Raw genomic sequence first — 72,089 nt, 5'->3', positions numbered from 1 at the left:
AAGTTTGAAGTGATTTTATGAAGTCTTTAGTTGCTGTTATTCAAGTTGGTGTTTTGCTCTAATATGTAGCACTCGGGGGGATAAAACGATTATTTTAATTATTATCTCTTTTGCTGAATTTTTATATGGTTTTGCTTTAAATTGTAACTTAAAGTTACCATGCAAAGATGCTACGACTTGATTTGAATATTTATGAAGTTTGATGATTCCGCTGCGAGTTAATTATTGAATTTTAACAAAGTGATTTTTAGTAATGATTTGATTATCGTTTTAAATTCCTGTACTATGTATCTATATGAAGACAAATATATGGTGCTAACAGACAGCTGGGAGATTTTCAAAGGAACAATCCTCCATTCTTCCATTGTTCAAAGGCATTCACGATCCTGAAGGTGCTTAGAAGTGGCTGAAGGAAATCGAAAGGATTTTCCGGGTTATTGATTGTGCCGAGAATCTGAAGGTGAGGTGTGGTACTCACATGTTGGGTGAGGAGGCTGGTGACTGGTGGGTTGCTACTAAAGCTGAATTAGATGCTGATGATGGAGCAATTACTTGGGCTGTATTTAAAAGGGAATTTCTAAGGAGGTACTTTCTTGAAGATGTTCGGGGAAGGAAGGAGATCGAATTTTTGGAGCTAAGGCAGGGTAGTATGACTGTTCCTGAGTATGTTTATAAGTTTGTGGAATTGGCTAAGTACTACACTCACTACAACAATGATGAGGCAAGTGAATTCTCAAAGTGTATCAAATTAGAGAATGGCCTCCGGGATGAGATTAAGCAAGGTATCAGATATCAGAGGATTCGTAGATTTGCTGACTTGGTGGATTGCAGTAGAATCTTCGAAGAGGATAACATTAAGGTGAAGTCAACTCACTCTCGCGAGTCGGTTGACAAGAGAGATAAGAATCCTATGGATAGAGGTAAGTCATATGGTAAAGGAAATCCTAAAGCTGGTGATTGGAAAAGACCTAGTGGAGGAGACGCTAGTGCTCCTGTTAGGTGCTATAATTATGGTGAAACTAGACATCATAGGAATGAGTGCAAGAGTGGAGTGAAGAAGTGCTTCGAGTGTGGTAAGGCGGGTCATAATGTTGCGGAGTGTAGAATGAAGATCGTGACTTGCTACAATTGCGGTGAAGAAGGTCATATCAGTCCATATTGCACTAAGCCAAGGAAGAATCAAGTTGGTGGTAAAGTGTTTTCTTTGTCGAGGTCAGAGACTACTCCTGAGGATCGATTGATTAAAGGTACGTGTTTTATCAATGGCATACCTTTAATTGCAATTATAGATACTGGAGCGACTCATTCGTTTATTTCCTTGGATTGTGATAAAAGATTGAATTTGGAAATATATGATATAAATGGAAGTATGGTTATTGACACTCTTGCGTCGGGTTTAGTAACTACTTCACTTGCTTGTTTGAATTGTCCAATTGACATTTTTGGCAGGGAGTTCGAAATGGACTTAGTGTGCCTTCCATTGGAACAACTTGATATTACCCTAGGAATGAACTGGTTGGAATTCAACCGGGTTCATATCAATTGTTTTACAAAGACGTTTATTTTTCCTGAAGCCAATGTTAAGGACTTGGTGATAACTGCTAGACAAGTGGACGGGGCGGTTAAAGACAGGGCTGTTGTGTTTATGTTGTTTCCATCAATGGAAGTGAAAGGAAAGGTGGTGAGTAGTTAATTACCGGTAGTATGTGAATTTCTTGAAGTTTTTCCAGAAGATGTTAGAGAGTTGCCACCCGAGAGAGAAGTGGATTTTCCTATTGAGTTGATTCTTGGAACTAGTCCTGTGTCGATGGCGCCTTATTGTATGTCGACATCTGAGTTGGCTGAATTGAAGAAACAATTAGAAGAATTGCTTGAGAAGGAATTTATTCACCCGAGTGTTTCGGCGTGGGGTGCACCGGTGTTGTTAGTAAAGAAGAAGGAGGGTTCTATGAGATTATGTGTGGATTATAAATAGGTGAACGAAGTTACTATCAAGAATCGGTATCCGTTTCCGAGGATTGATGATTTGATGGATCAACTAGTTGGAGCAAGTGTATTTAGTAAAATTGATTTGAGTCTGGGTATCATTAGATTCGTGTTAAAGCGGACAATATTCAGAAGACTGCGTTCAGAACAAGGTATGGTCATTACGAGTATACAGTGATGCCATTTGGAGTGACTAATGCACCTAGTGTTTTCATGGAGTATATGAATAGGATCTTTCATCCTTATCTTGATAAGTTCGTTGTGGTTTTTATCGACGACATTCTGATATATTCCAAGAGTGAAGAAGAGCATGCGGAACATCTAAGAGTTGTATTAGAATTGTTGAAAGAGAAGAAGCTTTATGCTAAGTTGTCGAAGTGTGAGTTTTGGTTAAGTGAGTTAAGCTTTCTTGGTCTTGTAATTTCCAAGAATGGTATTGTCGTTGATCTTACGAAGTTAGAAGCGGTATCTCAGTGGGAAACTCTGAAGTAAGTTTCAGAGATTCGTAGTTTTCTTGGTCTTGCAGGTTACTACAGAAAGTTTATAGAGGGATGGCAAACTAGTGAACCATGTAAATGCATTCTTTGTTAACGAACTAGGAAAATATTTTATCCTCAAGTTTTCACTATTCGCCAAATCCCCTGCCTCAGTTAAATACCTGGCTATATGTTCGACAGTTGATTCACTGGTATCCCCTGAAAATTTTGTAAATTTAGGGATATTACAACCCCTCGGTAACTCAGTTTGTAAAATAAAGTATGCCAAAGGAGATGTACAACTTGGGCGTCGAAGCCATGTGTTCATGCCGTTCTGGGCCATAATTCTTTCGATCATGGTAGTTAAGTTATTTTCAGCCACCATGTTATCTTGTCTAACCTTATGGATTACTTCGTCTGCATTTTAATCTTTATTAACCATCACTATTCTTTTAGGTTGTTCCTTAGGGACCTCTTGTCGAATCTCTTGTTGTTCTACCCTTGCCCCCATGTCTCTCTCGATGATATTTTATCTGGGTGGTTGAACTTAATTAATGGTTGGTTCTTCCTAAGTTCCTATAGGGTTTTTCCTACTTCGGCCTGATGGTTGGGGAGCCGCAAAAAAGTCTGCTATGCGCGTCATTTCCGCTGATAAGTGTTGATAAGACTGGGTGTTTTCTTGATTCGTCCTATTGATATTTTGGATCAAAGGGGAGAAGATTTTATTCATCTCACGAGCAAGAACTCTAGCAATATCATGGTTGCTAGTGTTTATTTGTTGCCTAAATGTTGCCTGATTATTAGTCGTTAATGTAGGCATTTGGTTCGACGGACCATGGTTTTGGGCACTTCGACCCATATAGCCAGCATTTTGTATCGGCGAAAAAGTGGCCATATTAGGTTGTATATATGTGGACGTGCCATTCTGTAATCCTGCCATATAAGAGGATGGAATTCCATATGGTTGTTCCCTCCAAGGCCTGAAACTCTCAAAACCTGGTGGCCTAGGGGTTGAAGGTTGTGCCTGGTTTCCAAAATATGTTGAAAAAGGACCAACTTGAGTACTTGATGGAATATCTGTTAGACGCTTGGCTTACGTATCTAGAGGGGGTGAATAGATACTTCAGAATTTATTTCGGTTTTCTTAAAAAATCTGGCGAAAGCGTTTAGGAATCGACTTGCGTCTACTCCGAACCGCTACGGGAAGGATCAGATATGTTTTTAAACCACAAACTGATTATGATGTGAAGATGGAAATACTATCAGAGAATCAACAAGTTATGCTACGATAAATCATTTAAGTGTTTAACTTGGATAAGCTTGTTTCCAATGACTTTGATTGATGAAAGAAGCAATATATCAAACACGTGGTGTATAATAACCAAATTGAGTTGTGAATCAATGTGTGGTGACTTGTGATGTGTTTGAAGATGCTTGGACAGTCCGGTTTGTAATGACCAACTTTGCCGCAATTGAAACAAGGACCTTTGGATTTTCCTTTATTGTTATCATCTTGTTTGGACTTGTTGAATTGCTTCCTATAGTTAATCAAACTTTTGGCAGAGTGTTTTGCTCCATTTTTCCTTATGTACTTGTTGTATCTTCTCATAAACAGTCCCATTTCCTCATCATCCGAGTCTTCCTCATCACTTGTATCACTATCCTCTTGTTCTTTCTTTGAGGCCTTGGAGCTTGAAGCCTTTAGAGCTATTGACTTCTTCTCTACCTCTTTCTCCATGTTCATATCCTTCTTTACCTTTTTCTCATGCATATCAAGGCACTTAAGGTGTTGCTCATGTTCTTCAAGTTTACCAAAGAGAGTGGTGATGTCTAAGGTGTTTAGATCATTTGATTTTTTTATAGTTGTAACCTTGGGTTGCCATTCCTTGTTTAAACATCTTAAAACTTTGTTAGTAGCAGTTGCACTGGAAACAGGTCTATCAAGAGAATTTAAACGATTTATAAGATGTATGAATCTCTTTTGCATATTTTCAATGGATTCACCACTTTCCATATGAAAGAGTTCAAACTCTTGAGTTAACGTGTTGATTCTAGCTAGTTTGACATCATATGTTCCCTCATGTGCAACTTGTAATGTGTCCCACATAGCCTTAGCAGATTTACAATGGGAAACACGATAGTATTCATAAACTCCTAGAGCTGAGACCAGAATATTTCTCGCTTTCCAATCGTATCCATATTTCTTTTCATCTTCAGCATTCCAACTAGTTTCTGTTTTAGGAATGACAGCACCAGCCGCATTGGTCATGGTAATTTGAAAAGGACCATTAACGATGGCTGTCCAAATGTTCCTATCAATGGATTTGATATGAACACACATACAATCCTTCCAATAGCCATAGTTTTCACCGTTGAAAACTGGAGCTCTATTGTGAGTCCCTTTAGGTCCGGAAGCCATTTGTCAGATAAGTGTTTTTCGAAGCAAGGAATTAACCAGAGCTCTTGATGTCACTTGTTAGACGCTTGGCTTACGTATCTAGAGGGGGGTGAATAGATACTTCAGAATTTATTTCGGTTTTCTTAAAAAATCTGGCGAAAGCGTTTAGGAATCGAGTTACGTCTACTCTGAACCGCTACGGGAAGGATCAGATATGTTTTTAAACCACAAACTGATTATGATGTGAAGATGGAAATACTATCATAGAATCAACAAGTTATGCTACGATAAATCGTTTAAGTGTTTAACTTGGATAAGCTTGTTTCCAATGACTTTGATTGATGAAAGAAGCAATATATCAAACACGTGGTGTATAATAACCAAATTGAGTTGTGAATCAATGTGTGGTGACTTGTGATATGTTTGAAGAATTTTATCACACAAGTTTAACACTTTAATTCGTTAATCAATTTGCGATTATAACCATAAATAAGCACAACGTAATCGAAAAGATAAAAGCGATAAAGAACACGATATTTGTTCAGGAAAATCGTCGATCGTCCTCGCTACGACTACATCTGCCCCCAATTCCAAACGGGAATTGGGATGTCTTTCATTATGATTGAAAAGAGTTTATACAAGAAGATAACAAAGCAATAACGATAAACCGAATATGTTGATTCTTTGTATCTTCTTCCCCTTGATCTTGAGCCAGATTAATTATCTTCCAAGAGCTTGTCGTTGATTCCCTTTCTGCAGTGTTGTGAATTGATCGAACCCTTGTTCTTCAACTTCTACACTCAGCTGAATCGTTGATTAAGCCTATTGAAAAAAACCCCCCAAAATTCACCAATCTGGGAGGACAAAAACCGCAGATTTTATTCACCAATAACCCCACAAATCTTCACCCACTAGGAACCTTCAATTCCTTTCCATGGACGTTATCAATCTTGATCATAAACCCTCACCACAAGAATGGTTATGTGTAATTGTGTTGGATTTGAGAAGAAGATAGAAGATGAGAAGACTTTGTGTATCTTTCAGTTGTTGGTGTTCACTTCAATAATTAACAGGAAATGATATATAAAGGTGCTAGTAGAGATGGTTGAAGACAAAGCAAAATTTCTATAAATTTTGGCGCGATATGTCGACCTACTAAATGCTTGGGTCGACTCAAATGGAGCAGATTCAAAGGTTTGTTGGTTGTCTTCAGTTACGTCGACCTGATGGGGCTCTGGGTCTCGTTCCTTTGATTTTCGTTGGTTTTAGGTCGACCTAAATGAAGCAGAATTGAACCCTTTTTGCTTCCTTAAGATTACGTCGACCTAGAGACAGAGTGGGTCGACCTAATTGGACTAATTTCTTCCACAAGATGGATGTAGTATTCTAGGTCGACCTAGGCTTGTGTTGAGTCGACCTAAGATGTCCAAAAGTGCCAAAATCTTCCTTTTCCTTAAATCATTCACTTGTTGCTTGATATTTGTTCAATGAAGATGTTTGCCATGAATCAAAAACTATTGTTGAGTGTATGCTTGCACTTACAATATTTGTTGTACTCAAAAAAGGAGGCACGGTGGTCGAACTAATTGTGGGCATAGTCTCTGTGGACATTAACATAGAATTATTTGTAGCCATAGATCCTGTGGATGTGGGCATGGACTGAGAACTATTTACGGCCATATATCCTGTAGATGTAGGCATGGGCTAAGGACCAGGCATAGTGATCAAAGCATTGGTCAAACTTGCAACGACCGTGCCTGACCCTTGTGGAGGATTTTGTCCTCCTTGATCATTGGCAACATTAGCCATTTTTCTATTATATTTTCTTTTAGGTATTGGCTGTGAACTGTTAGTAGTTTTACCACTCCTAAGGTTCATACAATGACTTGGTATATTCTAAACTAAAAAGAACAAACAAATATAAATGAAACTTATGAACCTTCAAACTTTTTGACACTAGTCCCACCGAGTGTGCCAATTTGTTTAAAGTGATTTCTGGTAAACAACCGCTAGTCTTCCAAATTATTAAATATACTTTGGTAACTTGCAGGATCGAATAGATTGATCCTAGGACACGTGTCTAAAAGTTTCTAATTTTATGACTGAGTTCATATTCTAAAGGATATTTCGAATGTGTAACTAATGTAAAGGCAATATAGTATGTAAAGATGAAATTCGAAGAAAAAAGACTTAAAAGGCTTTGATGATAAATGTAAAGAACATGACTAAAAAAAGAAATGTATGTAAATGACTTGAATTTGTAAAACTGAAAAATAATGTAAAAGTACAAATGGTGTTACACGTATATTCTCAATGAAAACTCTCTCTCTCTCTCTCTCTCTCTCTCTCTCTCTCTCTCTCTCTCTCTTTCACTTGGTACTTAAGCAATTTTTTTGAGTGATTCGTACAAAATGAACACCTCTGAATCCTACCACTAAGATTCCTATTTATATTAATTCGACCCTAACGGTCATACTCTAATAAAACGCCACGTTTTCCTTTTGCATGTACTTTGATTCCTGATGCTTCCACGTGTCCTTCTGACCAAATGAATCACTTTGAAATTTAAACCTTCCCGCTCGAAGTTCTGAAGTGCGAAACAATGTGACTTTGTCAACATGTATCTTCAAAAATACTTCAAAATATCCTAAGTCCTTCGTCTCTTCGACTTCAAAGATATTACAACTCATGCCTTACTTCGACTTAGAGAAAATCTTTGACATAAATAATCTTGAAAATAGCCTCATAAAGCTATTCTTCCTTCGAAGCATATAATTTTTTAGAATATCTACTTGTCGAAATCTCCAGCTAATAAGCATATAGTAGGAGCTTCAATATATTTTATTTATCCTGTTCCATTTAGAACATTTTTATTTCTTTTTTGAATATCTTTTATTTAATTGATTGTATTAGGAAAGATCCTAAAGTCCCACATTGGTTGGAGATAGAGCATTGAAAGAGTTTATATAGAGTGATACTCCTCACCTTACCAACCATTTTTGTAAGGATGAGCTAGGTCAATCTCTAATATAATATCAGAGCCTATCGATCCGACCATGGACCGCCCACCATTAATATCCATGCACCAAGCCCATAAAGAATGTTGGGTGTGAGGGGTGTATTAGGAAGATCCTAAAGTCCCGCATTGGTTGGAGATAGAGTATTTAAAGAGTTTATATAGAGTGACACTCCTCACCTTACCAATCGGTTTTATAAGGATGAGTTAGGTCAAACTCTAATAGATTGTGAGGTGAAATAGTTAGTAATAGTTGTTTGTTTTGTTGTTCTTACATTGAAGAAAAAGTTGATTCTTGATTTACGATTTTGTTTGTTTTTTGAAGTTTGCTTTATTCAAGCTCGGTTAAGGAGTTCAATAATTTGTCAAAGGAGCTTAGTTTGGTGTTTTGACTCCAACGAGGCTTTGAAAGTCACTGTTTTCAGGTATTCACTCATCTATGACACGATTCAAAAGAGAATGTGATATATATGATTTATAAGAGATATAAATATTTTGGACTAACTATTTATTATTATATATAGAACCAAACTTAGTACCAATCATGAATTGATTTTATTGTTTATGTTTGCTGCCAATAATGGTTGATCGTGATGTAAATTATAATTCTATATTTAATTTTATGATAAGTAATCACTAATTATGTCATTCCTTTGTAGACAAGGTAATAACATAATTCTAATGATTGTGGGTATTATATGATGAAAAATATGTTGGATATTGTCTCTGCCAATATAACAGAGTCTTGGATGCAGGTAATAAAAATAACTTTACTTTGTTATTTATTTTGCGTTTTGCAACTTAATGTGATTTTTCAAAGAATAAGTCTATATTGTTATTTACGTATTGCATGTATTTGATGATTCAACAGAATTAACACAAGATGATTTGTATGATTTGCGACTCCGTTGGGTAAAATGTTTCTTTGAGTTATATAAAGATCAAGCTTTTATCTTGTGAGTTATGTAGAATGGTCATATAAAGATCAAGATTTATCTTGCGACTCCGTTGTGAATTAATATGTGCGTGTGTGTGTGTGATTTGAGTTTCTTGACTTTGGTATTGCCTGTTGATGTTAATTGGTGTTATTGTTTATTGTCAGCTAATGTGATTTTGGTGTTGTCTACCGAAGCTACAACTCATTTTCTTGTGGATTGCATGTTGGTATTTCAAGTGTGGGATTATAAATGGTTGAATATTTTTGTATGGTTTCACTTGTTTTTTTATTGTTGTAGTAGTCCACCATGTATAAACTTCCTTATAATTATGTACACTTGTGTATATCATAGATTAATACTTTTGTAAATCAATTGTTCATTTTGAAGAATATATATGTGCATCATAGTTATTTGGTGCAGTGAAATTATCCTTCACTAGTTAGAAAAATATGAAAATAGCAACCTAAATGTAGTCTGTGTGATGTGGGAAAAATATGAAAAATAGTGACTTAAATGTGGTCTGTGTAATGTTAGAAAAATATGAAAAATTAGGTACCAAAAAAAAATTACAGGAAAAACACCTTGATTTCGCTAAATAATTGCAAACATATTACATTGGGTCATTGAGGCAACCGATGTTAAAACCATTATATTACATCAGGCTTACGTGGCAACCGATGTTACAACCAATGTATTACATTGGTCCACTGTGGCAACCGATGTTAAATATTGAATATATATATATATTGGAATTTTTTCACATCAGATGTAACATTCAACCGTTGTGGTATGTAGATTTTTCACATCGGGCTACGGACCGATGTAAAATGTCTTTGATTTACTACATCGTTTGGATTTACATCGGACCCAGACCCGATGTAAAATGTACTTTTCGCCCGATGTAAAAAGTATTTCCCGCACTAGTGTAAAATGATTTATAAGCCGCAGAACATGAGGAAAAACTATGATATATAATAAACGAGATTTAAGTATTGATTTTAATTATTATGTCAGTTAACATTTTTATAAATTTGTTAGTTTTTTCAAAAAATTTATAATAAAATCAGAGATTTAGACTATGTTTGGATTGATGGAACACAACATAGCGGAGTAGAATGGAACGGTGCAAAATGGAATATAAAACTCACTCCATTGCTTGGTTATTTTAATTAAAATGTATCATTTCATCGCATACACCCCAAATTAGATGAAACAGAAAATGGATAATTGGATGGAATAGGATGGAATAAATTATATCATGTTCTGCTCCATTCCTTTCTTTTTTTTACCAAGTCAAACAATGGAACATAATATTATTCCATTCTGCTTCGCTCTGTCGTGTTCCATCAATCCAAACATAGCCTTAAGTATTTATTTTTTCTCTGTGAATCCATTGTTATTTTTTTTATACTTGTAATCTTATTATTTTTGGCTTTAGGACAAATAACACATATTGGAGGAAGCAGGATTTCAAATTGAGAGATGTAAATTGGGACAACCAGATTTATACCATGAAATTGTTCTTAATATATTTGGATGCAGCTTAAATAACTCAAAAATATGATTTTAAACGTTAATAAATTTGAATTCAACATAATATATTTGGACTTGATTGGTTATGGATCAAATTAAAATAACTGATTTTACACAACTTAACCCCATAAAATTGTTTTTAATATATTTGGATGCATCTTAATTAAAATAACCCAATATTAAATGATTAAATAGGTCCAAATAATTTTAATAATAATAAAATAAGTCAATTACTTAACTAAATTTTAAATTAAAAAACAACTAAACTTATCATGCTTGTAATTATCATTAAATTAGTAATGGTTGATGTTCATCTGGGCTTTACCCCAAAACGACAGAATTTCAAAAAAAAATATTTGGATGCATCTTGGGCTTGAATTTTAAACTAGCCATATTAATTGCCATATTCGCAAAAAAACTGATTTATGTAACTGAACCGACTCCATCCGAACCCAAAAAAACTGAGATTTGAACCGATAAAAAATTGGGCCTATAATCATCACCCGTGGGTTAGACCGGTTTGGGGGTTAAGGCCCGAACCGATGTCCAACCCTAGTAGGGATTATTTTAAATTTGTCTAAGATTCCTTGGGAACTCTGATGAGTATAATTAAATATTGTTATAATTAAATCAATTATGCTATTTGGTGATGTTATGTGATTAACGAAAGATTGTGTTTTGTTTGCATAATTTTGGTTGTATATGGTGTATGAATTAAGTAATGTTGTATATAATTACATGTTAAGATAATTATATATTAAACTATGGAATATGTGATGTTTTTGTTGATGTTGATGATAATGTTATGATGGTGATGTTATGTTTAGGTTATTGTACAATATTGATGTTGTTGTTGTGTGGGTGAATAATAGTTTGAGTAGGGGGGCTATTATCGTTGAGTCAATGCATGTTTTGGTTATTGTCAAGAGGGGACTTTAAACATTATGTTGTTGTTACATTGGCGTGTTTTGACATGCATTCATGATGTTGTTCTTGATGATGAAAGAGGCAAATTGCAATCCGAGTAAGGTGAATTGGTGACTTGTCCCGGACATCCTCAGGAAAGTACTTCCTTAAAAACTTCATGCGAAACACAATCCAAGAGATCTCCTCAACATTAGCCTCCAACCTCCTACGGGTCTCTAGCCACCAATCATCCGCCTCGACTGCTAGCATATGAGTCCCATACCGAACCTTCTGCTCAGGAGTGCAATCCATCACACGGAAGATTCTCTCAATCTCCTTCGGCCATGTCAATGCGCCATCAGGATCATGAGTCCCCTTAAACACAAAAGGGTTCTCTCTTTGGAAGGTAGCTGTCGCACGCTCGCGAAAAATGAACAGAGTCGCCACCAATATATTTATCCCATAAGGGAAAGGAATATCAGAAAACCTAACAAAGGAAGGAACAGGGTCTTGCGACCAGAGAATCAAGGTACAGGAGTCGGTTACGCAAGGGGAAGGTATTAGCACCCCTCGCGCCCATCGTACTCGATGGTATCCACCTATGTTTGTTTCTATCTAAAGGGTGTATAACTATGTCTATGTCTAAATGCGAAATGAATGCAAAAAGAAATACGGGGAAAAGAAGGAAATATTTACAAATGTGCTCGTTCAAGCCCCGCGACTTGATGCCTACGTATCCTTTTCAGGAATCAGAGCGCCGTAGTTCGGCTCCATAGTTTCTGTTTGTTTTTGTGTTTTTTAGTTGGGCGGAGTTAACGCTCGCGCTCTTGCATAAGGGATCGACCTAGGATGCAATAGAGCGGAGATAACAATGCCCTTAAGAAAGGAGAGAAAGAGAGAGTTTGAGTGTTTCGAGGAAATCCCTTAAGCAAGGGAAACTCGAGTTACTCTTTGGTTTGTGTTTTTTAGAGGTTGGGAACTTACGCCTGAATGGAACCCTTAAGCAAGGGAGCTCCAAGCACTCGAACATCCCTTAAGCAAGAGAAGTTACAAGCTTCCATTCCCTTTTTATTAGTCAAAGTATTTATTAGTCATTTTTTATGCGTTTTCTTGGTATTTTTTAATGGGAGTTTATTCAAGTATTTTTATTAGATGTTTTATGTTGTAAAAGAAAAAGAAACTAGCCTAAGTAAACTAGCCTAATATGGATGGGAATTTTTACCTAATATTATCATGGTTTCTACCTAAGGTTAGGATTTAAAAGAAGCATGAAAAAATAAAGCGCTAAGTAGAATATTGAAAATAGCATGAAAAGAACAAGTCAAAATATAGCACAAGAGTGAATTAAAAGTACTATCATTTTTATGTCGATTTTATGAAAGAAATGAGTTCAAAAGATTAATGTCAAAATTAACCTAAAATCTACTTATTTTTATGAGTTTTTATAAAGGAATTTAAATGTCAAAATTAGCCTAAAAAATCTACTATTTTTATGAGTTTTTATGTGGGAAAATTTATCAACAATCGCCTAAAAATCTAACAAAATGTTAAAAGGTTTAATTGATTTTATTATATGTCCTCTTTATCACCTAAAAAAATTAAGTAAGAAAAAACTAAAATCTACTAATTTTGATGTGCTAGGGGGTGTAAACTGAAATTGATGGTGTGAAGAGCAATTAGGGCGCAGGCCCATTGAGGCAGGCCCAGGATATTGTTTTTTTTGTTCACAGATTTTTGGTTGCCAAAAAAAGATAGTGGGCCAAATGGGGGTAGATCTAGTAATCAGGCCCGATGAGTTGTTTTTGTTCAGATTCTAACTAAAACTAATTATCATGATTAGCCTAATACGTCTACTAAACTTCATTATTCCTAATTAAATGGGGTTAGTACTAATGGCAATAGAAATTGAAAATAAGTAAAAAGGAAATTTAGGGTTTATTCGGTTGTGACCATCCACCTTCTCAAACCAACTCCCCTCTCGTTCTCATCTCTTCACTCTCGTTCTCAGATGGTACGACGGCGCCACCCTCAAATCCCTTCTCCGGCTAACAGAAATCCGACGAAACACCGTCATGAACAAACAAAATTACCCCACCTCCGGTCCATTTCTTGCATTCACCTCGTCAATTTCAACCTAATTCGCCATAATCTAACAAAACCCTCTAGAACCCTAAGTGTGGAATTCCAATTACAAAGCGACAATTGAATTGTGAATCTCCCAGTTTATGATCCATGGAGACTCAATCTATGCAGAAGCGTGAAGAAGACGAAGGATGAATGAAGATGAGAAGAGTTCCAAGGCTTACCTACCGGAGACAAGTCCGGTGCCTCTTGAGTTTGGAGATGGAGCAATTGAAGTCCTGTGATGAGAATTCTACGAATGCTTATGCGATGTAAACGCCGGGAGACACGACAATCTTCAGGTAGAGTTCTTGAATTCTCTTAATCTTGTGTTCGCCATAATCCTCTTTCTTCTTCCTTTCTGATTCTTTGCGAGCTGCCGAGTGAGAATTAGGGAGAGAGTGACGTAGTGCAAGTTGAATTGAAGGAGGCTGAGCTCAATTGAATGGAGCTTCAAGTGTTGAAGCTCCTTCAATGGTGAATTGAGCGTGTGGTGGTGGTGAGGGTGGCAGTGAGAGTGTTTGAACTGAGGCTTTTCACTTCTTTCTTCAAAGTCTGCAAGCGAGACAGTGATGAAAGCTGATAGTGCTTAGGTGTTCTTTATTGAATGGTGGCACTGACTTTTATACAGTAATGATTGGGTAATCGTTAGGAGTTCTTAGATGTGGGACTCAGAATTATAGCTTGCAAAGTGTTTTTTCAGTTTCTTGAATGTGGGACTATGTTTGCAGCACATTTTTTATTTCTCGAATGTGGGACTAACATGTTTCTTTTTTGCTTGATGCAGGGCTGTTGTGGGGATGTAGAGATTAGAACCTGCTGGAAAGTTCTGAATGATTTTACAAGGTTGTTGGCTCATGTGCAGGTATGATTGTTGCAGGCGATTCGATTGGAACCGTGTACCTGATTTTGTAGGCTTTCGAGATGCATTCCGTAGGCTGAAAGTTGTCTGAACAGGTATGAACACAATGCTCTTTTCTGAAGTAAGGTCTCTTGGTTAAGTGAAGTAGGACCTCTAGTTGACAGTTAGAAAATAGGTTGATTGAGTGAAGCTAGGCTAAGTGTAAGATTGGTTAGCTAAAAACTATGTTATGGTTTGTTGTTGAATGTGATGTATGCATTGATTTTTTGTTGCGTGTTCTATTTTTTTGTGCAGCTTTGGAGTACTGAACCTATTTATATACTGCTGCAGGTTTTATTTGTATGATGGAGTTAGCCGGTCTTGGTATTTTGTTACTGCGGTTCGGTTTCGGTTTGTAAGTGCAAGGTTGAGTTTGGACAGTTAGGAAGTTAGTTTTGTGTAGAGATTCTGTTATGTTAAGAATGGTATTTTGCAATAGCTGCTGAATGTGGAACCAATAGGTGAAAGGTCTGAATCTATTATGTACCGATGCAGTCTGGGTTTTGGAATGTATATGTGACTGTTTTTTTGGAACTATGTAGGGCTGTTTTGAATTGAGTTTTGGACTGGTTATGTTTGAATGTATGTGAATTGTTGTATGGCTGTATGTGCAATGGTTGAATGTTTAGAATTAATAGGAAATGGGGCTGGTCTCATATATTGGTTTAATGTGTGAACTGAGTTTTTTGTGTGTGCTGCAGGTAATGTTGGCTGCACCTTGAAGCAAAAGATGATGCATTTGAAGTGTGTTGAATGTATTTATATTGTACTGATGCGGCATTTTTCATGGTGGCAGGACTGATTTGAGTGTCAAGTTATGGATTTCCCGAGCATGTATGTATCTATGGGCATGGAAAGAGCAAGACAGTCACGAAGAGGGGTGGAAAACGAAGTCGCGTAGCATTAAGTTCAACCTTGTAAAGCAAAGGGATTAGGCTTAGACACTAGGATTTGTAACATGTGTTTTTTGTATGATTTTTCATGTAATGTCTCATGTATGTGGACTGTACTGTACCAGGATTTCATGCGGACTTATGGAATTTGAATTTTTGTATGGACAATGTAATGGTTGATGATAAATCTTGAACATTGAATGGACTTGAACTTTTTGTAATATATTTTGACTCTTGACGTTGTAATGAAGTGTGAATATCTTATTTTTCCAACCAACATTCGGATCCTCTATTTCCCTTCATTTGCACTTAATTTGAATTTCCAATCTCTTCCATTTGCAACTTTGAAAATGATCTATGTTATTCCAAGATTCCATTCTCCACACTCTGTGCTTCAATATTCCGAACAACGTCAAACCCATAACTTGCAACAAAAATGAGACCATTTAACCACGACTTGTAGCACTATCTTAATCCAAAGAATCAGTCACATTCTTGATTAAATGTCAAACATCCTTTTTCTTTGAGGAAATGAATAACCTTTTGCCGAGATCTATGTGAAACTCCAGCTTGCTTCATGACCCTTGATCCCTTGCTACGTTATTGATTAATGGATGCATGAGTTATGTTAAATGACCTAATGGAGGTATGCAGATGAATGCGAAGTCTAAGCCAGTAAAATTAAAGGGGTAGGACAAATTTGGGGTATGACAGTAGCCAAACTGCGAGAAGCAACATTCTCACCACCATTCGGCTGATTCTCCAAATATTGGGCCATTGCTTCTAAAGCAGCAGCTATAGCAGCGTCATTCCTTCCAGCCATCTCAACTCTTCGCTACAACACAGAAACAATCAGCACAAAACAACAATACAAGTATTGTTAGTCTACGCTATGACACGACACTTGGCCGCACAGGTCGACCTGCTCTGATACCACTATTGTAACACCCCAAATCTACCCCGCAGTTAACACGGAAATCAGAGTTCAAAAATCTCAAACATGCATCATACTTGAGGTGTCACAAATTAACAAATCACAAATCATACTCATAATCATAGATACATAACACATACTGTGGAGGAATCATATTTCATTAAACCTTCAAATCAACTGGTGCATAATATCGCAGCAGAACAATATCAACAACAATAATCAAGTCATGCATGCCACACATGGGCAACTCAAAAATATCCAAAATATCTCTTTAGGACATAACAACACAATCCACTGAGAGACAACAATATCCAAATGTAGTAACGAAACAACAAGACACATGACATAATCAAAACACGCTAATCGTCTCCCGAGTGTCACGTATCAAAGCATAGACACACCGACTCGAGCTAATAGATAAACGGCTACTCCACGTCGTTACCTGCACGTTACCAACGGAGGGTAACATTCAAACAGAAGGGGTGAGATATCATTCACGATAAAGAAACGCATGATAATACTTATAGCAGAAAATAAGAATCATACACATTCACCACTTTTCAACATATGCATGTTACCAACAATTCACATAATTCAAACACCTTATAAAACGGTAACCATGTCCATAAACAAGTACGACAACATATACTATTCACAATTATGATTTTGATACACATCACATCAAACACACCAAAACAACATCAAATGCAATCCAAATGTGACTCGACTTATGCAAATGCATGTGGTACCATTCGGAGTAAAACTCCCGTCTCAATCATTGCCATTGGGCCATAATCGTTGCCATCTTTCAGACTAATAGTCGTTGCCATCTTTCAGGCTAATAGTCGTTGCCATTCTCAGGATAAGGGACACTTATGAAATGGATACGACACAATAACACACATTCACGAAACACATATTCACAATGTATGACAACATCGTCCAAACATCGACTAAACATCATTACTTTTATAGTAATTTACCACTTCACAATCACGTCGCCATGTTGCATTATCATGCAATAATACATCTCCATCATACATAATTAAAATTATCGTGTAGTCGTCATCACAAGGCACATTCAATTATACTTCACACATGTTAATTAATCAATTAATAACACATAATGAGGATATAGAAGTAATAGGCATGCAAGTCAAGTCTCAAACAAACAAGAAAATGATTCAGGACACTGTTCGCGCCGCCAAGTAATGGACGTATCGCGAAGCACAAGGCAGAAACAAGACATTCAAAAAAATCAACTCAGTTCGCGCAGCCAAGCAGTGGTCGCACCACGAAGCACAAGGCAGAAACAAGTCTTTCAAAAATCCATTCAGTTCGCGCCGCCACCATTGTTCGCGTCGCGAACACCGAGCAGAAGTGAATTTCTGCGCTAAGTCAGCACAGTTCCCTTTCTCATTCCATCACCTAATTCACAATTCAGTTCAATTTTGCACACGAAATTCACATACATATCATATACATAACTCATATGTACCATTAGATTCATCAAACTTCACTAATCATGCAAACCTATGAATTTCCCCCCAAATCCCAAAAGTTAGGTTTTCACATTCTTTCCACCAAACATGCTATAATTCAAAACCCACACATAGAATCATGGTAAGAAGCATTATAACATATCATTTCCATTAATACATACAACATTACCCAATTGATTTCACTCAAAACCTAACATTTATCAAGAGAAAGAATCAATACATATAATCCCTAAATCCCACCATGAACTATCATCATACATCCCTTTTGAATGAAAGAACCCCACCCTTACCTTAGGTTTTGGATTGAAGCCAACTCTATCTTCAACCTTGAGATTCTCCTCTTCTCTCCTCTCTTCTCTTCTTTCACCAAAATTCCCAAATGAGCTTCTAATCTCTATTTCCTCTAAAACCTTTGTTTTAGTTAAACCCTTAATATCTTAAATTACTAATGGGCTCTAACTAACATCCATCACTCACTAATATCAACTTAGGCCCAATAATCAACAACACTTACTATCTTATATTATTTATTAACAATTCCCAAATAAAACAACATAAAATCAATTAAGCATATAATTAGCACATAATTCACAATTCGTTCATATAACACACATAAATAAATAATTAAAGAAAAACGGTCATTACAATAATCATTATTTGTCATCATATCACTCTAAGAATAAATTAAAATCAAGTTACTTTTTTAAGAGCATTTTATAAAGCGCTCTTTAATATAAAACTAGCTAAATACCCATGCGTCCGCACGAGTTTAAATTATTTTGTACGACACGAATAATATAAAAAAACAACCCAAGATTTTGAATATCTTTTGTCTTCGAAAAATGATCGAACGAAGATGAATATATATATATATATATATATATATATATATATATATATATATATATATATATATATATATATATATATATATATACCCTTGCACGTCAACTTAGTCAACGGAAGAGCTAACTTAGAAAAACCTTCAATGAACCTTCTATAATAAGCGGCTAATCCCAAAAAGCTTCGAATCTCAGTGGCCGACTTAGGAGTTTCCCATCTCAACACGGCATCAACTTTAGACGGATCCACAACAATGCCATCCCCAAAAATGACATGACCGAGAAAGCTAACCTCTTTCAACCAAAACTCCCACTTGGACAATTTAGCATACAACTTCTTCTCTTTTAAGACTTGCAACACCAACTTCAAATGCTCAACATGATCTGGTTCTGATTTAGAGTAAATCAAAATATCATTGATGAACACCGCCACAAAACAATCCAGATACTCATGAAAGATACGATTCATGTACTCCATAAATACTCCAGGTGCATTAGTAACACCGAAGGGCATCACGGAATACTCATAATGTATGTTCTGAAAGCCGTTTTCTGCATATCCTCGTCTTTCACTTTAATTTGATGGTAACCCGACCTCAGATCAATCTTGCTAAACACACGAGCACCAACCAATTGATCCATCAAATCATTGATTCTTGGAAGTGGACACTTGTTCTTGATTGTCACCTTATTCAACTGATGATAATCAATACAAAGTCTCATACTTCCATCCTTCTTCTTAACCAACAACACTGGAGCTCCCCACGGTGACACACTAGGTCTCACAAACTTCTTCTTAAGCAACTCTTCCAATTGCTTCTTCAATTCAGATAGCTCAGATGCAGACATCATATACGGTGCCATAGACATAGATCTAGTACCAGGTACATGATCAATAGAGAACTCAACTTCTCTCTCCGGCGGCACATTAGGAATCTAATCAGAGAAATCTCCAGGAAATTCACACACCACCTTCAACTCTTTAATGATCGCTTGATTCTAAGCAGACATCGAAGCAACCAAAGCGAACACCTGAACATCTTCTTTCATCAACACACGCATCTGTCTAGCTGACAACAACTCAACACCTTCCTCTTCAGGAGAAGAAAACCTCACAGACTTATCATAGCAATTAATGTGAACATGGTTATGCTCTAACCAGTTCATCCCCAAGATCACATCCAATCCTCTCAACGGCAAGCAAACAAAATCAACAAGAAAGTCTCTATCGAAAATGGACACGGGACACTTTAAAAACACAAGACAAGTAGTCACCGAACCCTTAACCAGAGTATCGATAACCATTTCTCCGTTCATAGAAGACAACACCAGACCCAATCATTCAACACAATCAGCAGATATAAAGCAATGAGAAGCACCGGTATCAATAATAGTAATTAAAGGAATTCTATTAATGAAACAAGTACCTTTGATGAGTGAATCCTCACTAGTGGTCTGAGTTCCCGACAAGGCAAACACCTTTCCACTAGATTTCTCCTTCTTGGGTTTTTAACACTTGCTTCCAATATGTCCTTCTTCCCCACAGTTAAAACAAACCATCTCCTTATTCTTGCATTCAGGCGCCTCATGTCCAATCTTACCACAACGGAAACATCTCTTGGTACCAGCAGTACACACAGTGCTCTTGTGACCAACCTTGCCACTCTGGAAGCACACAATACCAGCAGGAGCGTCTCCCCCACTAGTCATCTTGCCATCACCAACTTTCTGCTTACCCTTTCCACTTGGAGCTTCATAAGGCTTGCCACGGCCTTGTTGACTCCTGCCTCTCTTCTCATTAATAACACGGTAATGAGCATTATTGTCTTCCTCATAAATCTGACAATAGTCAACCAAATCGGCAAAGATACGAATCTTCTGGTAACTAATTGCCTTCTTAATCTCTGGACACAATCCATTCTGAAACTTGATACACTTGGAAAATTCACCATTGACTCCATCATAATGTTGGTAAAACTTAGCCAACTCACCAAACTTAGCAGCATACTTCACAACAGACTTGTTCCCTTGCCTTAGATCAAGGAATTCAATCTCCTTCTTGCCACGGACATCCTCAGGAAAGTACTTCCTTAAAAACTCCATGCGGAACACAATCCAAGAGATCTCCTCACCATTATCCTCCAACCTCCTACGGGTATCTAGCCACCAATCATCCGCCTCGACTGCTAGCATATGAGCCCCATACCGAACCTTCTGCTCAGGAGTGCAATCCATCACACGAAAGATTCTCTCAATCTCCTTCAGCCATGTCAATGCGCCATCAGGATCATGAGTCCCCTTAAACACATGAGGGTTATCTCTTTGGAATGTAGCCAAACTGCGAGAAGCAGCATTCTCACCACCATTCGGCTGATTCTCCAAATCTTGGGCCATTGCTTCTAAAGCAGCAGCTATAGCAGCGTCATTCCTTCCAGCCATCTCAACTCTTCGCTACAACACAGAAACAATCAGCATAAAACAACAATACAAGTATTGTTATTCTACGCTACGACACTGTAATACGGTGAACTGACTTTTTATCAATCGAAATGTCGCGGTAAGCAAGAGTCGCCACCGACTTTTATTTTATCCAAACAAATTCGGAAAGGCAAAAAGAAACAGAAAAAAACCTTTTTAAAGAAATCTAAGTTCGGGGGGTAATTTATGCAAAGGGAAGGTGTAAGGCACCCTTTGCATCCATGGTTTTCCATGGGCTCTTAATTGCTTTGCTTGCTCGTTTGTCTTTAGAAAAAGTAAATGAAAGGAAAAAAGTGGACTTTAGCTCGTAAATGAGCGTAGCCAGTTTTTGAAAAATTGTGAGAAAAAATATGAAAATTGAGCATTGCAAGGCAATTAGGGGCAATTACCTTAAACTCAGATGATAGGTCTCTTTTTAGCCTTTCAGAATGAAAGGGTCAATCCTTGCCATAAGAGGGCAGGAAGCCTTTCGTTTGGAGGTTGAAGGGTCGTCAAGATATCATTCGCCCAAAGACTGACCCATGCCATAGAGAGGCAGGTAGTCTAAAGGGAATGATCAGAATAGCCTTTTTCGTAGGCAACCAGAAGATACCTCAGCCTTATTCGTGGGCAACTTCCGAGGGTCGAGGTCATGTTAGTGTATCGAAGGCAGCATCATTCTAGGGTCTCATGACCTTTTATCGAGGCAACATGGCTGAGGTATCCTCATATTCGAGGGACTGGCTATTCTGCAAGAACACAAGGCAACGAGGCAACAGGCAACAAGGCAACAGAGAGGGTTACCCAAAAGCGTGCGTGTGTGCACCAATCACGTGATTATATTCAATTATATTATCTTGTATTTAATTATTCTAATTGATTCAGAGTTGCACTCCCTAAATTACTAACCACACAATTATAAAGCAATAAAAGGGGAAGGGGAAATTGAAACCAGCGGATTCCCCAACGGGGTTTGACATAAGTAATAATAAAAATGAAATAAGAATAGGGTTTAGGGTTACCAACGACGTAGCTTTGGCATTTAAAGTCTGAAAAGAAAAAAAACAAAGAAAGGAGGGTGAGTGCATTATCAATTCGGAGGCAAACGGGATTAACCCTAAAATAAAGAATAAATAAATATATAAAAAATAATTAAATAGGTAAGGGTACTTAGCTCGGATTTGATCTGATATGGTTGATAGGGCGCCTTTAAGGTTAACCCTGAAAAGAAACAAGGTAGAAAAAGATGAAGGCGAAACAAACCCTTATATAAAATAAACCAAATAGAAAGTTAAATTAAATTAAGTAAAATACTTAACTTTGGGTTTTGAATCAGGCGCGTAGTCGGAAGGAACCATGTTGATAACCCTAAAAAGGCATAAATGAAAAACATTCAGTGTAGGGCATGGTCTTCGTAAACCCTGATTAGGGTACGAATTGAAAAAAAAAGAAAATAATTTCATTAATTATTGGTCGGATGACCTAATTAATTAAATCGAATCGAGAAAATAAAATTAAGTATGAAATATATTTTTTAGGAATATTTTGGAGTAAAAACAAGATAAATATGATTTAATGAAAATATATGAATAATAAATATAATTAAAATAAAATAAATGTAATATTGAGAAAAAGAAAAATAAAATAATGTGAGTAAAGTAAATATTATTAATTATCATAAATAAATAAAATAGAATAAAAGAAAATAAATAAAATATATAATGTGAATAAATAAACAAAAAAAAGACAAATAAGAAAGATAACAAATATACTTAACTTTTATTCTGTGTGGTGCAGTTCATGAGGAGTATGATAGATTGGCATTGTATGATCCTTTAGATCAGGGTCAGGAGAGATCCAAAGGTCCACGCATGAGGGTGCATCGCAGCTGCGTGTGAGAGAATACCAGTGGATCTGCCAACATGTGTTACCAAAGAAATAAGAAAAAATATTAGTCTCCAACAAGGATCGAACCTGCGCATTACCAGTCACCCCTTGGACGCGCCTTTCTTCCGCTGAGCCACCAGGTCTTGGAACATAGACCTTTTTCCCGTCATGTGTCGAGAGCACCCAGAGTCCAGGTACCATGACATGCTTTCCTTTGTCTTCTTTGCAGCCAAGGATATCTGCAACGGGAATAATCTTTTCCTTAGGTACCCACATTTTCTTGGGTCCTTTCTTGTTAGTTCTCCTCAAGTTCTGATTGAACTTGGGTTTAGCATTATAAATAATAAGAGGTACAACATGATAATCCTTATTCTGAGTTACATGATATTTTCTAGGTTGTGTCACATGCTTCTTAGTGTGTGTAATATGAAAGCTTTTGGCATGTGATGTGAGCCTAATATCATGGGAGTGGCCATACTTGAACTGATCATACAATGGCTTGTATGTGGTTTTCATATCATCTACAGGTTCAAGTTTGTATGGGGTATCACCCTCATAACCAATGCCAACTCTCTTGTTTCTAGAAACAACATATATCATAGAAGCAAGATGACTTCTGCCAACACTTCTAGATAAGAACTTTCTAAAGCTCAAGTCATATTCTTTCAGAATATGGTTCAGACTAGGAATGGACTTTTCTGAGTCAGAAGGAGATCCAATATCTTTGGATAATTTTAAAACTTTTTCCTTTAGTTCAGAATTTTCCACTTCCAGCTTCTTAGTTTCAGAATCAAATAGCTTTTTCAGCTTTTTATATTTGATACTAAGACGTGCCTTGATTTCCAGAAGTTCTGTTAGACTGGAAACTAACTCTTCTCTAGATAGTTCAGAAAATACCTCTTCAGAATCTGATTCTGATGTAGATTCTGATCCATCATCAACTGTGGCCATCAATGCAATGTTTGCCTGCTCGCCTTCAGAGTCTGATTCTGATTCTGATGAATCTGAATCATCCCAAGTTGCCATAAGACCTTTCTTCTTATGAAACTTCTTCTTGGGCTTCTCCTTCTGAAGCTTTGGACACTCACTCTTGTAGTGACCTGGCTCATTGCACTCAAAGCAAGTGACCTTCTTCTTGTCATATCTTCTGCTTCCAGAAGATTCTCCTTTTTCAAGCTTCTTAGAACTTTTGAAGTTCTTGAACTTCCTATGCTTGCTCTTCCAGAGTTGGTTTACCCTTCTGGAGATCATGGACAGTTCATCTTCTTCTTCTGATTCTGATTCTTCAGAATCTTCTTCTTCAGCCTGAAAAGCGTTAGTGCATTTTTTATAATTAGATTTTAATGCAATAGACTTACATTTCTTCTGAGGTTCATTAGCATCTAGCTCTATTTCATGACTCCTCAGGGCGCTGATCAGCTCTTCCAAAGAGACTTCATTCAGATCCTTTGCTATCTCGAATGCAGTCACCATTGGGCCCCATCTTTTGGGCAAGCTTCTGATGATCTTCTTGACATGATCAACTTTAGTATATCCCTTGTCAAGAACTCTCAATCCAGCAGTTAGCGTTTGAAATCTTGAGAACATTTTCTCGATGTTTTCATCATCCTCCATCTTGAAGGCTTCATATTTCTGGATCAAGGCAAGAGCTTTAGTCTCCTTGACTTGGGCATTTCCCTCATGAGTCATTTTCAATGATTCATATATATCATGGGCAGTTTCCCTATTAGATATCTTCTCATATTCAGCGTGAGAGATAGCATTCAGCAAAACCGTCCTTGACTTGTGATGATTTTTGAATTGCTTCTTTTGATCATCACTCATTTTTTGTCTTATCAGCTTTGCACCACTAGCTTTCACTGGATGTTTGTAACCATCCACCAGAAGATCCCATAAGTCACCATCTAAACCAAGAAAGTAACTTTCAAGTTTATCTTTCCAATATTCAAAGTTTTCACCATCGAATACTGGTGGTCTAGTGTAACCATTGTTACCATTTCCATTGTATTGCTCAGCAGAGCCAGATGTAGATGTAGTTGTTGGAATTTCACCAGCCATCTAAACTTTGTGTTTTTCTCTTCCTGAATCTTTTCTAACACGGTTAAGTGCTTGCACCTTAGAACCGGCGCTCTGATGCCAATTGAAGGATAGAAAAACACTTAGAGGGGGGGGGTTGAATAAGTGTGACTTTAAAAACTCTTAAGATAAAAATAATTGCACAATGATTTTTATCCTGGTTCGTTGTTAACGAAACTACTCCAGTCCACCCCCTTAGAGTGATTTACCTCACCTGAGGATTTAATCCACTAGTCAATCTTGATTACAATGGTTTTCCACTTAGATACCCTCTAAGTCTTCTAGAGTATTCTGATCACACCTTGATCACTCTAGGAACCTTTTACAAATGAATGTAAAACAAATTCTTACAAGAGTATTACAATGCTTCTTAATAAGCTATAATCATAACTGTGATATTTCTCTTAAGTTCTAAGCTTAAAATCTCACTAAGATATTACAATGAAGTGAGGTTGAAGATGAAGTTTGATAGCTTTTGATTCAACAACGTTTCAGCAAGTTTGAGCAGAGTTGTTTGTGTTAAGTGTTGTTGTAACCTTGCTTCTGATAAGAACTTCACTATTTATAGTCATTTTGAGAAGATGATCGTTGGGAGCATTTAATGCGTTGCGTGATCCGTACAGCATTGCATTTAATGTTTCACTCTTTTGTCAACTGCCTCGAGCCTTGCTTTTGCTGCTTTTACTGACTTTTCCTTTAATAGCTTCTAACATTCCTTTTGTCAGTCATCGTAGCCTGCCATCTTGTACTTGCTTCTGATCTGATGTTTGTAGATACAACGTTTGAATTAATCAGAGTCAAACAGCTTGGTGCAGAGCATCTTCTTGTCTTCTGACCTTGAAGTGCTTCTAGCGTGATACCATGAGAACTTCAGTGCTTCTGCTTCTGATCTCAAGTTCTTCTGATGCTTCAATAGACCATGTTCTGATTCTGCTTGACCATCTTCTGATGTCTTGCGAGAGCATGTTCTGATGTTGCATACTGAACCTTCTGAGTCAGTGCTTCTTGCGCTGATTTTGTGCATACTCTTTATATATTTCCTGAAATGGAAATTGCATAGGATTAGAGTACCACATTGTCTTAAGCAAAATTCATATACATTGTTACCATCAAAACTAAGAATATTGATCAGAACAATTCTTGTTCTAACAACTAACATGTGTTGAGTTATCAATACTACTTTCAATCTCTTTAACTTTGCTAAGAAAAATGTTCACTTGTGCACCACTTACATGACTATTTTGAAACTTTAGTAAGCACTTATCTAACTCATCAATAACGTTGGTAAGAAAAATGAATGTTTCTGGACTTCTACATACTTCAGTGGCAATCCTAATAAGGCGAGGACAAATAACCTTGTAACATTGCTTTGCAGAAAAATTAGCATCTTCAACATCATGATTAAAATCAACATCTTCCACATCATGACTAAAATCAACATCTTCCACACTATATGAAACATCGCTTCTTGCTGATTTTGTCCACCTCTTCAAGATATAAGCTCTAGGCACCAATTTCACACCTATATGAATAAATACTCTTAAGCAATGACAACATAGTATGACAAATCTCTCAAACTTATGACAAGAACAATTAATTGAGTTCTTATCAAAATTAAAAAACACTTGCCACTCTCCCAAATCCCTTGCCATGAAAATAACACAATTAATAATTGATATTTGTATATTAAAACTCTTGATAGGACATGCTTCAAACAACTCACTCATTTTGGAATAAATCAAAAATAGTGGGAGTATACATCTTAGACATTTGTTGTAATATATCAGAATATGAGTTTCAAAGTCTTGATATCTTTTAGCGTGCCTCGTATTCACACTTTGATTCACTATATCTTTTTCTTCTATAACATCCTAAAAACACTTAAAAAACTTTATAATATCCAAATACATATTCATAATGCTTTTATTATTTTCATTCACACTTTCACTAAGTTGGGTGCTTCACATTCCTAATGTAAAATCCTTCTTCATGTAACAAGATACCCATTTCTCTTTTATATTGTAAACTATTCTCAACCAAGTGTTTTCCTTAACCTTGTAATTTATAAGAGATTTCTCTAATTTTCTTCGAATTGTTCTTCATCGCCATATTCATACATGCACTTTTTAAAGTCACTAAGAAAATGAGATCCACCTTTCATTAAATTGCCTAAATGTTTGATACCATTTTGCATCAAGTGCCACATACATAGGTCGTGATATGTTTCGGGGATAACTTCAACAAGTGCTTTTGCCATTGCATGGTCTTGATCGGTAAAAACAGTTTGAGTCTTATTTTGCTTGTGTGCCTCTATAAATGTTTCAAAAAGCCACTTATACGACTCTGCTGTTTCATCATACAATAAGGCAGTCCCAAAGGTCATAACTTTTTGACGATGGTTAAATCCTGAAAACACCGCCAATGGTCTATGTGAACTATTTGTACAATATGTTCCATCAAAAGAAATTACGTCACCAAAATATCCATAATCAATAAGCATTAATGCATTTGCCTAAAATACATTAGTAATTTGATCTTCCATATCCACTTGATAGGCATGATAGAAAGATGGATTTTTAATCAACATCTTTTGAAAGTATTGTAGTTGATATCCGGCTTCCCCATGTACCAAACTTCGTTGCCTTCTATTTCGAAGGTGATTCTTTTGATCAAGACATCTAGTTTCCAAGTTGGTTCTACCTCCCACTTCCTTACTCATCAAATCAAATGAATTCTTTTGTTGAAGTCCAGTATCATCTGCTAATTCAATTTGTTGACATTGAATTTCTGAAACTTTTCACTACGCCAAATTTGATTTTTAGCAGCACATCTACGAAAGCGTTTTTAGACAAAAGCGCTGCCATAGGTTTCGCTAAAAACAAAACTAAAGAATAAGGGAAAAAAGCGTTGCTATAGGGGATCCTACGAAAGCGCTTTTAAAAAGCGCTTTCTAAGGCTACCTTAAGAAAGCGCTTTTATAAAAGTGCTGCTATAGGTAATATATAAAAGCGCTTTTAAAAGCGCTGGTATAGGGGTAGGAAACGAAAGCGCTTTTTTTCTAAAAAGCGCTGGTAAAGGTCTGGTTACGAATGCGCTTTTAAAAGCGCTCTCGTAGCTTATTTAAAATTACAATTTTTAAAACAAAAGAAATAAAGAGCGTGTTTTTCCTTCACTGTTTATATCTAAGATAAGGAAACCCTATCTCCATCCGCGCTACAGCTACTGTTCATCCATTCTCCATTATCCATTCTCAGTTCTCCTAGCCGCACAACAAAATCGAACAAAATCCAAAACCCTAATCCCAAATCTGACAAAATCGACGAAACCTTACTTCAAATTCAACGAAATCGACGAAACCTTACTTCATTTACGACTCTATGGATTCTAATTCCTAACCCTAACCCTAATTGTTCATCTTCATTTACGGCTGCATCTGTTCATCTTCATTAATCTGTGTGTCACCAACATCGATTAAACTTTGGTGTATCACCTGCAATTTCTCATAGTACCGCTGCGGCTCCTTGAAATTTCAGAAAACTCATTCAGAAAGGTATGGTGTCATTCAACTAAACAACTCTACAAAAATAAGGTTTTTTTACACACTTTCTCTTGCTTTATTACGATCTTCTGTTTTAGGGTTTTCTTAATTTACCTTTGTCGAGTGTGTATTATATTATGTTCTGTTCCATGCCTAAAGTGTTTTATGATTCCTTTTCTGGGTGACTTCATAATGAGTGTATCTTGTTTCACACTTTGTTGTTGAATTCAACCAACCACACCTAGTAGAACCATGCTCATGGGCTGCAAAGAAAAACTAATATTTCTAGTAACATGTTTTTCGTGAACAGAGGAGTATTATGTAACATAGGCCATCTTGTTGCAATCAGTGACCTGAGAACTACCATTATTTAGGACATTGAAGGCATTAAGATATTGATCGTTTTCAACTGTTCCAAGGGTGGCTCTCAGTGTTTGCAGATCAAAGGTTGTGATGAACTTGAATGCACATTTTCCCAATTCAACAATACTTGTTCAAAACGGAAAAAGTAATATATGATTAAAAGATGATTCTGAAAATCCCCCAGGCCTAAACTATATTTCTTACTTTCCGATTTTGTTTGGTTATTTCAACACTTGGAGCATTAATCAGAACATTATGATTCGCTGAACTATGAAAGTTCATGTTTGGAAATCATATTTTCTTTTCCATTTGAAATTATGTAGGTTCTTTAAGGCATCAATAGTTTCTGGTGTTCCTTTCTTAATTTGTAGTTGAATGATACTTGAACAGGTTTCTTTCAATGTCAGAGCTGGGGATGAGATCAAATGCACAATTGCGGAGTTGCAGCAGTTGAGAGCTGTGCCGGAAAACATACTTTTGGATATAGTTTTTGAAAATGAGCATTTGCTAGTCATAAATAAACCTACTCACATGGTGATTCTAAACCTCTTGCTCTAAGTTGTTATATTAAAATCTTGCAGAATCCTCGTTCATAATTGCACAGTAGATAGTGTGCCTGTGCGAGGCTCTTGTTTTTTATTTTTATAAATTGATTTCAAACTATCAGAAGTTCAATACTTGATTAAATTCAGGCTATTTAGACTAAACAACTGCTTCATTCCGTTCTGGTAGTGCTAGAAGCTAATTTTTTTAATTGATTTATAATCATGTCAAAAATTTTCAGCATTAAAATGGAAAAGAACTCAAAATATTGATATTGACAAATGTCATTATTTGGTCTCTAACCTAGGTTGTGCATCCAACACCTGGAAATATGTCTAGGACACTTGTCAGTGGCATCCTTCACTACTGCAACCTGCCAAATGTTGAATATTTTAAAGATGAAGCTCTTTCAGATCCAAAAGATTTTGATGATGAACTTAATGGCTTCTCATCTAAGGCAACTTCTTGTGAAGGGTTAGATTCTAGATTGTCTTTGCCTTCAATTCGCCCAGGGATTGTACATAGATTAGACAAAGGCACGAGTGGGTTGCTAGTTGTGGCCAAGGTACTTTTTATGTTTTCTCAATCTTGTTAAAGTGCCTAACTTTAATGAAGAATGAAACTATTTTCACATTTCAAAAGATTAGCATTCATCTTACACTCTAGTACCTGTATGCCTTGATATCAGGATGAACATTCTCATAAGAAATTGTCTAAACAATTCAAGCTACGCACTATTAAGAGGGTCTATGTTAGTCTCACTGTTGGGGTACCTACTCCAGTTGCTGGGCTTGTTGAGGTTCCAATTGGTCGGGATCCTAATAACCGGCTTCGGATGACCGCTGTTGCTGGAGCAGTTAATTCTATAAAGGCTCGTCATGCTGCTAGTAGGTGATCTATGGTACTTTTACACTTCATCTATATTTAGTTATTTACTAATACTGGATTATATTAGGCGCTTGATTCATATTTGACTATTGCAAAATTTAGAATGTATCTTAAAACTATCGACATAAATGTGTATTTTTCAACATTTGTGTACACATATTATATGAACTTTGAGCGTGTTATTATTCAGTTCAGATGACACTGCCAATAAAAAATTCCAGTAGAATAGTTTTTATTGCCTTCGGTTTTTTTCATCATATAGCCAAATTAATTGCAAGCTTAATAAAACAGTTGAAATCTCTTGTATGATTCGTTTAATTTTTAACTCATAGGTCATTAGTTAAAACAAGTTTATAGTTTTCACTTACTGAATAGTGCTTTACAACTTGCAGATTATCATATAAATTTAAATGAAAGCTTCTGTAGAATTAGAAATACAAAAACTAGTTTTAACTTGAAAGGGAATATGTTATATTAAAAACTCATAGTCATTGCAATATTATTTTAATATTGCATTGTATTACATTTTCTAAGAATGTTTTGAGAAGTTTTTTCAAATAGGTTTTATATAAATTGCTTGAATGCGGATCGAATAGAATGTTTGGCTTCCAATTATATGCATTTATGTGTAGCTATTTGAAATGGTAAATTGAGCTTGGATTTTGTATGGATGATATGTTGTAGTATCTTGGTTTCTTCTTTGAATTTGGTTTTCTGGTTTTCTGCAGGGTGAGTTCATGATTGGTGTAGCAGGACATTGGTTGAATTGAGATATGACTAAGCTTGAAGTGAGGATATGCAAGATGGAATCAAAATGTTTTATTGAACATGGCTTGAAATTATGAGAATGATGTTGGAACTAGTATAATAGGTGGGATTGGTTTAGTTGTTTAGGGATGATTTTCTTATTGTTATAATGTAATGTGAATTGGTTTAGTTGTTTTTGTCATGTTAGAAATATGTGAATCGGTGTATATATATTTTTGGATTAATTACAATGGTATATAATATAATGGTATAATTTATAATGCCTTTTTTGTATAAAATCGAAATCGCTTCTTTGTTGAAATATGAGATTACTGAAATAATGGGATTACGATTATAAATTATAGGTTTATGGGATAATAATGGTAAATTACAGGTTCATGAAATAATGCTGCCAAAAATGCAGGTTTTGAAATTATAAAAATAATAGGTTTATTAAAAACACTAACGAAAGCGCTTTTTAAGTAAAAGCGATGTCTTAGTCCTATCTATGAAAGCGCTTTTTAAGAAAAAGCGCTGTCTTAGGCTAACCTATGACAGCGCTTTTGGCTAAACAAAAAGCGCTGCTAAAACCTATAGCAGCGTCACCTTCAACAGCGCTTTTAAGCGCTTTTAAAGCCCAAAAAAAGCGCTGTCGTAGGTCTTTTATGGCATAGTGTTTCGTTGAGATGACAACATATGTGTTGTTTCTTTCAACTGGAAAATATGGTTGTGTTCCTCCATAAAATCACGCACTATCCAAACTGCACCCATGTTTTTAAGTCATATCCTTGATTGATAATTAGTTCTAGTCTTAGCTCTTAACTTGATTGTTTTATAATCTCGTTTGTCTGATTTTCGTAAACCTTCTTTACAACAAACAAACCTGCAAAAAGCAATCGAGTCGTCTTTACACTTGTGTATGTATTGTTTTCTCACTCCAAACCCAACTTTCCCGCCATAATCAATCCAAAATTTCCAAGCATCATTCATGCTATCAAAAACCATGCCTACTTTTGGCTTCCAATCTTCTTGCATTTTGCATCAATAACTCTACATTTTTAAGGGAAAAATAAGTTAAAACATAAAAACACATTTTGATACCAAATATTTCAAAAGTCACTAAGCAGGAACACATAAATGAACGCCCATTCTAATATATATATATATATATATATATATATATATATATATATATATATATATATATATATATATATATATATATATATATATATATATATATATATGGCATATCATATGAGAATGACATATTTATATGAGAATGTGAGAATGAATCTGAACCATTGAATTTTAAAATAAATGGTGGAGATTATGGGTGAATCTTTTTTCTCTCTCTCCTACTTCATTTAATTCAAAATATAGGATAGAGAAAAAAATGATTCACCCATAATCTCCACCATTTATTTTAAAATCTAATGATTCATATTCATTCTCACATTCTCATATAAATATGTCATTCTCATATGATATGCCCTATCTCTCTCTCTCTCTCTCTCTATATATATATATATATATATATATATATATATATATATATATATATATATATATATATATATATATATATATATATATATATATATATATATATATATATATATATATATATATATATATATATATATATATATATATATATATATATATATATATATATATATATATATATATATATATATATATATATATATATATATTGTACAAACTACATGTGAAATATTATTAATAACAAAATCATGTCAAGCGAAAATTATTCATAAAACTTACAAGGATAAATTAAAATATATAAGTGTAAATTTTAGCACACATGAAAGATATGGCTGGAACAATTTTTTAGATGGAGACCCTAGAAGAAAGATGAAGAAGAAACTGGTGGTGCTGAAGTAAACTCCCACCCAAACTATATGAGATACAATATGATGTTCTTTTGAGTTATTTATATATATTTTTACTCTTAAATTGTGAGTTGTTGGATTAATCAAGTGGTTGGTATTTGGAGAAAGAGAAGAAAGTAGACAATTTTGAAGGAGATGATCCACACTTTTATATATATATATATATATATATATATATATATATATATATATATATATATATATATATATATATATATATATATATATATATATATATATATATATATATATATATATATATATATATATAGGGAGCGTATCCGGTGAGAACTGATATCTTTTGTGAGAAATGAGAACTATCGATATCAACCATTTGATTTGATTAATGCTCAAGATTTAATAGTTCCATATAAAGAACACTTTATAGAATCTTTTTCTATTATTCTTAATATTTAAAAAATTTATAAAAATTGAATCTTACCAAAAATATTATTCTATATGCTATTTAATTTTATATCAAAAACATATCAATTTTAATTTTTCCATGTTATCTCGAACTTTTTTTTAAACTCTCTTGATTCTTTAAATTTATTATAAAAAAAAAATCATATTCTATATTTTTGTTGATTAAGAATTTTATTTATTTTATTAAAATAGACATGACCGTAAAATAGACATGTCTAAGGTGTAGAACTTTATTTAATTTTTGTTGATTAAAAATTTTATTTATTTATCACCTATATATTCATTTATTAAAAATATAACCTATATTTTACTTTGGATAATTTATTTAGGAAATTATTATTTTAACAAGTTCTACTAAATAAAAATACATTATTGATTTATTATCTATATTTTTATTTGATTAAAAATATTTCTTTTATAAGAAAAAAATATTTTTATTTAATTTATTCTTTATGTTTTATTAAAAATATATAAAAATGTAAACGTATTACAAGTGTTTTAATTTTGTTGATTTATTTATTTGCATGTTTGAAAATTTTTATTTTTACAAATTTTACCATTGTGACTATTTAATAATTTATACTATTGTTATAATATTTTAATAATTATGATACCTCTTAACTATTGGCAAATTATAAATTTTAATTTTATTATTTATTTATTTTCAATATAAATTTATCATTCTAGCAAGAATGAAAATATTTTTCAATATGCTACTTGCAAGAATGATAATTTCATATCAGAAAAAAATTAGATAAATATTAAGATTAAAATTTCTAGTTTGTCAATATCAAAAAGAGGCCACAATTATTAAAATATTATAACAATAGTAAAACTTATTTAAAATAGTCATCATGGTAAAATTTGTAAAATCAAAAAAATTGGGAAATAAAGAAATCAACCAAATTAAAATATCGAAAAAATATTTAACAATTCAAAAATATAGAATATGATTTTTTTATATATAAATAATAATATCTGGAACTACCTAACAATACAATAAATAATAATATAAAAAAATTTGTATATTTCATAAATGTATATTTTAGTAACATAAATAATATTACAATTCCATAACAATAAAAAAATATGATTTTATTTTGCGATAGATATAAAGGATCAGGAGAGTTAAAAAAATTGTACAGATATGAGGGAAAAAATTAAACTTTATATATTAATGGTAAAATTAAATAGCATATTGAAAAATATTTTTGGTAAGATTATATTTTATGAAAATATTAAATCTAATAGAAAAAATTCAATAAAGTACTCCTTATGTGAAATTATTAAATCTTAAGCGTTAATTAAATCTGATGGTTAATATTGTTAGTTCTCGTTTCTCATAAAAGATATCAATTCTCACCAGATACGCTCCCTATATATATATATATATATATATATATATATATATATATATATATATATATATATATATATATATATATATATATATATATATATATATATATATATATATATATATATATATATATATATATATATATATATATATATAATGAATCGGTTAGTTTCTATAGAATTTAAAAGATATGTAACTTAGAAAGACATAATCTTGAAGAGTTATAGTTTAATTGCAAGTGTTTCATTTCACCTTAAATCCAATCATGTTTCTTCATCTTAATATGTCATATATTATTCTTAAAACCTATTTACAATATGGCAATAATATAATCTGAGTCAATCTTTACACTATTGATTAAACTCATTTTTTTATAGGTGCATGTAGATATGATCTATGAAGCACCAACACTTTATCTTGAAGACAATTTATCTTGTAGATATATTAAACTCACTTTGAGTTAAAATATCTATACCCACTTTACTCAAAGTATTAAGTAAATATGCTTGTATACCAACCTTTAGAACTCCAACAAAGTCAGTATACTCAACAGGTTAAGAATGAATTTCAAGACCAAAGTTATGATTAATTAACTTGAAAATTAATTAATAGGTTCCAAAAAGTGAATTCAGAACCAATACATTAAAAATCATTTAGCTTCAAAACAAGAAAGAAGAACAAGAAAAGAAAGTTACCAATAAGAAAGAAGACAGTTGAGAAGTGTCATGATGTATGGAACATCTTAGAATTTCTCAGTTGGTTCAATAATAATCCTCTTGAGAGTTAATTCTACAAAAAAAATTACAAATATCACTTACTAATCAAACTTTGATTGTTTTGATACCATATGAATAAATGTGCTCCATTATAAGTAACCATATCTTCCACTATCAATGACTTGAAACTGTGACTTTCTAGTGACAAAGATAAAATTTCAAACAAGACTCATTTTTATACTCTTTAGATTAATGCCCTGTTGGAGATTGAGAAAGTGAGAGTGGTTGTACCTTTCAATGAAAAATGACAATGTCTTTAAGAATCTTCAATGATTGACTCCCACATTTAGCACATGTATCCTATCTTGTTGAGTTGAAAAATATGACAACTTAAGTTTTGTTTCAGCTGTGCATTTCATCAAATAGCTAGAAGTTATAAAACCGAGCAGAACATCAAGAGCCATGACAGTACAATAAAACAAAAGTAAGAATCAGCAACACATGTAACTAAAAAAAATATATAATTAGCAACCAAAAAAAGCTCTTGCCAATTCTTTTCAAGCTAAAAATATGTGTTCTATTCAGACTAAAAAAACTATAACAAGCTAAAGGGAAATCAATAAAAAAACTAAGAGAAATTGTTTCACAAATTTATTAGTAGACCATAAGAGACCTAAATAATAGAATCAAGGAAAAACCTAAATCAAAACTCTACATCAGCAAAACCAAAATATAATTGATCGAAGACTTAAATCAAAACTCTACATCAGCAAAACCAGAATAAAATTGATAGAAGACCTAAATCAATAAACCAAAACAAAATAAAACAAATTTGAAACTTGAATAAAAACTAAAATTATAAAACTTAAAAATTAAAATAAAAACCCTAACCTTGCAAACAACAGGGAGAATAAAGAATAAAGTTGAAGAAGATGAAGATCTTTCTTATTATTTAGATATATGGGTGAAGTTTAAAGCATGTGAAAGTGAATGGTAGATCGAGTGCATAAATATACATATGATGTGGTGGTGGGTCGTGGCGACGGGTGATAGTGGACTGCAGCTTGGGTTGAGAGAGTCGAATAAAGATGAAAAACAAGGCTGTGGGAAGGGATTCTAAGGTGAGTGAGAGACATTGATGATAAAGCAAACGAGTGTGATGAAGAATAATGGGAGAAAGAATTGTTAAGGATGAGACTGGCGGCAGAAGAATGGTTGTATGGAAGAGTAAAATCCCTAATGTAAACTTATCGTTTTGCTTGTGAGTGGTCCTCGGGCGGGTAAAAGTACATGCAGTTTTGATTCTTTTACCCGGACCCGCCCAGGATAACCCATGCCAAACCGTCTATTTAACCCGTTAACCCGATGACCCAATTTAAACCGCCCAAATTCTTTATTTTTTTCGGTTTTCTGCTGGTTGGGTTGGGCCACGGTTTTTTGTCCACATATATATATATATATATATATATATATATATATATATATAGAGAGAGAGAGAGAGAGAGAGAGAGAGAGAGAGAGAGAGAGAGAGAGAGAGAGAGAGAGAGAGAGAGAGAGAGAGAGAGAGAGAGAATGGGTGATGCACTGACAGTGTAAAAAAGTTTTACACTGTCAACCAATCACGACAAATCATAATGTAATTTTAAAAAAGTTTATATGACATGGCAAAACGATTTGTTTCTATTGGATGATAGTGTAAAACTTTTTTACACTGGCAGTGCACTACCTTATATATATATATATATATATAATATAATATAAAATTAAAATTTTAAATATAAAAAAAATTAATTTATGAAAAAATGCAAAGTCAGCCCAAAAAAGTAAAAGCAAGCCAAAGACTGAAGTGCTCTCTCGAGATTAGTTACTTAAAAATTAAGATACACAAAATACGACGGCGTTTTTAGAATAAGCTACACTATCCACGTCACCTCGCTGAGCTTATTGTAATTTCCTTCATCATCGTCTTCTTCTAACTTCTCCTACCCCTTCCTTAGGTTTTTACATCCCCAGTTTCACTCCATCTTCCTTTTCCCCATTCTCAACCCTTCACAACAACTCGTTTTTTCTTCGTTTCTTCACCATCATCAATCGCTGTTTCTCACCATCGTTCTACACTATCCCCAACGATTTGTTATTCTTCGCTCTACAAGGTACGATTCATTATTCGTCTCTCCATAATGCCATGCGAAACACTTTCGAGTTTCAAATCGTGTTAGGTTATTCATCATCTCAAGGTTTTATCAATTTTTTTGATGTTTTTTTTTATTATGTGAAATAGGTATGTTAGATGCTTGAGTTGTGGTGAATGTGATGGCGTCTAAAGGTCAAAGGTCTAAGGTTGATCATGATTATAAAGCTAAACGGCCGAAGGTTAGTTCTTCTTTCTCGCCGTTTACGTGTTTTTTTGGTCTGTTTTTGCTTTTTTCTTCTTCTTTCGGTTTCATGCGTTAATTTTTCCGTGGAATGATAGTGTAGTCACTGATTCTGATTTGTTGCACTGTTTTTTTTTTTTTTTATTGTTTCTCTACTTTTTAGGCTTTCCTCTTTTTGGTCCTTTAGACATTTATATCAGTCTTGTTTGACATCGTAAACACTGACACCAGTAGTAATCTTAATAAATAATTAAATGTAGTCACAAGTATCCGTGTGGGTTTCAGACACCGACTCTGACACGGACACATCTTTTTTCAGAGGTGTCGGTGCTACAGTGTTGTCAACACTTGTGGATCGCAGAAAATATCTGTTTGTTCAAATTCCACCACTCTAGAGTGTTATAGAGTTGCTATAGTCGCTATTTGACAATACTTGTATTGAATTCCTATCATGGAATAATAGAGGTTTATTAAAATTCTGCTATACTATAAGCAACTATAGTAGCTATTTGACAACACTAGTTTATATTCAACAAAGGGTTACTTAATGATTGGATTTGGAAGTTAGGATGTGATAAAACTAACTTAAATAACACCTATTGCGATCTGTGAATTAGAATTGGTTGATTTTTAATTGTAAATATAGTTTTATATTGTGTAATCATTTGTATAGATTCTATTCAGCCTGTTAATTAGGCCCATTAGGTATAGCATAATTCAATTTAACAGTTTAATGCTTGTAGCATTGCATTCAAATTACTTTTTGAAATAATAATCATTAAGTCTATAATCTTGAACATCTTCCTTTGGGATAACACCATCGTGAGATTCTTGATCTCTTTCTCTAAAAAAATACAATCGTCCAAGTTGTTTGGGGAAAGAGAGTTGCACATATAGATGAGCCTCTCAAAGTGACTAACTTCTAGTGACTAACTTCCAGTGATGAAGATGTTATTCTCAAAGGTCAGAACACTAAGGTAGTACTGAAAATATGATAGACCAAATAAGGACAGATGTCATTTACTTTTACTGACAGTTATCTTGATTAGGGTTGTAGCCCGACATTCAAACCAAACACGAGGAACTTGTTTGAGCCCATGAATTCCTTCATTTAGCTTGTAGACTAGGGGTTTATGCTTATCTTCAAATGTACTTGGATATGCCATTTGTTGATTAAATTAAGGTCATTGATAGAGATCTTCATTCTTAAGGTTATTTAGGTCAAGCTACGACGTCAAGTTCATTATTGTTTGTGAACTACTGCTTAGTCTATTGCTGGAGACCTTTCTGTTGGGCTTTCTCTGGGAGCTTAGTAGACGCAAGAGCTCTTTGGGTTTGAAGTGTGGACTGTACATAGGCTCACTTACCATGTATTGGAATTTTACTTGTTACTAAAAGAATGGGTGCTAAAGGATTGAGCTGTAGTGGTCCATAAAGGCTTTGATATCATGTCACGAGCCAACTATTTCAAGAGCTTAGCTTGTAAAGTAGAGACACATGGGTTATTTAATTTTATATATCTCTAACACTAGATATAACTTTTCCTGTCAATCCTTCCTCCTTGTGCTAGCTTTGGGTTGAATTAGACGCAGTCCCTTAATAATTCTAAAATAGTATTAGAGGCTCTTTATCCAAGTGATTGAGTTAGATCCTTGTTGTTGTACTCTTCTAAATAAAAAGTTAAATTTTAGCACAATGTCGATGGGTAATTGCATTGTCCATACTTTAAGTCGTAGGGGGTGTTACACGAGGAGGGGTGTTAGATACAAAACCAGTCATTTGCTTTCACCCAACAACTTAAGCTTTTGGGATAATTGGTTCATGGTGACAAGGTCGCCAAAATTAAGATCCTACCTAAGATCAGAAAGGAGTCTCAAGAATGCAAATCGCATATTTTAACCGTGACTGTGAATAAAAAATAGCTTAAAATAAATCTGTGAGATGTCACACAGATACACCTCTGAAAATAAATCCCCTTAGCTTTTATACTGTAGAGAAAAAACCAAACCCAATAAGTAAAAGTAAAATAATGTAGAAGAATAGAGAAGTTTCGACTCAAAGGAAAAAACATAGATGTAATATTCGAAAAATTTAAAGGAAAAAAACTCACGAATGGTGTCAAGAAAGGAAAAAGTGAAGAACAGAGAGGTGCATTTCGCTCATAAAAGTGTCCTACAAATTTAAAAGAGATTTAGGGGTTTTTAACTGAAAAACCAGTTTTCCCCGTCCCTACCCGGAAATCCGTTCAGCTTGTGTATCTCTCCAGGTTTGAAAAACTCGTTTGTGTCTACGTTTTCACAATTCCCACCATTCCCACCAAATTCAGAGTTTTTTCACCCGCACAGGATTGCCCAGCCCTTTTAAGGTCACTAAATCACACAATCCTACGAGTTGGATCGCGATTTTGACTACCATGCATGCCGAGAGTAATTAGAAAGGAGATTAGAGATACTCATTTCCTTTCAGAACAAGAAAGAAACCATCAAAAGGGAAAATTTTATTTGTTTATTTTACTACAATATAGCTCTCTTCCCTTTTTATTTTTTTAAATTGAATTTTGCCATGTCAGGCTCTTGAAGCTCCAAAGGATCCTAGACGACCCAAAACTCATTGGGACCATGTTTTAGAAGAGATGGTGTGGCTGTCAAAGGTACTTACTTGTTTCAACCTCAACACCTGAAATGATTGTTGCAGCAACATTTTATTTTATATGATTTTGTTTGCTATACTTTTTGATTTGCAGGACTTCGAGTCAGAAAGGAAATGGAAATTAGCTCAGGCAAAGAAAGTTTCTTTAAAAGCCAGCAAAGGCATGTTAGATCAGGCTACAAGAGGTGAAAAGAAGATGAAGGTTCTGATTTCTCCTCTATAAATAAATTAATTTACAGAAAGCATGTTATGGTCACTGTGCACTTGTTTCTTTTAATCCCACTGTTCTGTTGTGTGATGAGAACTGCATCTTGTACAGGAAGAAGAGCAGCGGTTAAGAAAAGTTGCACTAAATATTTCTAAGGATGTTAAGAAATTTTGGACAAAAATAGAAAAACTGGTAATGTGTTTCATTTAATTGATTTGATTGCTGGCATAATTATCATGGTTGCCCTTTGACATCCATCATTTCATCCTTTGTTGTGGTCCTAGGTTCTTTACAAGCATCAAATGGAACTCGAGGTGAAGAAAAAAAAGGCACGTGACAAACAGCTTGAGTTTCTTTTAGGTCAAACTGAGAGGTGGTTTCCTTTTTATTTATTTATTTCGATTTTCTTATACAATAACTAGCATTCCACTTGACTCTGACATTTAATTTAAATTTCTTTTGTTTTCAGATACTCAACTATGTTGGCCGAGAATCTCGTGGATACTCATACACCAGCAGGGAAAATTTCTGCAGAGCATCACACAGGTATTCAATGCAAAGATATAGATGGAGACATCATCAATGAACCTCTGGAAGCTAATGTTGGTGGGTAAAGAGTTGTAACTTTAAAGTTACAAGTAGAAATTACTTATTTTTCTAACTCCACTCTTATCCATTTTGCAACAGAGTATCAGTCCATCACACCTGATAATGATGAAGAATATGATGTACAATCTGATGATGTATCGGTAAATTTGTTATTTTCTGAATATCACTATCAGATTCTGTACTTTCTTGACATGTTTGCCAATGATGGGAACTTGTCGCTTGGGAGCCCGGATAGAATTTCTACTATCACTAGTATTTATTTTATATCAAGTGCATGCTATCATCATTAATATGGAATGTATTACAGAACATTCAGGCGTCTATTGGTGCCATTTTATTCTGCATGAACTTTAAACTGGTTTCGATGTTTGTTTATCTGTAGAATGTTTTACCGAAATCTGTATTTCTTGGAAACTAGATTCATGCTGCATGATAACAGGAATTGATTGTGCTGTCTTTCTTTTGAAATTGAAATAAATCTATGATCTGCTTGCTAGTTCAGATATATAAGGTTCCATTACGCAGGTTTATTTTGGCTGTTTAACAACCAAAGATAAAGCCGTTTTATTATTTGTTTTTATTTTAAAAAACATTAAATCAGATATGCTTTATTTATTTTCTAATTGTGACATATTTAACTTATTCATGTATTATGATATCATTTGATTCATGCAGTCGAGTGAGTGTTATCAAAGAGCGACGCCATGGCCGCTATGGCGGATATACATGGCGGTTTTTGGGCTCGCTGCAATGGTAAATATCAGCCGATATTGCGGGTTTTTCTGCCATAATCCGCTATAGCGGTGCCGCTAAGCGGCTGGTATGGTGGGATTTTGGCTCTCCGCCATGAACCGCCATTGACAAGACACTTGAATCCACTTAATGGGATATAAGCTTGGCGGTTCACTTTTTGTTGTTAACTTACCATGTGTTTACTGAAAAAGTTGTATCTTTAAAAGAACATTATGCAATAGGGTGGGTTTCTGCATTTTCTAATTAAAAAAGTTTTAGTTTAACCATGTGCACTCTGAAGAAGTTTTCTCAACCATGAATTTTCTTTTGGAAATAAGCAACACTGGCACTGTCTCTCTCAATTGATTATCATGTCTGTTGTTCCACTGATATAATCTTAATGTAATGTTTCCAGGATGATGATGAGCAAACCCTCGAAGAAGATGAGGCTCTTATAACTAAAGAAGAAAGGCAAGAGGAATTGGCAGCTTTGCAGAATGAAATGGATCTTCCAATTGAGGAGTTACTCAAACGTTATGCTGGAGATAAAGGTGATTTTTCTTAATAATAAATATTCTATTTTGGAGAGGGATAGAATATGACAATTTTATTATGTCAGCCAAACTTTTTGTCTCTGAAAAGCTGCGTTATTCTCACTTAATGGAAGGTATTGAAGGTATAAGCTGTGTTAGTATTAGTTAGCTAAGCAACTGACAGCTGTCAGTCTCAATAGGTTACTACCTGCTATCACAGGTTTACCACTTGTGCTATATAATGCACAAGTGCCCTTGTAACTATTCAATGAAATGAAAATAGCAATTCTGTTATAACAGAAAATGAAAACTCTCTCTCTATCTTTCTACTTTCTCTAATATGGTATCAGATTTCTGAATCGATCCATGGCTTCCGTTACTCCGCCGCTGTCGCCGACACACTCCAATCTCGGTTCGCCGGACAATCCGCCGGTGCCGCCACCGGTTTCCGACGATTCTCGTCGTCTTCACTTCTCACTCAAGATCGCGCAGAAGCTCGATGAAAAGAATTTTCATCTATGGCGCCAACAGGTGGAGCCGTACATCAACGCTCATGATCTCACCGATCTGGTGGTTTGCGCTCGCGTTCCTCCTAAATTTCTTTCCGAAGCGGCTCGTCGTGCCGGATCGTTCAATCCGGCGTACTCTGCGTGGATCCACAAGGATCAGATGCTTCTTTCGTGGCTTCAGTCCACGTTATCAAGCGAGATTCTCTCACGCGTGCTTGGATGCACACACTCGCACGAACTGTGGGATCGTTTGTTCAGCTACTTCCAGAAACAAACTCGTGCTAGAGCGCGTCACCTTCGTGTTGAGTTACGTGCACTCACACTTGATACGCTTTCTGTTCAAGAATATCTTCTGAAGATTCGCACCATTGTTGATGCCTTGGCTTCCATTGGAGATCCTATTCCTCTATCTCATCACATTGATGTCATTTTAGAAGGTTTGCCTGTTGATTATGCTCCTGTTGTTTCTGTTGTTGAGAGTAAATTTGGTGTTATGGATCTGGATGAAGTGGAAATACTGCTGTTAGCTCATGAACTTCGCCTCAACAAATTCAAGAAAACTTCTCCTCCAGATCTGGTCTCACTCAACCTCACTCATTCTGTTGCTCCTTCTACGCCTACTGAAGAGCCTCCTTCTTCCACAGTTGCTTCCTCTACTCCTGTTCCTTCAACTCAGCCTGTACAGGAGTCTCAGGAGTCTCATTCCTTTAGAGGTGGCAGGAGTACTCGTGGTGGCAGATTCTATCGAGGCAGAGGTGGTAGAGTTTCTCAGTCTCAAATTCAGTGTCAGGTTTGCTCCAAACCTGGTCATACTGCGTTGCAATGCTGGCACAGGTTTAATCATCAGTTTCAGGCTTCTGCTCCACAAGCATCTACTCCCTATGTGCAACCTCAGTGGCCTGGTGTCTATTACACTCAGGCTCCTCCAGCTGCACCTCAACCTTCTCCTTATGTGTGGGCTCGTCTTCCTGTGGCTGGTGTTCCAGCTTCAGTTCCTGCAGCTTCTGCACCTGTTCCTACAGCTATTGCTCAAGCTCCAAGTGCCTTTGTGGCCAGTTCAGTGCCCTCCACTTCAGGTTCCTGGTTTCCTGACTCAGGAGCATCATATCATGTTACTAATGATGCCTCCAACTTGCAGCAATTGACTCCCTTTGAGGGACATGATCAGATCTATGTAGGGAATGGACAAGGTCTGTCTATTAGCACTGCTGGCTCCAGCTCTTTTCCCTCTCCTTTACACCCTCCCACACATCTCACACTTAAGAATCTTCTTCATGTTCCTGCTATAACCAAAAATCTGCTTAGTGTTAGTCAATTTACAAAAGATAACAATGTCTATTTCATCTTTTCTGCTAATCATTGTCTTGTTAAATGTCAGGTGTCTAATGCTACTTTACTAGAAGGTCATGTTGGTGCTGATGGTCTTTATGAGTTTCCTTCTATCAATGTTTCCAAGTCTGCTACGTCTCCTTTGGCTTCCATTTCCAAGTCTTCCAATAATGTTGCACATAGTGCTTATTCTATTTCTGTAAATTCTAGTTTGCCCTACATGTGGCACCTTAGGCTTGGGCATCCTAATACACATGCTCTTAGACTAGTTTTACAACAATGTAATATTCCCTTTACTAATAAAGCCAATGATCTTTTCTGTTCAGCTTGTTGTGTTGGTAAATCACATAGACTTCACTCACCTACTTCACACACTGTGTATACTCAACCTCTTGAGTTGATTTACACTGACCTTTGGGGTCCTTCTCCATTTAAATCTACTTCTGGCTATTTCTACTATATTTCCTTTGTAGATGCTTATTCCAAGTTCACTTGGCTGTACCTTATCAAGCATAAGTCTGAGGCTCTGCCTGTTTTTCAAAAATTCAAGGCTATGGTTGAACTGCAGCATAACCTCCCCATTAAATCTGTTCAGTCTGACTGGGGTGGGGAGTTTAGACCCTTTACTAACTACTTATCAGCCTCAGGCATAATCCATAGACTGATTTGTCCTCATACTCACCATCAAAATGGTGTAGTAGAGAGGAAACATAGGCATATTGTTGATTTAGGGCTTACTTTACTTAGCCAAGCATCTCTTCCTCTCTCTTATTGGGACTATGCCTTTTCCACTGCTGTTTATCTTATTAACAGGCTGCCATCTGCCTCAGTGCAGTTTGCTATTCCCTTTACACTGTTGTTTCATCAGCAGCCTGATTATGGCTTTCTTAAAGTGTTTGGCTGCTCTTGCTTTCCTCTTTTAAGACCATATAACACTCACAAGTTGGCTTTTAGATCTCAAGAGTGTTTGTTCTTGGGCTATTCTACCTCTCATAAAGGTTATCGATGCTTAGCCCCAAATGGTAGGCTGTACATCTCTAAGGATGTGGTTTTTAATGAGTCTAAATTTCCTTTCCCTACTCTTTTCTCCAATTCTGTGCCTACTGAGTCTACTTCTACCTCTTTGGCTCCCAGCTGCTCTAGTCCTATTCTCAGTCCTCTCACTCCACACCTTAATAGAGTTCCACCTAGTCCCTCTTCCTCTCCTTCCTCTGGTTCTCTTTCTGTCAAGTCTGTTCCTTCTCCTAATTCTGGTGGTACTCTCTCTTGTTCTGAATCTGTCTCTCCTACTGCTTCTGCCAGCAGCCCTGCTCTCTCTCAGTCTGCTCCCTCTATTCCTCCTCATTCTATTCCTGTGTCTCACATACCTGTTAACAATCATCCTATGCAGACTAGAGCTAAATCTGGTTTTGCTCAGCCTCGGTTGGAACCTAAATTACTTCTTGCTCACACTGAGCCTAGGACTGTAAAACAGGCTCTTGCTGATCCTAATTGGAAGTCAGCTATGCAAGAGGAATTTGATGCTCTCCAAAAGAACAAAACCTGGTCTCTTGTGCCCTTACCCTCTCACAAAAATGTTATTGGCTGCAAGTGGGTATTTAGACTTAAAGAGAATCCTGATGGCTCTATTAGTAGGTACAAGGCACGCCTAGTTGCTAAGGGGTTTCATCAGAGGCATGGTCTCGATTTTACTGAAACTTTCTCCCCTGTGGTTAAGCCCGTTACTATCAGGGTCATCCTTACCATTGCAATTACTCACAGGTGGCCACTTCATCAGCTTGATGTCAACAATGCCTTCTTGAATGGCTTGCTGACTGAAGAAGTATACATGGTACAGCCTCCAGGTTTTCTTCATTCTGACACATCTCTTGTGTGCAAGCTCAACAAAGCTCTCTATGGCCTTAAACAGGCCCCTAGACAATGGTTTGAAAGACTGCAATCAGCCCTTATTCAGCTACAATTCAGACCCAGCAAATGTGATCCATCTCTCTTCACCTATTTTTCCAAAGGTCATTCTCTTTATCTTCTTGTCTATGTTGATGACATTATTCTCACTGGCAGCTCCCCTGATCTCCTCCAAGAGGTTATCTCCAAACTGAATACTGCATTCTCTCTTAAACACCTTGGTGAGCTTGATTATTTCCTTGGCATAGAAGTTAAACACACTGCTCAGGGTTCTCTGCTGCTAACTCAAACTAAATACCTCAGGGATCTATTGCAGAAAACTCATATGCTTGAGTCCAGTCCTGTTTCTACTCCCATGCAGTCTACTTGCAAACTGACCAAAACTGGTTCTGCAGCTTTCTCTGATCCCTTCATGTACAGATCTGTGGTGGGTGCCTTGCAGTATGCCACTATTACTAGGCCTGACCTCACCTACTCTGTTAACAAAGTCTGTCAGTTTATGTCACATCCTCTTGACACTCACTGGGTTGCAGTCAAAAGAATTCTCAGGTACATCAAGGGCACTCTGCATCATGGCTTGGCCCTTAGTCCTTTGTCTCCCAAAGCTGCTCCCACTCTTCATGTTTTCTGTGATGCAGATTGGGCCTCTGACCCTGATGACAGGCGCAGCACTTCTGGTGCTGCCATCTTTTTTGGGCCCAACCTTATCTCCTGGTGGTCTAAGAAGCAGCCTGTTGTGGCTAGATCAAGCACTGAGTCAGAATACAGAAGCTTAGCTCAAGCTACTGCTGATCTGCTCTGGATTCAGACCTTATTGCTTGAACTTTGCATCACTACCAAACCTCCAGTTGTCTTATGTGATAACCAGTCTGCAGTGCTTTTAGCTCATAATCCTGTCCTTCACTCCAGAACCAAACATATGGAAATTGATCTATTTTTTGTAAGGGAAAAAGTTCTGGCCAAGCAAATTCAAGTGGTGCACATTCCTGGTACTGATCAGCTTGCTGATGTTCTTACCAAGCCCCTAGCTTCTACAAAATTTCTTGAGTTAATTCACAAACTTAGGGTTGCAAGCCCCCCTTAGTTTGTGGGGGGGGGGGGTATTGAAGGTATAAGCTGTGTTAGTATTAGTTAGCTAAGCAACTGACAGCTGTCAGTCTCAATAGGTTACTACCTGCTATCACAGGTTTACCACTTGTGCTATATAATGCACAAGTGCCCTTGTAACTATTCAATGAAATGAAAATAGCAATTCTGTTATAACAGAAAATGAAAACTCTCTCTATCTTTCTACTTTCTCTAATAGAAGGCAATATAAACCACATAAAAATATGTTACATAGTGATAGCTAAGTTGATCCAGTATATACCTTTTTAAAAGAAAACCATTTGGTGTCTAGCTTTGCCTCAATATATATAGTGATTGCCTTAATAGACCATTGGATAATTTATTAGGCAATTGGTTTCTTTACAATCAGGAGAATTGACAAGGCATGAAAGTAGTCCAGATCGTAGTGAAGATGGTGAAAAAATAGTTAGAACTGATGGTGTTGATGGTCAGGAAGAACCAGTATTGGGTATGTTGCCTTTTTATTTTGCACAAGTTATACTTGTTTCTGACATAGGGCATGGTTAAAATACACAGAAAATGGAGATCATATATCTATAAGCAAAATAAGTACAAGCAACTCCGGCACGGTCCCTGGTCGACGTTGTGTAAGTTGTATGTGTTTAATTTTACCACTTTGAATGGCATATTGAGTTAAGGACTTAGTGTAATGCTCAATTTTTTAATTTCAGGATGACAATAATGGTGATGTAGCTACACCAACAAACAATCTATCTCAAAATGAGGATCATCAATTTGGAAGTTGTAAAGAGGTTTCCATTGAGGCAGCCAATGAAAATGTTCCATTTGATTTTTCTGATGAAGAGGTGACATTGCATTTTTTTGGCAAATATTTACCCTTGATCGATTAATGCATATAACTTTTCTATTCTGTCAGAAAAGAAGAATTGTTCACACTGCTGGTGCTTAATTGTTGTTGTGGTATTTTGCAACTTAAACAACCGTCGTTCTTGTTCTTTTGTTCTGTAAATTTGATTTTAAAAAATATCAAGTCCATCCTGTCCTTTTTATTATTCAAATTATCTTAGTTTAGATGTTAGATTCATTGTCTATCAGAAAGCCCTTGGCATGGTTGGGAAAAGTACAACTATTTTGTATCAGCAATGTGAGAGATCTTCCTGTAATTTGTGGTTTTGCATGCAAGGAAAGTTAAGGAGATAATGTGTGCTAAAAGCTCTAGCACTAATGCAAAAATTGCAGGAAAATTAGGTTGATTGGAGTACTATCGGAAAGTAGGCTCTAACTCGTGAGACAGCCCGGCCCACTATACCCATAGGTTGAGGCAGGTTACCTTGAGTTGATTTGGGCCAACCCATATACACGAAAAGTATAAAAAAATAAATTTGGCACAAAAAACATGTCCTTAATAATAGAATAATAATAAGCATGTATCAAGATTCATCAAAACGTTCAGAATCTGTCTTTAAACACTAGCACTGCCGTGGTTGGTAAGAGAGTGAGTGTCAGCTGCGGAGAGGAAGACTAAGGAAGAAAGATTGTCACCTGCATGACATTGTCCACGTCTGTGCATAGCAGCTGGTTGCGGAGATAAGTTGTCGCAACGTGACTAAAGAGCGCTTGCACAAGGCAACACACAGAGGCCCTGTTTTACTGCCTTGGCTGACAGAACTATGGAGTGTTCTCACAGCTCACTTTTCCGTTCATCCCATTGTGAGGATGCCTGAGTGGGCCAGGTTGGCCTGTTTTTATAGCTCTAGATTTTAGTAAAGGAGCGAAATAGTGAGACCAACTATGTTATTCCATAATGTGGCTTTGAGATCTTTGACCCCCGTTACTTATATGTACCACACATTGCTGTTTCAATCAATACAAGCAATATTCTTCCTGCCTTCAATTTAATGGATATCTTTTTGATCCGAGTTTATATTATATTAACAATCTTTATCCACTTCCTCACTCTCATTATGTTTTACCCTTTTTGCACTTTTCATTTGCTATTGTCAATGTCCAACTGTTTACTTATGCTGACTGTGTTGTTTATGTGTCTTATGACATATTGTCAGGAAGATGGCGACTTTTTGTTTGGCACAGAGGATAAGGTACTAGTTTATGTGAGGACGTAATTGTCATATTTCCGTTATTGTTTGTTTTAATTCTTGTTGATCATCAATAAGGTAGGCATGGTTGGTAATTGCAGATGATGATTATTTATGTTGCAAACAATGCATGTCTGAACTGTTCTGAGAGTTTGTAATGCAACCACAACATTTCTGTTCTTTGAGTTGTATATTCTGCTATCTTATGTTCTGGAAAACTTCAGCATTTTATATTGAATTATGACATTGACATACTGTATGAAGTTATGAATGGTGTAAGACCATGTATCTCCCTGTTTTATTGCAAAAGTGAAAAATAAGAACTGCATATACTTTAAGTTTATTATTTGATACATTTAAACATTATCACATATATAATCTCGCAGTTGTTTACTTGGTGATAAAGTGTGAAAAATAGGAAGAATATTTTTCTGAGTGTGCTCGAGTTTTAATATACTCAGCGTGTACAATGTGGGCCAATTTGGGGGCTCTCATTGGGGATTATCTTAGATAGTTTTCTTTTACATGTGCAGTCAGTCAAATGTGCAATTTTCTGAGAAATGTTCATAGTCGTTGACAGCTTATCAATTATCAGCATATAAAATTATTAATTAATATGAGTAGACTGCCCAGGATCAGTGCAACTGCCCTATTTCTCAAGTTGGAACCCATCTGATAGTGTCTATTAGTATGTGCCAATCAAGGCTTTGCACATGAAGGGAACAGTTTTTCCCGTAGTTGGGTAGCAAATGAATGTCTAGATGTGATGTGATCACCTTTGCTTCGTATGTATTCAAATGTTGTGTATGACAAGTTTTTGGTAATCAGAATTCTAGTGTTATTCCATTATCCATAGAAATTTAAGTTTTTTCAGAATGAAGAATTATGTTAAATATAACTTGTATTGGATGGTATTTTATATTATAGAAGTTGTCGGCGGTTGAATACTTTATTTAATTATTTTGAAGGTCTTACCAATATACTTATTTTCGTTTGTTGATTGGCATCTCGTGTCTTAACTTCATTATAATGATTATAATGATCAGGATGATGAAACAACCTTATCTGAGGAAGAAAAACTGGACAGAGTTGATACAATTGATCCAAAAGATGAGGTTAAGAGCTAATAAGCTTATTTTTCCCCTACAGTCAGCTTTGTTTATATATATTGTTTTGTTATCCTCATGTCCAAGCTTTAATTATATGTAGATTGCATTACTACAAAAAGAGAGTAACATGTCGGTTGAGGAACTACTTGCAAGGTATAAAAAGGTAGGTGGTATTCATCTCTAGTTGTTGCTAATGGCTTAATTCATTGGTATTAAGACCATCATTAAATTTTTTCCTCTGTTTTTTTTAGGACCTGAGTGATGATGGGGATCAGGAAGATGAGTCTGATTATGAGTCTGCTTCATCAGAAGGCCATCAGAATTCACCGGTCCATGTTGATGAGGATGCTGAGCAGAAAGTTCATACTGTTTCTGTTGGTGAAGATATGAAGTCTGGCGAGCAACTGGCTGCCGTACAGACCCAGGCAGAAGTACAGGGGGAAGGACCTTGTGAAAATTCAGAGGAAAGAGAAAGTGACGATATAATTGCTGATGCAGCTGCTGCTGCAAGATCAGCACAACCAACTGGAAACACCTTCTCCACGACTAAAGTGCGTACAAAATCCCCCTTTCTACTCAAGTACACTCTTCGTGAATATCAACATATTGGATTGGATTGGCTCGTAACAATGTATGAAAAAAAGCTGAATGGAATTCTGGCAGATGAAATGGGGCTTGGAAAAACGATAATGACTATAGCTTTGCTTGCACATCTTGCCTGTGAAAAGGGGATTTGGGGTCCACATCTAATTGTAGTGCCAACTAGTGTGATGCTTAACTGGGAGACTGAATTTCTGAAATGGTGTCCTGCGTTTAAAATTTTGACCTATTTTGGAAGCGCAAAGGAGCGGAAACATAAAAGACAAGGATGGTTAAAACCAAACTCATTTCACGTATGCATAACAACATATAGATTAGTTATTCAGGATTCCAAAGTTTTCAAGCGCAAAAAGTGGAAATACTTGATCTTAGATGAAGCTCACCTCATTAAAAACTGGAAATCACAAAGGTGGCAGACACTGTTGAATTTCAATTCAAAACGACGAATTCTGTTGACTGGTACACCGCTACAGAATGATCTCATGGAACTGTGGTCTCTCATGCATTTCTTGATGCCCCATGTTTTCCAGTCACACCAAGAGTTTAAGGATTGGTTTAGTAATCCTATATCAGGAATGGTAGAGGGAGAGGAAAAAGTTAATAAGGAGGTTGTTGATCGCCTGCATAATGTCCTTCGTCCATTCTTACTCCGTCGATTAAAGAGAGATGTAGAAAAGCAACTTCCCATGAAAATTGAGCATGTCATATACTGTAGGCTGTCAAAGAGGCAGAGGAATTTGTACGAGGATTTTATTGCTAGCTCAGAGACTCAAGCTACTCTTGCAAATGCCAATTTTTTTGGGATGATCAGTATTATCATGCAACTTCGCAAAGTTTGTAATCATCCTGACCTATTTGAGGGTCGTCCAATCGTCAGTTCTTTTGATATGTGTGGGATTGATATTCAGTTAAGTTCTTCTATTTGCTCCATGCTTTTGCCTAGCTCCTTTTCAACAGTTGACTTAGAAGGTTTGGGGCTTTTATTTACTCATCTTGACTATAGCATGACTTCTTGGGAGAGTGATGAAGTGCAATCTATTGAGACCCCTGCAACTTTAATTATGGAACGCACTGATATGGCTGATCTGGAAGTAACTAAGCCTGGACTGAAGTGTCAGAAAAGGCAGCAAGGAACGAACATTTTCGAAGAGATTCGAAAAGCAATTTGGGAAGAGAGAATATCACAGGCCAAGGAACGTGCAGCAGCTATTGCATGGTGGAACTCCTTGAGGTGTAAAAAACGACCCATCTACTCAACCACTCTAAGGGAGCTTGTTACCATAAGGCATCCTGTATATGATATTTATCAAAAGAAGGCAAATCCTGTTTCATACTTGTTCCCATCAAAACTGGCTGACATTGTTCTCTCCCCAGTTGAACGATTTCAAAGGACTATTGATGTGGTTGAAAGTTTCATGTTTGCCATTCCTGCCGCCCGAGCTTCCCCTCCTGTTTGCTGGTGCAGTAAAAGGGAGACAACTGTGTTTCTGAACCCATCTTACAAGCAGCGATGCTCTGATATTCTGTCACCACTGTTGTCACCAATCAGGCCCGCAATTGTCCGTCGTCAAGTATATTTCCCAGATAGGCGACTTATACAATTCGACTGTGGAAAATTACAGGAGCTAGCAACTTTGCTGAGGAGATTAAAATCAGAAGGTCACCGAGCTCTGATATTCACTCAGATGACTAAGATGCTTGACATATTAGAAGCGTTCATTAATTTGTATGGTTATACTTACATGCGCTTAGATGGATCAACGCAGCCAGAGGAGAGGCAGACCTTAATGCAGCGTTTTAACACAAACCCCAAATATTTTCTTTTCATCTTGTCAACTCGTAGTGGGGGTGTTGGTATCAATCTAGTTGGAGCTGACACAGTTATTTTTTATGATAGTGACTGGAATCCTGCTATGGATCAACAGGCTCAAGATCGGTGCCACAGAATTGGTCAGACACGTGAAGTGCATATATATCGATTGATTAGTGAAAGCACCATTGAGGAGAATATTTTGAAGAAAGCAAAGCAAAAGCGCGCACTTGATGATTTGGTTATACAAAGTGGGGCTTATAATACTGAGTTCTTCAAAAAGCTTGATCCGATGGAACTATTTTCAGGTCATAGAACACTTTCAATTAAAGACACGCCGAAGGAGAAAAGCCAGAACAGGGGAGAAGTTTCTGTTACCAATGCAGATGTGGAGGCTGCATTAAAACATGTAGAAGATGAGGCAGATTATATGGCGCTGAAGAAAGTTGAACTGGAAGAAGCCGTGGATAATCAGGAATTTACAGAAGAAGCCAGTGGGAGACTTGAAGAGGATGAATATGCAAATGAGGATGATGAGCCCCAAGAATTAGGCGAATCTGTTTCCAATTTGAATAAAGAGGATGCATTAATGTTAAATGGAGGTGATCCTAAGGAAGATAAACCGCCCTCTGTTGTTGCCAAAGAAGATGATGTTGACATGCTGGCAGATGTGAACCAGATGGCAGAAGCTGCAGCTGCAGCTGGGCAGGCGTTATCAGCATTTGAGAGTGCGCTACATCCTATTGACCGATATGCCATTCGTTTTCTAGAGCTGTGGGATCCAATTATAGATAAAGCAGCCTTGGAATCTGAAGTCAGGATTGAGGATACTGAATGGGAATTGGATCGCATTGAAAGGTATAAGGAGGAGATGGAAGCCGAAATTGACGAAGATGAGGAGCCTCTTGTATATGAAAGTATGCACCTCACTACCCTTCTGATTCAATTTTATTTGGAACTGTTGCTATTTTATGCTTTTAGAAATTGAAGTGGTTGTCATTAAGATTATACCTCAGGAAAGGGAATTGTAGAGAATTGAATATTTGGTAAAATGCTTGAGTCCCTAATGCACTCAAGTAATTTGATTATATACACACTAGAGAGTAAATACAAGATAAGATTTTCAAGGATGTTGCTAGTTCCTAGATACATGTATGTAATTTTCTAGGCATAGACTCCTAGGTACATGTATTGACTCCTAAATACAAATTTATAATTCCAATATTTTATAATTCCAACACTCCCCCTCAAGCTGGTGAATGGATATCAATCATTCCCAGCTTGCAAGTCAATTGATTGAAACGATCAGGTGGCAAGCCTTTTGTTAACACATCTGCTAGTTGATGCTTAGAAGGAATGTAGGATGTAGCTATTAAACCACTGTCTAGTTTTTCCTTGATGAAATGGCGGTCAATCTCAATGTGTTTGGTCCTGTCATGCTGAACAGGATTATGAGCAATACTGATTGTTGACTTGTTGTCACAGAACAACTTCATAGGCCCTTCACATTGTATTTTCAGATCATTTAGAATGATCCTCATCCAAAGTAACTCACAAATTCCTTGAGCCAAAGCTCGAAATTCTGCCTCAGCGCTTGATCGAGCCACTACATTTTGTTTCTTACTTCTCCATGTGACAAGGTTCCCACACAAGAGGGTGCAAAAACCTGAAGTGGATCTTCTATCACTAATTGATCCTGCATAGTCAGCATCGGTGTAGGCTTCTATAGTTAAACTTCCACCTCTTTTGAACAATAGTCCTCTTCCTGGAGTAGCCTTGAGGTATTGCAAGATGCGATCAACAGATTGTAAGTGTCGCATTCTTGGGTCATGCATAAATTGACTCACTACACTGACTGCATAAGCCAAGTCAGGCCTAGTGTGTGCCAGGTAAATCAACTTCCCTACCAACCTCTGATATTGGACTCTGTCAACTTTGGCACTTTCTTCTTCAAGGCTCAACTTGTGGTTTTGCTCTATGGGAACACTTGAAGGTTTGCATCCTAGTTTCCCAGTTTCCTGCAAGAGATCGAGTATATACTTCCTTTGAGATATGAAAATGCCTTGGTTTGAGTAAGCAACCTCAATTCCCAAAAAATACTTGAGTTGTCCAAGGTCCTTCATCTCGAATTCTGCCGATAGTTTTTCCTTTAGCAATTGTTTCTCTGCCTGATCATCTCCTGTAATAATAATATCATCAACATAAACAAGAAGGATAGTCAGTTTTCCTTCATGCGAGTGCTTAAAGAAAAGAGTGTGATCTCCTTGACTCTGCTTGTAGCCTAAGTACACCATTGCTTTTGTGAATCTTCCAAACCATGCTCTAGGAGATTGTTTTAGCCCATATAAGGCTTTCCTCAATCGACACACCTTGTTGGATCCACATGAAGGGCCAAATCCCGGCGGGATTTCCATGTACACCTCTTCTTCTAAGTTTCCATGCAAGAATGCATTTTTGACATCAAATTGTTGTAATTCCCATCCATAGTGAGCAGCAAGAGATAATAAGATTCGAACAGTGTTCATTTTCGCAACTGGAGCAAAGGTTTCCTCATAATCTATGCCATATGTTTGTGTGTATCCTTTTGCTACTAGTCTGGCTTTGTAACGATCAAGAGTACCATCTGATTTGTGTTTGACTGTATAGATCCACCTGCAACCAACGGGTTTCTTGCCTTCCCGTCTATCAACAATCTCCCAAGTTCCATTTTTTTCAAGAGCTTTCATTTCCTCATCCATGGCTTGGACCCAATTTCTATCTTTCAATGCCTCTTGAACAGATGATGGGATGACCACAGAGTCAACTGCAGAAATAAAACTTTGATGCTGCAAGGAAAGATTTTTAGTGGAGACAAATTGAGATATAGGGTATTTGGCACATGACCTTTTCCCTTTCCTTAAAGCAATAGGCAAATCATCTGTATTAGTGTCGCAAGTGTCAGAGCTATGGGAATCACTAATAGGATTATGAGTTTCAACACTTACCTCCGGTTCTGGCAATTGGAGTTGTGTTTGGAGCAGGTCGGGCTTACTTCTTCTTTGATACACCAAGGTTGGCTCACCAGCCTTAGTTTTTGTTGGTATAGAAGATGATGGTTCCTGCAAAACAGACGACAAAGGAGGGACAAAAATAGAAGCAGGCGACTCAGATTCTGTATTTGGAGAAGCAGGATCAATAATAGGAGGATCAGTAATAGGACTTGACACAGGATTCACAGCCGACTCGGGAGACTCAATTGTAGGACCGGTAATAGGACTTATGAGAGGAGTCATGGGCAACTCTGGTAGGACTAAAAATTCGGAATCAGATTCTACATTCTGAATGCTCTCCCCCTGAAGCTGAGGACGAGAGAAGTAGGCTAAATTCTCATGAAACGTGACATCTTTAGAGACAAAGTACTTACGACTAGGAGGATGATAGCATTTGTATCCTCTCTTGTTTGGGGGATAGCCAACAAAGATGCATCTGGCTGCACGGGGGTCCAACTTACTTCGGTGTTGTTTATGGATATGGACAAAGGCAACACAACCAAATACTCGAGACTCGAGACTCTGCAAAATAGAAACAGAAGGAAACCGTGAAGTCATAAACTGAACAGGACTGACATTACCTAACATGCGAGATGGAACTCGATTAATCAAGTAGGCAGCTGTCAAAACGGCTTCTCCCCAATATGAATTGGGAACTGCCATTTGGAAGAGAATGGCTCGAGCAACTTCAAGTAAATGACGATTCTTTCTTTCTGCAACACCATTTTGTTGTGGGGTGTCGACACATGTAAATTCATGAACTATTCCCCGTTGACTGGTAAAATTTGAAAGGATGTGATTGGCATACTCTTTGCCATTGTCAGAGCGGACTCTTTTAATCCCCTTGCCAAATTGTGTTTGTACCATATTTAAAAAACTAATAAACAATTCCGGTGTTTCTGATTTATCCTTCATCAAGAAAATCCAAGTTGCTCGAGTACAATCATCAATAAATGATACAAACCATTTAGCACCCGAAATATTAGAAATAGGTGCTGGTCCCCATACATCAGAATGTATGAGATCAAAAGGTTCAACACTTCTATTGGAACTAGGAGTAAAAGAGACACGATGATGTTTAGCTAACTCACAAACGTCACATTTAAAAGACTCAACTGAATGATGTAAAAATAAAGAAGGAAACATAGACTTAACTAAAGAGAATGGTGGATGACCAAGACGTTTGTGCTGAAGCCAAATTTGTGCGGCAGAATGAGAAGAGGACACCGAAGACTCTGTCTGCAAGTAGGAAGCCAACACCTTCGAACAATTTGGTTCATTAGATAGGTAGTACAACCCTCCCTTTTCCTTAGCAACTCCAATTGTCTTCCCCGTGGTAAGATCCTGAAAAACACAATAAGAAGTGAAAAATATTACTTTACAGTTCTGATCACGGGTGAGTTTACGAACAGATATTAGGTTGTGAGAGAGTGTGGGAACATGTAGCACATCCTGTAATTGAAGTGAAGGTTGCAAGTTAACACTCCCAGAGCCATCAATACGAGCATAAGAACCATTAGCAACCGTAACATAACGGTTCTTCTCAGAGGAGGTGTAAGATGAAATCCAACTGGGATTGAATGTCATATGGTCGGTGGCACCAGAGTCCAAAATCCAAGCATTCTTAGGGATTTTATCGCAAACACTAAAGGATTGAGAGCATACGCTCAAGCCGGTCGTCGGTCGAGAACAACTACCAAAAGGCTTACTGACAGAGTCAAGTATAACCTTTAAATGATTCACCTCATCCTCGGTGAATGATAAAGAGTAATCAGCATAACTTTTTTTAGCCATTAGAAGCAAGCTAAAAATAAAAATACCAAGAAGATGAAATATTTCTCAAGAGGGGCCTACAAGACAGCAATGAAGGGTTGACAGATGAAAGAAATAAAGAGGGGTTTGAGTGAGGTGTTTCGGACAGTGTAACAAGGCTGCAATGAAGGGTAACAAGGCTGCAATGAAGGCAGAAAAAAAATTGCAATGAAGGGTAACAAGGCTGCAATGAAGGCGGAAAAAATGTCACGATGAAGGTGACTTAGAATTTACCGAAATGAAGACGGCTAGGGTTTATGCGGAAGCAAGTCTCTCAAGATCGAGAGCTCTGATACCATGTAGAGAATTGAATATTTGGTAAAATGCTTGAGTCCCTAATGCACTCAAGTAATTTGATTATATACACACTAGAGAGTAAATACAAGATAAGATTTTCAAGGATGTTGCTAGTTCCTAGATACATGTATGTAATTTTCTAGGCATAGACTCCTAGGTACATGTATTGACTCCTAAATACAAATTTATAATTCCAATATTTTATAATTCCAACAGGAATCATTAGATTATACCTCAGGAAAGGGAAAAATACAGATGAGACAGTATTCAAATAACATACCTCTAACATAGTTTAGCTGATAAATTAGAAGACATGCTTTAAAATAATTTGTAGACCGAAGCCATTTATAAACATACTTAACATGCCTGTCCTTTTTAAGTTTTCTTAAAAGTTAAAATGGAGATGACTTTCCATGCTTGTAATGTCTATTATATCCACTTATTCAGCTCTTTGTCACAAAAATTAACTTACAAATTTATTTGGTTTGTATGCATGATATAGTTGTGAGACTGAATACTATCTTTTCTTGGTCTGCATATTAGGCTGGGATGCAGATTTTGCAACAACAGCTTATCGGCAGCAAGTAGAGGCCTTGGCTCAACATCAGGTCTGTTGAATCAACATTGATATCCTTTTATTTTCTTTCTTGACTTCTTGTAGTTATGGTTTAATATGTTTGCTTTAATGTTCATTTAGTTAATGGAAGAACTTGAATATGAAGCTAAACTGAAAGAGGAAGCTGAAGAAGAGAAAAAGTAAGTCAGCACTGACTTTCATTGTCTCCTCCTTCACTGGCTTTAAAAAAAGAATCTATAAATAAATTAATATTCGTTTATGAGCTATGTTTACAGTGAGGGTAAGGTTTTGGTATAAATCCTGGCTTCAAAATCTGCTTAGGTTTGATAGTTTCCCATAGTTTGAAATATATGGAAACAAGGTAACACTCTAAATATGAAAATATCTGAGAAATCTTTATCTTCCATTTTCCAGCAGGACTCAAACACCAAATGATTCCAAGCTCAAGCCTAAAAAGAAACCCAAGAAAGCAAAGTTCAAATCTCTGAAAAAAGGATCTTTAACCTCTAGCTCAAGAACTGTGAAAGATGAGCTACGAGCAGTGCCAATGGCCATAGATGATGATGCTGCCACTAGTCTTGATCTTGTGACTCCAAGTTCAAGTAGACATAAAAAACGCAAGAAGTCTAAATTAATAACTGATGGTGAAGAAGAAAAGAGATTTAAGAAGTCCAAAAAGTACAAGAGGGATTCTCTTGACAATTATGATTCAGATTTAGAATCCAATTCAATAGATATGCAGGATGAACATGCAGAATCAGATCCATGTAAAAGTCTGGTTGTGTTGGAACAGAAAACAGTTGGCAGGAGTAAGATGGGAGGAAAAATATCCATCACTCCAATGCCTGTGAAACGGGTCTTTATGATAAAAGCCGAAAAATTGAAGAAGGGAAATATTTGGTACAGAGATTGTATTCCATCAGCTGATTTTTGGCTGCCTCAGGAGGATGCAATATTATGTGCAGTTGTTCATGAGTATGGTCCTAACTGGAGCTTTGTTAGTGAAATGCTTTATGGAATGACTGCTGGTGGGGCATATAGGGGGAGATATCGTCATCCTGTCCATTGCTGTGAGAGGTTCAGAGAATTGTTCCAAAAATATGTCTTGTTCTCCTTGGACAATGCAAATCATGAGAAACTCAACAACACGTGCTCGGGAAAGGCTCTTAAAGTTACAGAGGTTAGACCAACAATTTAACATGTCTTGTATTTCCACTTTTTATTATTTGCAGTTTATAGTGGCGATCTTGTCTATTTTAGCTTATCTTCATATTGCAAATTTTATTTACTGTTTTTTTGTTTGAACTTTGAAGTTGTTCAAGCAAGAAAATGAGAGAAAATCAAAGAAAGCAAAAGGAAAATATAGAAACCGGAGAATATAAACAGTAAATTTTAGAAGTGGCTAATTTTTGCGTAATGTTGAAAGAATAGATAACTATTTATAGAGGTCAAAACGACTATCTAAGCTTAACAGAATTCTGTTACCACTAAACTAACCAACTCTTGCTGGCAGTTGCTGCTGTGCACTTAAGTTATATATATAAGCTACTCGGGTAGTATGGTACACCGAAACTATGTTGTTAATAGCGGCTGGTGCGGCACGGAAAATTTGACATGGCCGCTTCCAAGTGTACCGGTCCGGCGCGAAATGAGAAAGCGGGTGGGGCGGCCATGATCACGGGTCTGGTGCGGAGCAAAGCGGGTGGCGCGGCCGTGATCGCAGAAAACAATATGTTTCCGGCAAACAGTGAAATAAATGGCGAGAGAGAAGAGAGAAAAGAGAGCATAGCAGTGAAATAGATCGCGATAGAAAAGAGAGAAGAGAGATCTTGTGATTCTGAAGAGAGATCATGCGATAGAGAGCATATCAGTAACAGCAAGGAGAGAGAGAGAATGCTGTTTTTTTTCTTTACTTGAAAATTACAAGAATGTTGCGCGGCAGCGCTTTTACAACTTCACAGAGCTTCTCTCTCATGCTCATATGCTCATAATTTAGAGTTTGGTTAATAATCATGGGCCCCAGTTTTTTATTGTTGTTTTTGTTTTGTTTTTTGGGCCATAAGCCCAAGTAGTTGTGTCATTTCCTAAACACCACCCCCTCACTATAATTTGAACACTCTTGTTTTTTATTTTCATTTTGTATATAAAATATATACTATTAATTAATAAAAAATATAAATAGTCAAATAGCGACCGTGCCGTTCCCCTCTTCCGCGCCGCTCCCATTTTGGGGTTGACCGCGCCGCTTTCCGAGATTAACAACATAGCATCGAAATATAAATAGGTGTAAATGGCAGAAAGTCTGACTTTGATGAAAAAGCTTGATATTTCTGTTCAAGCACTCATCCATGACCTCTTTTTTGTTCAAGAAAAGGTCAGCAGCAAGAGCCTTTATGTTTTACACATCTCATCTGAAAATTAGTGTGCTGGCTTGGCCTATGATACATTTAATACTAACAAAACAGCTGTCCCTTCATGGCTTGGCCTTAGGGCCTTAGGGTCATAGATGTCAGTCATGCCCAACTTGAATCTGAATTTTTCTTAGTTGGCTCTCTGAAGTGCCTTGGTCAAGATGCCAGCGTTTTGGTGACATGAGGGTGTGTGCTGAATGGAAATTAACCCATTATCAATCCTCTCCTCGATGAAATGCCTATCAATTTCCACGTGTAAGTAGCTTTTGATCTCATCTATCGCTGAAGTGTCGTCCATATTTGAGTAGGTTTCCTTGGCTGCAGTCCAGGTTTCTACACCAGTATTCTAGTACATGAAATTTACGCTTGACTCATTTCTCATAGAGTTGAGTAATCATGATATAACCAAACTATTCTCAAGTTTCCACTTTATGTAGTTTGGATCAGACTTTGCTGGCTGTTTAGCCTCTCGCCAGTGATGTAGTCGTCTCCACCTTTTCTTTGAAGGAAGATGTGGACAGTTATGGCCCATCATAGTTTATAGTTTTAGCCATTAAATTTGTATCCAGTATTGGGAATTGCTTTGGCAAACATGACAGTGTTTCTAGCCGCTGCCTTTGGGCCGGCATCAGAGATACATGAGCTGCTCAGATCCATGAGAAACTTTTTTTTCTCTTATCACTGATCAAAACTACTGCTGATACCATGTGAAATTCTCCGCATTTCCTATGAATGACAAAAATACATGAGGGTATAAATAGTCTTGGGAATATAATCAAATATGGAGACTAATTAAATCCTATATTGACAAGAAAAGAAACATTATATATGATTGTAAATGGAAAACTATTATCCCTATAATACAACTAAATGACTAATAATAACACTAGAACTCTGATAGTGATACCTTATTAAGATTTGCGTTGAGTCTAACTCAACTTTACAAAAAAAAAATATTAAGGCGACGATTGCCCCTACTACTTATAAGTACATTGTCAAGTCATATCTCATCCAATGGGAGACTCTTAATATAAGCAAATCCTCCTATCCACGTGTTCTTAGTAAGGCAGATTACATGATACAATCCATGGAGAGCCTCTTGCCCTCTAAAACTCTCAGCAACTGAAAGTTGTACATACCCTTAAACTCCTCATCCCACTTACAAAGCATGGTATTAGCCAATGATGATGTCCCCTAAATCCTCCTTGCTCCCGCCAATTTAAAGAGCTTCTTGGCTTTACAATTAAGGTGAACCTCTGCTCAACAGTATTGGATTTAACTAGAGTTGGTTATAATTTACGAAGGAAGAACAAGATCAGAAGTTCCCAGCTATGGAGGAAATCTCATTTCCTATAAGACCAGTACATATACTAATGACAGCTTTATGACTAATTGGCACCTCCTTGCTTCTTTCACGTCTATCAATTCTATTGTAGTTGAATCATAGTTCAGAATATCAAAGTAGTACAAAGACTTACTTAGAGTTTCTCTCTATTTTTTCCTTGAATCTATGAGATTCATAGAATTCTAACACATCTAAATAATTTTTTATTCGTTCTCAAGCTATTTTTCTCTTACCTCTATATGCTTTCTTCTTGTCAATCTGTAACATGATTTCTTTTTGCAGGATAACATTCAAATGTTGTTAGATGTTGCTTCTGAACAGGCAAATAGAGAGTTATTACTGCAGAAGCACTTTTTTGCGTTGCTTTCTGCCGCCCGGAAGGTGGCATCACATGTTGACCGCAGACAAAATCCGCATGCCACTAGCAATGGTCTCTATTTTGACCAAACTTTCTTTACTTCAATTGGCCAGCATTCACAATATCCCCTGAACAAACCCTCCGAAAGGACAACATTTGCTAATTCGGCCCAGAGCAAGAAGTTACTGGCAGCTGCACTGGAAGACATGAGTAGGCCAGAGAATGACAAAACATTCCTCTCTAACCAGGGTGAAGGCATGCCGGTGAGTGCAGATCAGGTGGATATTACCCTGGAGTTCCCGAAAGAGGAAAGTGATTCCTTATCCTCATTTCCATCTGTTATAAAGTTATCAATAAAAGGGGATGAAGCACCGCCATCTTTAAATAAGCACACAAGAGATGATCATCTTAAAAATTGTTTTTCTGCTGCTGAGAATCGTTTCAGGTATGGCTGAATGCTTGTAATGGGTTTTGGTTTGTGGTATTATGTGTCAATCAAGTTTGGAGTTATTTTATTTTATTACCAACAAATATTTGGTCCAGTGGCCTGGTCTGTCCAAATCTCACAAAGAACACTGTTTTTCCATCAAGATCGTTATCAAATTATTTTCTAATAATTTTAGATTCTTGTGAGTTTCTGGGACCCGGTTCACTTAGGTATTTGATTTCCAAGAAAGTGTCATTTCACAGAACAGTTGACGTATTCATATTATAATCTTTAAATTTGGTCTTTTTTCTTGGTTCTTCTGTTGAAATGTATGAATCAGTATTTATATAAAAATTTAATAGGATGTGACAACAGGATTGATGTTGGTGATTGGAGATTGATATACACTTTCGACTATAAACTTTTTATATTTAATTTCTGTTGCATTGATCTGTTGAAGAAATACTGTGGAGTTTTGACCAGTGTTTTTAACTTTACACTTTGCAGTCATAATTTTCTTGTCTTGTAGTTAGCACAGTCTAGTTGATTACTCTTTGTTTGTCTTGCTGAAACAAAATTCCCCTGATTCATATTATAATCTGTATCCAAGTGTGTGAATGATCCAATGAAGTGTATGTTCTATTATGCTACTTCAGAGTTGAGACTTCATTGAGTTTCTCTTATAAATTTACACTTGTGAATGTGTACGTGAAATAAATCTTCATTGTTGCAGTTGGCGATTGTTTACCTCATAAAAAAATTGCTATTGAAAAAATGCAGTTTTATCAATCTGTCAATAAATGCTAAAATTTGTTTCCCCTGATGCTTAGTTTATGAAGCATTTATTTTTTTTTCTTTGCTACTGTTGGAGTTGCTTATGGTGTTTCTCATTTTTGTTTTTTTCTCCCTCAGGGAGGTAACGAGAGCTTGTGAAGAAGACAGATCTGGATGGGCTTCATCCACATTCCCAACAAATGATGCAAAGTCTCGACCTGGATCCAGGATACAATCTTCTGGAAAGCAAAGGTCTTCCATCTCCGATGTTACTAAGCCGTCTAGGGGAAAGACCAAAAGAGCTTCAGTGGATTCTAGTGAAATGCATCGCCGTCAAGCTGAACCATTATTCCCGCCAATGCCATTGCTTCCTGAACTGGCATTGGATCTCCCTTCATCTTCTATTAGTGAGTTTGGGTTTAACACGGATAGAAATCTCCCCTTTGATTTGAATGAGGAAAGTTCATTGGAAAGGGAAAATTTTGGAGTCATCCCACATGATTATATAGCTGAATTAATCTCAGACCTTGATGATTGTACAACATTCCCTGAGTATACTGATATTAGATAAGGACCAAAACAAGCCCGAAATGCAGTTTTAAATGACTCTTTACTGCTAAAGTACTGACACACTTGACAAGTTAGTTTTGGTCAGTTCACGACTTACTGTGGGATATGATTGAAAATCTGCGTTCTTAAAGTGCTTTTGTGGGCATGCCATTTTTTGGAGACATACAAAACCAGGTCAAAGTGAACTTGACTTTGCAGCTCAATTACTGATGTTATCTTGGTTGTGAAGTCTGGCAAAGCTAACGACGCGGTAATATATGGAGATGTAAAATGCTGTCAGTTTAAGTTCCTGGGATTTCTGTGTTGGTTTGCTGTCTCCAGGTCAAATTTAACAGTCACATTTACCCATAGGAACAACGTAGATACTGATTGACATAAATGAAAAGGTTTGAAGCCTTCATTTATTTTTGATCACCCCTACCACGGCACACATGATGTGTCCGAGTCGTGCATGCACGCGTACATAAGTTCTTAGTCGGGGGCATGCTTCCGGTTTAGTTCAAATTAGTCATGTAGTGATTGTTCATAAATCTCATTTAGGCCAGTCTTGAATTATTTTAATTTTAACATGAAAAAATGAGTTATATCAGTTGGTCATTTAATATGCATGGAATCAATCCTTTGTTTAATTTATTTTTAGAATGTCTCAATTAATCTTCTAAAGTGCGAGGGTCATCGGAAGGATCACATCATTCACGTGCATTTTTAAGTAACTATCATATTAGGTGTTATTTAAGTAACTATCATATCTCTATCTCAATCATGAGTAACATTATCCATCATGCACAGCACAAGTAAAGTTGCAAGTCTTTGATATAGTAGAAAACGAACGTGGTTGATCTAGATTTAAGATGGACTTGGATTGTCTGCAGCTTTTTTCCTGCTGCCCACTCTTCTGCCTTGATTTGTTTGAACCCTTGGATTATACCATATGCATATTAATTTTCAAAAATATTATTTTCTAATGCCTATCAACCATTGATTTGGAGCAGGATAGTAAGCAGAATAGAAAAGCTCATTTAAGATAGACAAGTTAAGTAGTTCATATATTTTTAAACTTTTGTTAATTAGACATTGACTTCGTTAAGCATATGATTATAATAATGAAATCTAACGTTGACCCCTTCGTTTTATTAAATTTAAAAAGTAACTTTTACTTATTTTGATATTAATTTTGGCATAATTGTAAAGATTAAGTTGTGTGCCGTTTTATTATCAATTGTAAAAGTAATTCCTAAACATGATTCATATACAATTGATAGTAATTTTGATATGTAAAAATATCAAAATAGTTATGCCAAAATAATTTCTCTACATGATTCAGCTACAATTGATATTTATGCCAAAATATCAATTGATATTTTTTTACATTATTTATACAATTGACATTTTTTACTTGAGTAAATAACAGTTTAGGTAAATAGTGGTAGTCATTCAGTATTTTCTAAATTCCATTGTTTAGTTTCACTAAGAAAAAAACACACAATTGGCTTGCAAAATCGCTTTCTAGTTATTGGTAAGTTTAATTAAATTGTAGGTTTTGAAATTATTTAATGAGTTAGTCAATGTTGGGGATTGGATCATCTCCTTCCATTATTTCTCTTTAATTATCTCCTTCACAAATTTGTCTCTATCTCTCTCTTTAATATTCTCTCTTCTTACTTTTATATATATATATATATATATATATATATATATATATATATATATATATATATATATATATATATATATATATATATATACTTAAATAAATGCACTTTTGGTTCCTGTAAGTTAGCGAGTTTTTGATTTTCGTCTCTGTAAGTTATTTTTTTTGGTTTGAGTCCCTATATCTTAGTTTTTGCTTGAGGTTTAGTCCCTAAATCCAAAATCTGCAGGAAAATCTGCAGGTTTCCTGCGGATTTTCCTGCGAAATTTTTTGTGGATTTTAGTTTTAGGGACTATAACGAACGCGAAAGTGAAATATAAGGACACAAACCAAAAAAAATAACTTACAGGGACGGAAATCAAAAACTCGCTAACTTACAGGAACCAAAAGTGCATTTAAGCCATATATATATATATATATATATATATATATATATATATATATATATATATATATATATATATATATATATATATATATATATATATATAAAAGAGAGAAAATATTAGAGAGAGATAGAGACAAATTTGTGAAGAAAATAATTGGAGAGAAATTGTGGAAGGAGAGGATCCAATTCCGGAAGGATATGATCCAAAGTCAAATTTACATTAATAGTTTTTAGATGATTTGGCTTTATTTTTTTATTTTTTCTTGTTTCATATTCTAATTTCATGTTCTATTCTTTCTGTCAATGATAAGAAAAACAAATCGTTTTCATTCTAGTATCGTTGTTCCGACCATCACAAACTCACAGTCCACTTGTATGAATGATCACTATGAACTTATGATGAACAACTGGTAATCTAATCATGAAACTACTGTCTGTAACACCCCAATTAATCAAATAATCAGAGTATAATAATTAAAATATTTTAACAGGATGTCATATTTTTCGTCGAACCAACAAAACATGCTCAAATTAAACAAGTTGATACATAACACTTAATATTCGAATGAACCAAAATAAATTTTCTTAAATATCAAACTTCGCATTTTAATACATAACGAAAAATATTCGTATTCATGTTATCAAAACATTTTACATCCAATCATAACAACCAAACGTTCATCCCTTCCCGAGTGTTACATATCAGAGCATGATCTGACTTGACATAAGCAACGAAAGATTAACATCTTCCAAGCTACTCCGAAAGCGCCCTAATCTTCTTAACCTGTGCGTTACCAACATAGGGGTAACATTCAAACAAAAGGGGTGAGATATTAAACCATATAATTGGGTTTATGATAAATAATATAATAGATCAGATTATATAAAATCACCGCTTCACAGTATCAACATCACAAATTCACTTCACTTCACATCATTATATTCAACAAGCAATTAAAGTCACAATTCAAGTCACAACATGTCACATAAATTCATACACAGGCAATATAGAATGAGACACTAACAATGCATATGCATGTGGTACCCAAGGCTTCAGCCCTCGTCGCTAATTGCTAATTAATAGAGGCATCCAACAAGGCATAAGCCTTCATTACATGTTGCCAATCCAGGCCGTCACAAAATATGCAAATGTATGTGACTCGATGAATGCAACATCACATACTCAACAACAAAACTCGTCACGAGGCATACACCTATCTCACTGTTATTATCAATAAATAGAGGTAATTCATCATCGCAATAATTCCTACAACATCACATCATCAACAGAATAATAGCATTTCATCATCAATGATATATCGCAAAGAAACAACAACATTATAAAGTATTCTCAAAACAATCCCTTAAATCGCTATGTATTAGTCTCTTATTTTATCAATTATTCTTCTACGGTTAATTTACACACATACGACAACTTATAAAATTCACCGACGCGACCGAAATATTCGTAACTCGCTCGATATAATTAATCGGGTTATTCGACTATTTTTTGTTAATTAATTTTCTGCTAACTTACCGTTATCTTCTGCATTTTTTTCTGCTACAAAAATTCCTAGAATACTACTGCTACTAAATATTGCCTACTATTTCCGTCCTTCAATTATTAACTTGAATTACTAGTTTGTTGTATTATTTACTGTGGCATTTGTGCTGTTAATTATCCTCTGCTACTGTTACTAATTCATCCTACTAATTAAAATTAGTTCTCAGTTAATCACCATGTGGTATTACTAATTATCACTATGTAATTAATTGGGAGTAGTTATACTGACTACATGTACCATAGTATATTGAATAATTAAATAATGCATAATTATGTGAGAGGTAACCACTACATCTAAGAGGCAATCGCGCTTGCCTCTCTTGCACCAAGAGGCAACCGCCTCCTCCTCCATCCCATGAGGCTAGCGCCTCTCTCTACTTAACATGATGAGAGGGAGGCGCCTCTCATCCTTATTATTATTATTATTATTATTATTATTTTTTTTCTTCTTCTTGAGGCGACCGTCTCTTACCATTGTGGCCCCCGCCACTCACACTTCTCTCTTCTAACAAATATTCCCAGTTCAATAATATTCTTTCCAATCCTCCAGTTGCAGAATTCTTCCGGTTTACAAACCTTCAGTCAGTTATTACTCACAAACTAAAACATCGTATAATCATAGCAATTGCTTAACTACAATTTTTCCTGGCATAATTTCTAACAGCCAATTTCATCAATAGGAATATTTCCACAACATCACAAACTCATATCAGTCAAACAATTCATTCCAGAACATGATTTCACATTATAATGCAATTAGATACGAAACCAATTCATCAATTTCAGAATATTCACAACAAATCAACACACAGTGACAATTTTAATAACCTAACCCCACATACTATTCATCATATACCCTATTATAGAGTTAGAACCCCACCCTTACCTTGGATGGGAGACCGCTCTATAACTTTCCAATCGAATCCTAGCTTTTTGCCATGGCTTCCAACCATTTGCCTCTTCTCACTTACAGCTTTTACGTACTCTTCTTTCTCAAAAACCCTTTTCTTCTCTTACTGACAAAACCTAATTCTCTTATTTTCCTCCTAACCAAATAATATTACTATTATTCTTAATAATTCTATTACTCTTATTGGGCCTAATATCAGCACCCCTACACTTACCACATACCACCATAATATAAGCCCAACAATTAATCTTGTATCATTTTAATATTATTGCTAATATTAACCAACCAATTAATCGACTAAATAACAACTTAGCAACTTAAATCAACACTTCTCGACATTTCGCAACTTCAACAGTTTCAACAAATAATTCAAAAATATTTAATTAAATAATTGATTAAATACCGGGCGTTACAACTCTCCCCCACTTAGAATATTTTCGTCCTCGAAAATCTACTCGATACTACCACTCTTAATGTGAGTTTCACATCCAACTTTCTGATCCCTAAGTCGCGTTTGGAAATACTTCGACCACTACTTTTCGACTTAACAATAACTCAACATGATTTAAATCCAATACACACATGCTAATCATTCAACATCTTCGCGACATAATTGTTACTAGCTTTTCAACCACTTCCACAATACCTTGACATATGAACTTTTAAAGTAGTAACAACCTTAACACACTTATACTTGGATATATCTAATATCACATTATCATGTTAACAACATTTTCAACACCAAAACACATACACAATTTCATTCCCGTATCCACGTATGTCCATTATCAAAATATCCACAAATCTATTCACCTCGTCGTATCACTCTTGCAGTGACATCAACATAACCAACATAATCAACTTTGTCATCTTATAGAGAATCATTCTTACTTACGGGAATCAACAACATCACCTCAACAACGGTAACAAAATCATCACAACATCAACTTAACTGTATAACTCAACAAGCATACACATAGCTCACCATTGACCAACAACGACAATAATCTTATAAAATCAGCAAATATTTACTAGAAACATAGTACCTTGGCACAACATCCCTATATCAATAATCCACCAAATCAAGCATGTAGATCAAGACATATCATTCTCATAGGATCCTGATGTTTTAATCCTTCACTTCTAACGAGTCGTATACGCATAGCAACTGCGCCTTATCGCGCTTCAGTTGTGCAACTTTGATCATCCATCTTAAGTCACCGTCCTCATTAAAATTTCCGTCAACTATCTGGTTTACAAGTTTCAATCTAGTTTCGGACTTTCTTTAACATCCATCATAAAATAGTTGTTCACTTTGGTATTCTCAATCTTTCACCTTGCGATATTAACTCACATATAAACTCGCTACTTCGATTTGTCCAATACGTCCCAACATTTTCCTAGCCCTTCTCGATTAATATACACAAATTGGTGAGCGACTATTCTCACGATATAATTCATCAGTCACTTTACATACTATTAAGATAGCAAGATAAGTCTATATCATGCAACACGATCTCGTCTACCATCAACAAGAGATTAAGGGTGATCAGTTCCTCAATTTGTCAATAGATAGCTGACAACCATAATGAAGCATAAACCGTTGTTACCACATAATAGTGTCCTTTCAGAATTTGCACTCAAAGTCATTAACAGCGTTATAATCCAATAATTTACTCCAAGGTTTACAACTCCCACAACTCCCTTCTCACTCGATCTCATCGATAAGACACCATCGTCCAAATAGATTACACAGTCTGCTTCGTACTCACTTAGCATCACTCAATTGTTAAGTATTTTCCAACTCCAAAATTACTAATATACTTGTACATCACAATTCGTCTTGTCCCAACCAAAGTCCTTGTCTGGGAAGAAGACTTTAACAAGATTCACAACTCTCGGTTTTACTCTAAATCTCCTAATATCTTTCACATCTGAATCTCATTCCAATAGAAATTATAACAAGTCTTCTTCACATTGAATTGGTGATAGAAACTCTCTACAGTTCTTATTTTATGCATGCCACTACTTTGGCATCACAAACACGACTTTAATCTTTCTAAAAGTTTATTTCCCCTTTACTACTACTTCACTTTTCCTTAAAAGCCACCAGCACCCAAATTATCTTTAATACCAAACATCTCGTTCTCTCAACTTATTTGTCAACAACATATTCTACTTGACTTTGTTTTGAACAACTGCGATAATAACCGTTTATATTAAAAAACCCTCATGTTTTCCGTAATTGACTTCTGAGTACCTCCATGCAGGAATGCATCTATTGTACTTAAAACGCTTCCATAAGGTAGAATATATTTTCACCTCTTCGTAGGTGTGGTGTCGTTTTTTTACCTCCCCGTTTCACTTGGGAGGACGGCACGCTAAACCCTTCACGCGAAATTTGGAAGGAGAGGAGCGCCCTTGTGGGATGAATTTTATTTCAGTTCATCCTACGATAGCACACGAAATTTTTAATTATCCTATGAGGAGGAAGGGGAAAAAGATCTCAAATAAACCCTAGGAGTTTGCTAAGTGTGGGGGTTCACCTAGACTAGAAATTCTGGAGTCCGGGAGGTCGGTTATACATAGGGAAGGTTTTAAGCACCCTACATATCCGTAGTACTCTACGGGAACCTTCTCTGTGTCTATGTGTTTGTGTTTGCTTTTTGATTGGGAAAGTTTCTCCTTTGTGTTAGGAGAGAGAATTGAATTGAATTGAAAAAGACAGACAGACTGACTATTTTTTATTTTTGATTAGCTCGCTGAGATTCCTTGTGAATATCATGCCTACATATCCCTAATGGAAGTCAGAGCTTTTTGTAGTTCGGGGAAATAATTAGGGAAATTAATTGTTTTTGGGTGCCTTGCTTGAAGCTCAAGGTTGAAGCTTGAATTAAATCTCTGTTTACAGTAAAGAGACATGAAGTCATCTTTACAGAGAGGTATTTCTACTATTCCACCACAAACATTTAAAGTGACAGAAAAACTGAGTTCGTTTCATTAAGAGAGGGACCTTACTTGGATGTACAAGTATACCAGTCACATGTCTCTTAAATGAAA

General features: G+C 36.0%; 2 protein-coding genes across 6 annotated transcripts; both read left to right on the top strand.

The window, feature by feature from the left end:
* Nucleotides 1-29,142: 29,142 nt before the first annotated feature.
* Nucleotides 29,143-30,205, top strand: LOC131661900 (RNA pseudouridine synthase 2, chloroplastic-like). The gene is made up of 3 exons (XM_058931561.1): nt 29,143-29,301; nt 29,618-29,875; nt 29,999-30,205. Exons 1-3 carry the CDS (start codon nt 29,143-29,145, stop codon nt 30,203-30,205), a joined length of 624 nt encoding a protein of 207 aa, XP_058787544.1.
* A 7,090-nt stretch (nt 30,206-37,295) lies between these two features.
* On the top strand, nt 37,296-65,120 carry LOC131644762 (protein PHOTOPERIOD-INDEPENDENT EARLY FLOWERING 1). Of its 5 annotated transcripts, none has more exons than XM_058915354.1 (21): nt 37,296-37,516; nt 37,645-37,736; nt 40,308-40,388; nt 40,482-40,589; nt 40,707-40,787; nt 40,880-40,968; nt 41,065-41,141; nt 41,283-41,344; nt 42,352-42,487; nt 47,690-47,788; nt 47,857-47,927; nt 48,012-48,146; nt 49,365-49,400; nt 50,444-50,512; nt 50,607-50,669; nt 50,758-53,833; nt 58,598-58,662; nt 58,752-58,810; nt 59,046-59,811; nt 62,670-63,190; nt 64,085-65,120. In XM_058915354.1, the coding sequence occupies exons 2-21, from the start codon at nt 37,677-37,679 to the stop codon at nt 64,515-64,517; spliced, it is 6,087 nt and encodes a 2,028-aa protein (XP_058771337.1). In that variant the 5' UTR covers nt 37,296-37,516; nt 37,645-37,676; the 3' UTR covers nt 64,518-65,120. The 5 variants fall into 5 exon arrangements, with proteins under 5 accessions (XP_058771337.1, XP_058771335.1, XP_058771334.1 ...); XM_058915352.1 differs by having other exon boundaries at nt 41,065-41,201; nt 47,690-47,767; XM_058915351.1 differs by having other exon boundaries at nt 41,065-41,201; nt 59,049-59,811.
* The last annotated feature ends 6,969 nt before the right edge of the window (nt 65,121-72,089 follow it).

This window comes from Vicia villosa, linkage group LG1 (assembly GCF_029867415.1).
Source record: "Vicia villosa cultivar HV-30 ecotype Madison, WI linkage group LG1, Vvil1.0, whole genome shotgun sequence".
Taxonomy (NCBI): Eukaryota; Viridiplantae; Streptophyta; class Magnoliopsida; order Fabales; family Fabaceae; genus Vicia; species Vicia villosa.
This window is presented reverse-complemented; position numbering and strand designations above follow the sequence as displayed.

Coding starts and splice junctions, on each gene's coding strand:
- LOC131644762 (XM_058915350.1), top strand. CDS start 37,677: ATGGCGTCTAAAGGTCAAAGGTCTAAGGTTGATCATGATTATAAAGCT. Junction 37,737..40,307: donor ATAAAGCTAAACGGCCGAAG/GTTAGTTCTTCT, acceptor TTGCCATGTCAG/GCTCTTGAAGCTCCAAAGGA. Junction 53,834..58,597: donor GGAGCCTCTTGTATATGAAA/GTATGCACCTCA, acceptor TCTGCATATTAG/GCTGGGATGCAGATTTTGCA.
- LOC131661900 (XM_058931561.1), top strand. CDS start 29,143: ATGATACTTGAACAGGTTTCTTTCAATGTCAGAGCTGGGGATGAGATC. Junction 29,302..29,617: donor TAAATAAACCTACTCACATG/GTGATTCTAAAC, acceptor TCTCTAACCTAG/GTTGTGCATCCAACACCTGG. Junction 29,876..29,998: donor GGTTGCTAGTTGTGGCCAAG/GTACTTTTTATG, acceptor CCTTGATATCAG/GATGAACATTCTCATAAGAA.